The sequence below is a fragment of the Pagrus pagrus genome, assembly GCF_965226575.1.
Source record: "Pagrus pagrus genome assembly, chromosome: 4".
Lineage (NCBI taxonomy): Eukaryota > Metazoa > Chordata > Actinopteri > Spariformes > Sparidae > Pagrus > Pagrus pagrus.
This window is the reverse complement of record NC_140188.1, coordinates 33,526,636-33,598,724: the sequence shown is the minus strand read 5'-3', so window position 1 is coordinate 33,598,724 and position 72,089 is coordinate 33,526,636. Positions and strand designations below refer to the sequence as shown.

Below are 72,089 nucleotides of genomic sequence, written 5' to 3'. Positions count from 1 at the left end.
TCAGAAGAGTTGGCCGAGGCAGCACTGTTAGAAGCCTGGCAGAAGAGATGCTCTGTGGTTTGCTGTGTTTTTTATTGTTTATATATTTATAGAATATATTTATAAAAGTATTCGTAGATTTACACGTTTTTAAACGTTGCTTTATGTCACTTCAATTTCAAGGCAGCTCTTTTTGCCTCTTTATTTTCCTCAAGCCTTATTCTTCATTTGGCTTGTTTGGTATTATACAGAAGCTGTCACCAGGAGTGCTGGAATTGGTAGCTTTCCCTGTTCTGCCATTGCCAGAAAACAGGAGGATCCTGCTCTCTACAAGTTTACGAGCAGACAGGACCGCATCTTTATGGAATTATTTGTCCTGATTGGATAAAGTGGGCAGGGATACCAGAAATGACATTTTTCTTGTTCTGTTTGAGCAAGGGGAGGCGAGACGTGGGTTACTGACTGTAGACAGTTGTGTTGTTATACTGTTTGACCACACTGTGTCACCGTACCTGGCTCGCGAGGGTGAACAACGGTTGTTGTTATAAGTTGTTGTGCACAAAGGTTGCTGTAACCATGTCTCCCGGTGGACTTAACGTTCCTGTAAATAAACATCGTTCATTTCATACGACTCCCAGACATTAAACAACACTGACCAAACACTCATCACAGTGATTAATGTTGGAATATAGAGCTTTTTTAACACGTATTTTAATGCTTACAGAAGCTTTGATGTTGAGAGTGAAATTAATTAGGCGATAAAAACTTGATTTAAACAAACATTCATGTGGCATTATTCGGAATTATATTTTCATTTTCAAAGTGTTATGTTGGTGCTTCTTTTTTTTTTAATGTACGGTAGCAGGTCTGATGAGTTCAAATTAAGTGAGCCAGTCAGTCACGTCTGACAAATAATAAAAATGGAGGATAATAACTCATACATACAAAACACAAAACAATAAAGCTAGGAGCAATGAAATATACATCACCTAAAACTAGCTCTGCAAAAACAAACGGACTCAATACTCATACTCAATTCAGTAAGTGTATTTAATCAAGCAAGCATAGCAGTATTGGTGTGTATGTAAAAGTTTCTTTACCAGAGGTTCATAGGTAACAAATGATAGTATCATGATTGCCTTTTCTCAAAAGGCTCAGTGGTTCACAAACAAGGATGGGGCGATTGTTTAAAGGATATTACTACATGGGCTCAGGAACACTTTGTAAAACTCTCGTCTGTAAACACAGGTTGTTTGTAATTAATCTGTTTTTTTTACATTTTGCGCCTTGACTTTTTAAATCTGGGTTTTAGAACAATATAAAGTTTGTATTGCTAGTTCTTACTAACACACTGCCTCTTTTCTCTCTCTGTAGGTGCTGATGACTGTAATGTAGCTATGTATGTTGTCTGGTGGATTTTGTCTCTAATCTCTGCCTGGTGACAGGACCTTGGCTATTTAATTTCTGTCACCACCTGACTACTCCAGTCCAGGGCACCATACAATACAGTGAGCCATGCTGGATGGATGTTGTTCTGAACTCCCATCAATAGACTGCCATGTTTGTATAAGAATGAGAAATTGAGCAGGGATAAAGTGGAAAGCAAGTGAGACTGAAGGGGCCAAAGTGCTTGTGTTGTGGTGACAAATAAGACGAGCCATCCTGTTGCTAGGTTGGCAGCACCTGAGGTGGCCAGGCCCTGAGGATGACTAGTCTGTTCAGGCGCAGCAGCAGCAATGGAGGCTCTAGAAGCAGTGGAAGTGGTGGTGGTGGGAGTGGGCCGCTTAACAACAGCAGGCCCAACCGGCAGGTCCGACGCCTCGAGTTCAACCAGGCCATGGAGGACTTCAAGACCATGTTTCCCTCCATGGACTATGAGGTGATTGAGTGTGTGCTGCGCTCCAACAATGGAGCTGTGGATGCTACCATCGACCAGCTGCTCCAGATGAGCATTGATGGACAGGGCTCAGATGACAGCTCGGACTCAGATGACAGCATTCCACCAGAGGTCAGTGGAAAGGGTTCATGGGAACAACTGGTGATTCTAAATAGAGATGCACGGTACCGATTATTTTTTTTAACCTGACACTGATAACCAATTATTAGCTGTCATGGCCAAGACTGATAAGATAAACGTTAATTTAGCATTTTTGTATTTTAAAAGTTCCTAACCTGTAGTTTATGCAAATAGCAATCATGGTGTCTTCCTCTGTGTAGAAAGTACACACCAGCAACTACATGTTTTGCTCTCTAGTCTACAGTGTGTACAAACAGGACAACGGCATGCTGCACCTTTTCTTCTCTGTGTGTACTGATGGATTGCAAGCCAACTTTAGAGGAGCATGCTACCATCTACTTTGTTGGAGTATGTAAATGCTGCACTTGTTGAGTAAATGAAATTTGGCTTCATATCATTAGCCCCATTTATCAGCTATAATTTTACTGATATGATATACTGTATAGCCAGTAACATACATTTCCCAGTATTGGGCTGATAATTTATCGGGCCGATATTTATCGTGCATCACTAATTGTAATGCAGACCCACATCACGAGTAATGGTTCCGAATCTTTAAGGACAGGGCTCCTGTATGCCCCAAAAGACTAAACCCTAGTTTTAATTAGTTATAGTCCAATAAAACACATCATACTGATCATTGTAAAACTTACTCAGGGCTTCCTATACATTATTTTATTTGTGGTAATGCCACAATATCAACATTTACTGCGAAATATTGCAAAATTTGTTTTTGTTTTGTTTTACTATTTAATAATGGGTAAGATCTGATGAAATAACCATAAAGAAAGTCTGGACGGGTTAGCAAAACACAGTGTAATTAATTAATTTGTCCCACTCCTCAACCCCCCCTCAACTCCACTGTCCCGAATTTCACCCATTCTCTTACTGGTCACCTATTCTCATCTAGTGACTGATAAGAATTTCAAAATAATGAGGATTAACATTTATAATGTGACTACTAAGGTGACAGTTCTTGCGTGTTTTACCAAAAGAATTAATTCTCTGCTGGCTCAAAGCATACAATCACAGACCTCAACAGTCGTTGTTTTAAATGATCCTTTTGACGAAGCTGTATTAATTTTCCATCGCTTTAACAATAGCTATTCTGAACCACAAATGTAAACCACAACGACAAGTTGAGCGATTAGTAATTTCGATTGGTGCCCAGTCACGTTGCTGTATGCAAAAAGCTAATGGAAAACACATAAAGGATGAACTGGTGTTATTTTTAGATGTTTCAGAGTATATTCTGTCACCCTTGTATTGAGTCACATGCATGATGGCATCATGCATTAGGGACAGGGATAACTAGATGGTCTGCTGGCTCAGGTCAGTCACGGGGTTTGACCTAGGGCTTAATGACCTGTTAGAGACGCTGCTGACCCAAACACTTATTGATTTTGAATTTGATGATTGAATTTGATTGATTGAATTTAATGTACTTGATTTGTGTTTGTGTATGTCATATGGCTGACAGTGAAATGAAAGGACAGGCTCTTTAGTATGAGCACAGCTTCTCTTCATCGGCCTGGATTTATAAACAGTCAAATGTTCTGAAGTTGGAACCCACTTATTTAGACATATAGATTCAGTTATTACTCAACTGCTGTCCAAACATCTAAATTCAATGACTGGAAGGATTCCACCCCTGAATGGAGTGCTGCTGAACGTTACCGTTCAGGCTTTGTACCTAACTAAAAGATGATGGCAAGGTCTAAATTCAGCTTGTTATATTTGACTATGGCATAAGCCGCAGATAACTGATTCTGATTGGAGTCAAAGTGGAATTCTCAGAAAAATTGCAAGCACATGAGGGTCAGGCATGTTTAAAACACTGTCTGTTTCTTTCTAGATCCTGGAAAGAACACTGGAACCTGACAGTTCAGATGAGGAACCGCCTCCAGTCTACTCTCCACCAGCATACAATATGCACATTTATGACAGGAAATACCCAGAAGCCCCACCAACACCCCCACCAAGGTAAGGAAGAGGAACTGAACTACAGTTTTGATTTGTAATTAACTTATACATCATTTGTACAGTTCATATGGACAGCTGTACAGGTGCATTTGATAAAATTACAGTACTAATGATCAACAACTAGCAAGTAGACAACTTCTTACCTGTAATAGTTGTGCAAGTACAGTACAAGTACAAAGCACAGAGCCCTGAGCCAGCATTGCTCACCATCTCCGGTCAGCTCTGCTAGTGTTTTTAGCTTTCACTTAGCTGCATGTCGATTGTAAACCAAAAACTTCACCACTGTACAAAGCAAGAGCAGGAATCTGATCCTTACAAATGTTTCTCCTTTTAAGAGGACGCCATTACCATAGCGTTAAAGGTGCTGTGATGCGGCAGAAAAGGAGGGGGGAATTTTATTTTATCCAGCTGATTTTGCATTAGTTGCAGTGTGCACCAACAACTACCAGGTGGCACACATGAGTAGTCCAGACCAAAGTGAACAGATAAGGGCCCTGAGTTTCTCTCTCCTCCCTCTGGAACCAGACACGCTGTTTTATTTTCTCATTGACTCAGTCCGTAACTACGGAGCCCCTCTAGGGTCACATGGTAGAAAAAATAACTGGATGTGGAAATCTGTGTGAATGGATTTGTAAACCGTGCTCTTGGATTCACAATCCGTGTGCATGGATTTTGACCTCATCGCATTGATCAGCACAGCACAGCTACTGACAGTCCTCTCTTTCTACATGGAGTTTACCTTTGATATTGATCAATAAACAATAAAGATGATGACAATAACTCTGTTTGACTGTATTATGAGCAAAATGCTCTATTTAACTGGAGGAGGAAGGAGCGCTGCATAATGTGGTGCGCGGATCTTAGTCCTCTGATCGGACTGGACAGGACATACAGACTATCATTCTGATTAATAGGGGATGGGGTGTGAGTGGGTGTAATAATATTCATTTATTTATTTTAAAATTTTCTTTTCTAAATTTTTTCAAACACAAACAACAAACCCGGGGGGCTAACCTCTCAAGACTGTTAAAATAAATCAATAAATAGATGAATCAAGAGTGAATGACAGAGTCAAATAAAGTCTGACCTTATTGGCTTCATGTACTCCGTCCATTCAGACCAGATCTGGTAAAAAATGTTTTTTTAAAAATGACAACTTTTCCATGATGTAGATCTCGTGTACGATGTCCATCCATTCCTCAATGGTGGGCGGCTCTACTTTTAACCATTTTCTCGTGATGGATTTCTTGCATGCTACCAATAGCATACCGAGTAGCTTTTTGTTATTGAAATTCCAGTTTCAGAACAATATATCACCCAAATACAGTTTCACATTTGAAGGTGATGTTTACTCCTAATATGTTATTTACATGTTTATGAATCTCTTCCCAATATGTTCTAATAACCTGGCAACTCCAGAATAAATTAAAATGATTCGCTCCATTAGTCCCACAGAGTCTCCAGCAGGCATCGCCGCCACCTTGATGTCGTTTCTGGACAGGTGTAACAAAAAATTTCACAATATTTTTTTTTATTTTGGAAAAAGTTGTGAAAGAACAACTAGTTGATTATTTAGAGTCAAACCAACTTTTATATCCTGAGCAGTTTGGGTTTAGACATAAACACTCCACAGAAACAGCAATTTGCTCTTTTGTCGAAAATCTGAAGTGTTTTATGGATGGGGGTAATGTTGTGGGTGCAGTGTTTCTCGACCTAAAGAAGGTGTTTGTCAACACTGTCAACCACGACATCCTGCTATCAAAGTTGTCAAAATTAAATTTTTCAACAAGCTCTTAGTTGGTTTGCTTCCTATTTACATTCAAGAAAGCAATGTCTGAGAATCGACCAAAAAAAGTCTGCTCCTCAACAAAATAAAATTGGCATTCCTCAAGGCTCAAACCTGGGGCCGTTGCTCTTTAGTCTTTACATTAACGACCTGCCTGAAAGCTGTCCGGGGGCTGGTTGTGAGCTAGACGACACAGTCATATATGCGTCAGCTAAGACATCAAGTGAGGCAGCTGAGATATTATCTTCATTTTTGAGCAGGGTATGTCATTGGCTTTATGATAACAAGCTCACCCTAAATAAGAAAAAGACAGTTTCCATGTGCTTCTCCATCAAAAACATACCACAATCAGAAAAATTTTGCATAACATTGCAGGGAGAGGAAATTGAGATGGTAAAGGATTTTAAATATTTGGGTGTAGTTCTGGATTCCAGACTCAAATTTGACAAACATGTCAAGAAGATATCAAAAACAATAAAAAACAATTTTAATTGCTTCAGACTAAAAATCAAATCACTAGAAATCATATACCATATCAAAACGGCACAGCTTTTTTTTTTCTCATATATCGTATTGTGTTACAGTGTGGAGTCAGGCCTCTCCGACTACAATTAAGTTAATTGCATCTCTGTATAATCAAACCTTAAAAATAATGGCCAAGAAACCAATAAGGTGGCATCACTGTCACATTTTGAAGCAGTATAATTTGCTTAGTTTTGATAATTTCCTAAAATTTTCCTCTGTTAAACTGTTTTTTAAGTGTTTGTAGAACTTGGCACCAGATGTTTTGTGCAGTCTTTTTAGCAGACAAAATAGTGATAGGATCACCAGGGGTACAGCAAGTGGTAACTGTAAAATCTTGCGCCGTAAGACCTCCTTTGGGCAATCAGCCTTCTCTATAAAGGGTTCTGAGATGTGTAACTCACTACCGACCGAAATAAAACTAACCCGAGACATTAGGATTTTTAACAAAAATGTTAAAATCTGGCTGAAACAAAATCAGAGCTGTATGCATTTTTAATGGGTCATGACTTGGTATGATTTTAGATGTATTGTACATTTTATTGTATTGGTATGTAATTTTGATGTCTTTTTTCTTACCTTCTTTCTTTTACTAAAAGCCTAACTAGGGACGGGAGTTGGAAACTAGCATTAGCTATAATCTCTGTATGCAGAACATCAGTCACATTGACTTGTGTGTAACGAGTGAAGTGTTACTATGTTAACTTGCATTGTCCCTATCAAATAAACTAAATTAAATTAAATTTTTCCAGGAAAACTCTCCATATGTTCGAACCTGTTGAGATCCACTGTAGCTGGCATATCTTCTCCCAACTCTCAGCAGAAATCATTACATTTCCCTCTTTTTCCCACTTCTTCTTTATGTATTCTGTGCTTTCTTGTTTTGATTGTTGGGTGCCAATATACAGTCTGGATATGATTTTGTTGCATGTTCCGGATTTGAGTAATGGTAGAAATACCTGCAGAAACTCTGACTTTTTTCTAAAGCCTTTTTTAGGTTTCGGTCAAAGTAATGTCTAACTTGCAAGTATCTGTAAAAGTCATCCTTTCCCAGCCCGTATTTATTCTGTAAAGCTTCAAAGCTATGGAATGCTCCCTTGTGAAGAAACAAATAATAGGTAGTTAAACCTTTTGAGGTCCATTCCTTAAATCTGCCATCATTTTTATTTGGTGCAAAATCCGAATCGTAGGCACAGCACCTCAGTAGTTTAGATGCATCCCCTATTTTGCACACTTTAACTATTCCCCGCCAGGATTTCAGAAAAGTGTCCAGCATGGGATCATCTGAAACCATCATTCACCTTGCAAGTTATCTGCTAACAGGGATGTTATTGGTATTCTTTTTAGTTTCATGCCTTCTATTTCCTTCCATTCCGCAGTGTATGTTGGTGAATATAGGCAAACTACTGGTCTCAGCTGAGCTGCGTAATAATATTCTTGTAGGCAGACAAGGCCCATTCGACCCTTTTCTTTTCTTAATTGCAGAGTTTTATATTTAATCCTGGCCTTTTTTTCCCGGCCATATGTATTTTAATAATAACCTGTCCCAGTCTCAAAATTGATTAGGTGGTATTTTAACTGGCAGACACTGAAAGAGGTAAAGCATTCGTGGAAGAACATTAATCCTAACTGAGTCAATCCTGGAGCTTAAACTCAAAAAGGGGATAACATTCCATCTTTGTATGTCTGATTTTATCCTTGAATTTAAAGGTCCGTAGTTTAAATCAAACATTTTTGAATAGTCCTTTGGCAATGTGACTCCCAGATATTTTATATAATCTGCATCCCAATTCCGTTTATACAGTTTCCTAATCTCAGTTGGTGAGTCATAGTTAAGTGCCATTACTTGGGTCTTATTTATGTAAATTTTGTATCCAGATAGTAAAACATATTCCTTTAACATTTTCATCAATTTTGGGAGTGTCTGCGTAGGTTGTGATATAGTTATCAATAAATCATCGGCAAACAGGGCCATTTTTTGTTCCCTAGATGGCATTGTTACCCCGATTAAATCAGACCTCTGCCTGATCCACTGGCTCAGGGGTTCTATAAACAGGGTGAAGAGGAGTGGCAATGTGCAACATCCTTGTCTCGTTCCTCTTTCCAGAATGAATGACTTAGTAAGGTCACCGTTAATTTTAATTCTGGCTGTTGGTTTATCGTAGAGTGCTGCAAATGTTTCAATTATGGTCGTATGAAAGCCAAATTTTAATAACACTTTGTATAAAAAAAGACCATCTCACTGAGTCAAACGCTTTCTCTGCATCTAAACTAATTATAAGCATCTCCAGTTTTTGTTGTGTACCTTGTCTCATAACTATTGTTTTCCTGATGTTGTCTTGGGTCTGTCTATCTTTAATGAAACCCGTCTGGTCCATACGTATTAGGTCTGGTAGGATCAATTCCAATCTTTTAGATAGTATGGAGGTGAACAGTATATAATCAATATTTAAAACACTTACAGGACAGTAGTTCCCACATTCTAATTTATCCTTCCCCTCCTTAGGAATGATAGAAATAATTGAGTCTCTCCAGGAGGGGGGGATCTTTCTCTTTTCCAGCACCCAGTTAAACGTTTTCAATAGTGTTGGAACTAATTGGTCCTGCAATTCTTTATACCATTCTGAGGTGAAACCATCTATCCCTGGAGATTTCCCCCCCTTTCGTCTCCCAATTGCAGATTGCAGTTCTTCTATTGTTATTTTAGATATTAATTTATCATTTTGTTATTAAACTTTTTATATGAAGAAAAAATAAGTTATACATGTTGCTCTTAAGTTTGTATACATATGCCACAAGTCTTATCACCCAAGTAGATAATGAAAGAAAAATAGGTAAATAATTAAAAAAATTAATTAATTAATTTTAAAAAATTCACATCATTACAAAAGCACCCATACTCTCTCCTATCACAGTACTCCTATACAGGTTCTGGACTGGTAGGGAACTTAAGAATCCAACAAGTGAGAAGTGATAATGATAACTATAAAAATAAAAATAGAATAAATAAAATAGATAAATGTACAGCAGTAAATAAAAGTAAACAATAACAGCTCTGAAATTAATCAATCTGTCTGCCCCATATGCACCTTTCGTCATTCATTACTTCTCCTGCAAACAATATCTTAAAGTGGGGTAAAAATGACTGCGGTGGCAAAATCAAATCATATTTTATTTGTATAGCCCAAATTCACAAATCACAGTTTGCCTCATAGGGCTTTACAATCTGTACAGAGACGACACCCTCTGTCCTTCGACCCTCAATTCGAGTGAGGAAAAACTTGCCCCCAAAAAAAAGCCCTTTTAACAGGGGGAAAAAAAAATGCGGAAGAAACCTCAGGAAGAGCCACAGAGGAGGGATCCCTCTCCCAGGACGGACAGACGTGCAATAGATGTCGCATGTACAGAGCAGATCAACGAGATCACAATGTATACAAAATATAATGGATGGTTGACAGGAATGAAAGTACATAAAGAAGTATTACAGCAATAATAATGAAATGCACATAATGGAAATGTGATTACTAGTGATATCAGTAGTAGTGGTTAACGGTAAGGATAGTATGTAGTAATGCATTACAATAATAGTAGTGGAACGTATGTAACAGAGATATGACTAATATTAGCGACAGTAGTGGTGGGTGTCAGGCAGGGCCATGGCAGTAGGCGCATCCCCGATCAGGCAGGGCCATGGCAGTAGGCGCATCCCCGATCAGGCAGGGCCATGGCAGTAGGCGCATCCACGATCAGGCAGGGCCATAGCAGTAGGCGCATCCCCGATCAGGCAGGGCCATGGCAGTAGGCGCATCCACGATCCACGACCCGGGCACGGCCAGGATCCATGGGAGCCTGTAGGACTAGAAAGCACAAGGACTCCGGGGAAGAAGTGAAGTCAGTGACATGCAGAGATGGGGCATGTATACAGGCATAATGTATACAGATGGAGAGGAGAGGAGGAAAATCAACCACACAAATAATAATAATTATAGATTAAATAAAGATAGTTTTCTGCATACATGTATAACGCTGACTGATAACAGTGTAATTGCTGAAACAAAGAGAGAAAATTGAACCAGATGAGTGGAGTCAAAAACTAAGGCGTTTTATCACATTACCCAGTATCTTGCCTAAAAGTTGTTATAAAGTTTATCCAGATTTTCCAGTAACTTTTAAACTTATCTTGTTCAAGCCTGAGAATGAATGTTAGCTTCTCCATTATAAAAATATCCTGAACCACTTTGATCCAGTCCTCGACTGTAGGAGAATCTTTTACCAACCATTTTCTTGTGATTGCTTTCTTACTCACTAGTAATAGGATATTATACATATATTTGTTTTCAGATCCCTTCACAGTGTCTGGTCTTAATCCCAGACATAAAGTAATTTATCATTTTGATCGTTCATGACCTTCAGTAAGTGTAGCAAAGATAAAAAGGGGTCAATCTGGTGGTCATCGCTCATTTGTGGTTCAGAATACAGTACTTTGTAGTACTTTTTGAAGCATTGTTGAATTTTCTCTAGACTAGCTCTATTTCATTTGTCCTAGGGTTTCTTATTTTGTGTATAGTTCTGTCAGCTTGTTGTTTTCGTAGCTTATATGATAGAAGCTTCAATGACCTCCCTCCTGTCTCGTTATACTGTTGCTTTGTGAAGAAGCTTTTTTTGTATTTCTTGTGTATTATTTCATCTTTTTCTTTCTTTAGTTCTATAATTTTGGATTTAATCCTATCCTGTAGAGATTCTGAATGTTCTTTTTGGAGTTTCTTCAATTTGTCTTCCAAGTTTTTGTTGTCTAGTTTTCTTTTCGTAAGAGGAAATGGCTATTATTTTGCCTCTAATCACGGCCTTCAGTGCATCCCAGAGCACAGATTGAGTCTCCTCTTCCTTATCATTGTGTTATAAGTATGATTTAATTTCAATTTTCAGTCTTCTTTGGTAGCTGGATTATTTAAAATGTTTGAGTTCAACCTCCAGAGAGTAGTCTTAATCCTAGTATCCAGGTGGACTAAAATGTAAATGGGACTATGATCTGAGAAAGTTCTGGGGCCTATTTCACATTTGTCTAATCTTTTTTTTTTAAATGTAAAAAAGTAGTCCATCCGAGAATAGACTTGATGAGCAGGTGAGTAGTGTGTGTTGTCTCGACCCGTCGGATTCACCTCTCTCCACACGTCTACAATACCCATTTCATGCATCAAAGTATTAATTCTTTTACTAATGTTTTTTGCTTCAGACTTTCCATTAGAAGAGTCCATCTTCGGGTTTAGTCGAATATTAAAGTCGCCACCGCATATCAAGATCCCTTGGCTTTTTGTTGTCATTAGTTCAAATAAATGTTTATAAAAGGAGCAGTCACTACCAGGAGGAACATACACGTTAAAGAGACTCATCAACGTACCCTCTATTTTGCCTATACTCATTACAAATCTACCTTCTTTATCTTTATATTCAAATATGCGTTCATAATTTACAGCCCTGGATATCAAGATTACCACTCCTCTCCACCTCCCTGATCTATGGGAGGAAAAGTACCTATTTAAATCCCATTTTATTTAATTTAGCATGTTCAAAGTCGTCTAGGTGAGTTTCCTGTAGGTATGCTATTTGGATTTTATCTTTCTTTAATTTGATAAAATTTTCGCCCTCTTAATTGGGATGAGTACCCCGTTTATTTTGAGTGAAACCATTTTTATAGGTCTATTTTGCATCTAAGTGACTCCCAGCTCAACTGCATACTTGAACTTGGTAAGCTCCCCCCTCCCCTCTAGAACCAACAGGGAGTGAACAAATGAATATGGAACAAACATCACACTAAATGACATACACCTTAACATAAATAGTCCGTGTGACTTCCTATGTAGGGGTCTATTAGCCTGACCCTGTTGAGCCTCACGTAAAGGCTCCAAGGGGAAACCTTCCCACCTTACACTCACCATTCCTCAGGCACATATGTGCCAAACTCAAAGAGCGGTAGAAAAAAGAAAGGATGTGAAGCACAACAAAAAAGTAAAGCTAAGGGTACAAATTCCGTTAGTTGACAGAAGGTGCATTGTAGCTTGAATCTCGTCCGGCGGAGGACGCGCCCTTCCCCACTCGCCTGTCTGCAGGTCAGCCGCCGTATCTGCTCCATCATTGTCTCTGATGCTCTGATGGTTTTTCGGTGTAGACTCTGCTCGCCAAGTCCTCCGTTGCTTCCTCTATTGCATCGTAGATTTGGGTTCGTCTTTGTGTCCTACTCACAGCCTGGCCGGGAAGAGAGTCTGGAATTGAACTCCCTTGATTGTCCCTAATTGTTCTTCGTTTTTTTTTGCGGAACCCTCTTAATTCTTGCAGAATAAGCTCCAAATCAGCCATTTCTCCACTCGGGGCTAGCGTAGTTTATCCCACCTTGCTGCTTGTTAGCCTTGACCGCTGATTGTTAGCTAGCTGTGCCTCGTCTTCTTCGTCCACCTCTGCTTTCTGCTGGCAATTATTACTCGGTGTCTTGGTAGACGTCTTACCCCCCTTCTTTATGCACTTAGTCAAAATGAATTTTTCAGTTTTTATGGGAGTATATTATTGTATTATTATATTATTACTCTGGTTCGGTGGGGAGCTCTCTCCCTATGCTGCCATCCTGGAGGTGGTCCAACCTGAAGTCCAGGTTATGTTATTAATTTGTTCCTCATCAAAGATGAATTATTTCACCCACCCACACCCCATCTCCTATTAATCAGAACGACAGTATGTATGTCCTGTCCTGTCTGATCAGAGATCCACACTGCAGTGCTCCTCCTCCATTTCTTAGATTAGATTTTCAAGATTTCAATGTCCTTTTATCCCTTAACAACATGTAAAAATAGATTCAGAATCAAAAACATAATACACAAGTAAGACTAAAACTAAGATTTGTTTGAGCTTGTGAAATGTAGTAAGTGGGTTTTCCCCTGGATCCATTTCTTGGGACAGGGACACGGTCAAATAAAATTACATGTTTTATTTTTTCACATTCTGTGTGTGTGTGTTGCAGACAGCAGCAGCAGGGCACCTAATTAGCATTATAGTGAACCTTTTTGTTCACTTAATGGGCCATCGTCCAACAGGTTTTCCAGCCGCCACAAGGTGCATTGTCACACTGAGAACAAGAGCCTTGCATACTGTGCTGAATACAAGGGATCTTATCTGTATTTACAATGTCTATAACAACAAAGCTAACGATTGCTGAGCTGGTGCTGCAGTATATACAACAATGTAAACAGACAAAAATCAATAGGGCTACACAATGTGGTTAAAAGATTATTGTGACATATAATGTACTTGTGATCTGATTCACAATTGCATTATGTCAAAATCATGTTTTGAGCATATTTTGCATTAAATTTTTCATTTTCATGAAAAATCTGTTAAAATCATGATGTGACATTTGTAAGTGTCTGTACCAAACAAACATGTGGACCTTTATCAAAAATTGCAGCTTCTGCAATTTGGATATTACACGGCCATATTGCGATCTCAATAATATTTTGATTATTTGTGCAGCTCTAAAAGCAACATGAAAAAACAGTTAATTAGTCACTACTTAGTACTTAGCTACTTACTTACTCTCAATACTTAGTTGACTTCAAATGAGGATTAATGTTCCAACATTTTATTTTGAGTGGCCCTCAGTATTACTTTATTAGTCCAAAATTGCATCAGAGTTGCCACATTAGCCGAGCAACAGTCTAACACAAAGGCTAACCTACAAAACAAAGCAGTGAAGCAACATAAAACATGGCAAAACTTAAAGCTGTCATGTTTGATGTCAGGTCACAGACAGTTGGTATCAATCTGTTCTTGAATTTGTAAAGTTACTGAAGCAATTCAAGAGTAAAAGAGTTTTCAGTCGTTGTGAGGACCTTTCCCTCACATTTCCATCAAAAATATTGTCTGCTTTGCTTGTATCTTCCACATCTTTGTATAAGAATGGCACAGTGGCAAATATGGGCTGTCACCTAGGCGGAGGGTGGTCCCTTTGCTGGAGATGGTGCTGTGTTACACAGTGATGTAGATAAGTAAAAGAAGAAAAGGCTGGACTACTGACGAGGTGTTTTAGACAGTTCAGGAGGAGTCTTATCTGTCTGAGACCATAACTCCCTTTGGTGACATTTACATTTGCAAAAAGCTATACAACAAACTAAAGGAAAGGGAATACTCTAAACACCTTAATATAGCCTCTTTAACAGATATTCAGTCAGCCTACTTGATTTGTATGACAATGTTGCAAATCTTTCCTCTTTGTCTCATTTATCTGCAAGAAATCATCAGGCATTTCCTCACTCATGATATCCGTTTTCTCTGTTAATGAAATACGGGAATCAAATAAATGTTTCCTTGCACTGGCCATCCTATGTGATTTTGAGTGGGCAATTTAAACGATGTAAATAATTAATAGTTGTTTGAGATTGCTAGAAACAAGTTGATTATGTTCCTAATGCAGTTGATCGAATTATTAATGTGTCTTGTTACTCCATGGGCTCTCATAGATTTGAAGCAGAGCCACCTCCAGGTCACCAGCAGGTCAGAAGCTACCGGAACTGGAACCCTCCTTTGCTTGGAAATCTCCCAGATGATTTCTTGCGGATCCTGCCACAGCAGTTGGACAGTATAAAGGTAAAAAAAGTCAGTATACACATGTGGTTGCATTTGGTTTCTTAGTTTTTATTTTCCTCTTAAAGCATTGACACCTGAACAAGTTCAGCATTGTTTAAGTGTTGTTAAAGATGTTACAGGAGTTGAAGTGTAATTACTAGTCATAATTAGGGTGTCACTTTGTGAGGGCTAAGGAACTACTGGTCCTTGCAAAGATGTACAGCACCTAGGTAATGGTATAAATGGTTGTTAGGGATGATAAAGGTGTTTTCTGGAGTGTCTCTAGGCGGTTGATGTGACCTCGTATTGCTTTGATGTGTATAAACAGGGGGGTCTAGAAGTCTGAGACCCCATTGAAAATCTCTAATATTGTAATAGATACAAGGAAATGAAATGCCCCTTTCACACACAAAAAAACACTTACACCGTCTAACATTGAACTTCTGTGTCCAATGTGCAAATTATCTGGATTTACTCCTGGTCAATTGACCCTGCTGTAGTTACGGATATTTATTGCCCCCAGGGGAAAGCATTTATTAACTCTCCTTTTCATGTGCAATGCTATGAGTTGGTCATGACCGTTGGTTCATTAATATCTTTCCAGCCGTCTCTGTCAAGAGTTTGAAAGAGAGACCAAAGTTAAAGATATCAAAAAAGAAACTGTTCTTTGTGGCTTCTGTGTGGTCTGAGCCTAGTCAGCTGCCTGAAAGGTACTGCACAGGTACAACCCATCAGAGATCAGAAAGAAGCAAGATGTCTTACTCCTCAGTAATGTCCATTATCAGCCCCGGGAAAAACAATGTGTCCAATTCAGAATAGTATTAAGACTTTTTAAAACAAGTTTATCGTCTTCTGGATAAGTGTTCCATAATCAAACAGCATGGGTTGATGTTATGACCAATAACCTCACTTGTCTTTCCCTTAGCAGAGCTCTCAGAGCAGTCTATCCCAGCCTTCATCATCATCCTCCTCTTCAGTTTCCTCAATAAGCCAATGGACAGCCCAATCTGGTTCTCGTTCTGGAGCTGAAGGAGGTATTGGAGGTCCAGGTTTGACAACAGGAGTGACAGAGCAAGACAAGAAACTGAAGCAGTATCTGGAAGACGAGCGCATTGCCCTCTTCCTGCAGAATGAGGAGTTTATGAGAGAGCTGCAGCGCAACCGCGAGTTCCTCATTGCCTTAGAGAGAGGTATGAGTGTGTGCATTCGACTCAGTATACACAAAGAAATTCTGCTCATGATGTCAGAATTGTAGGTCACTGTCAATAACTGTTCTGTTTAAAGTGGTATAGTTTTGTACACAGGATTGTAGTCACTGAAAGTAATACATAGAAAGTAAAAGCATTCAGATTTGAGGTTGTGAGATACTTGACAGTTAATACTGAGCTACTGAAAAGTCCTTTTAAGGTTTTTGTCATTGAAGGTTCCCTGTGGAGTTTTTGACTTTTAGGTAGCATTTTTCTATGAACAGGTCCCCATTTCATTTGACTCGTGCATGTGCATAAGGACACACATGAATGCATACAATGCGGGTGACGCAGTACACAGTCCTGCCAATGGTCTGTCAATATTCCATTCCAATGTGCCAACATGTGCAGGAAAGAAGACTGCAAGCTAGTTGATAGGAATATAAACAATGGTGGATTTAAAATAGTTTTAAAAAATCAACTTTGCAAATGTTTGGGAGGAAGAAAATATGTACACACAGAATGCATTTTGGTGTTTAACACTGAATGTAAACATAAGGTTTGTTTGTTTATAGGAAACACTCCACAGGGCACCTTTAAAAGCCTTTGTTTTTTGTCCTGTTATTACCACTATTTGCCTTGATGCTCAGGTCCAATGCTCGTCTCTTTGTAATTTGTTTTGTCTAAGTAATGAAACTTAAATGTATGTTTACAAACCATACAGTAATATCAGCAACCCAAAGTTACTAACACTAGAGAATGTTAGAGCTTAAATGTGAAAAGCAAAGGCACTAGTTTTCAGGAATTCGGCCTTTGTGAATTTGGCCTTCGTGTTGAGGTGCGTGGATTCATGCTGACCTATGAGTGAACAGTCCCTTTAGTCCAATTTGGCATAAGCCATTCATATCAGCAATGACTCACCATTTCCATTTCATATAGCCCTGCTCTGCTGGAATGACTGCTCCACAATGTGGCATGGTTTGCAGTGAGTTATGAGACAGGATTGCATGGTGCAACCCTGATTCCCTGTCTCTGTGTAAAACATTGATAAAAACAGAATGCAATCATTTGCCACCAAATTGTGCTTACCAATAACAGTTTTACAGAGTGTACCTGAGCCCACGTAGTAATATCCTTTTATACAATCCTGTGTTTGGCAAAGTGGTAAACCTCGCCCCATCCTTGCTTGTGATGGCTAAGTCTTTTGAGGATGCCCATTTAATAGCCAATTATGATACTATCACCTGTTACTAATGAACCTGTTTACCCGTGGAATGTTCCAATCATTTGTTTTTGGAGCATTCCACAACTTTCCCAGTCTTTTGTTGCCCCTGTCCCAACTTCTTTGAAATGTGTTGCTGCCATCAAATGCAGAATAATCACATCTTTACAAAAAGCAATGAAGTTGATGAGGTCAAACATTAAATACATTGTTATCCAAACAACAAACGGGAGATAACCCGTGCACAGCAGTGCTTCCTTTCTGGTTGCAGCCAGTACAGGGCAAGTCACAGTAGATGAAAAATAATATTCCAGCGCACACCAAAACAGCTTGACACTACCCTGTGATGGGGCGAATCTGACAAAGCTGCATGTAAAAGCTCTGTCTGGTATCCAATCTACTGACAAGAGATTGACACTGATTTCCTCATTTCGCAAAAATGTATGACCCAAAATTCCTGCATTAGATTAAAATGTGATTCTGAGATAAACAAACAGTTTCCTTGCCTTTCACATTTTAGCTCTGTCACATTTAGCAGTGTTAATAGTTTTGTAATGTTTTTGCTGTTGTTTTTTTATCATACATTTCTTTGCTTTTCTTTACTTGGACAAATTGAATTCCATTTGTCTCCATTTCTCATAGTTTTACATCCCTCAGCTTATGATCAAGGCACCGTTTTATAAAGGATGGACTTCTTTGAGCTCTAAGTTCTTTAATCACATTATTCACTTAATCTCAGCAATATAAATATAATCATCACAAAGAAATTGATATATTTTGGGATTAGGATCTCCATTCTGAGACAAAACTGACTTTATTATCAAAAATTCAATATCTTACTTTCAACTCAGAACTTAAGCTCGGGTTATTTTTTGCACCCAATTTCCATCTTTAGAATCTTTGACAAGTTGAACAACATATATATGATGACCAACAAAATGTTTGGCAAGTAACTGATTTCACATCGCAACTGATTTTAAATACAGCAAGGCACATCATTTTTGCAACAGTGCAAAGATTAGAACTGTTCTCCCCGCTCCTCAACACTGGTCAAGATGAATTGATGTAGTGGTTTAGAAGTTTGGGCATTATATCATTTTACCAGAGCTCATCACATCTTGGTTCCCCACATCAGTGGTCATAACATCTGCTCTCTGTTTTTAGATCGCTTGAAGTATGAGTCAAAGAAATCAAAGTCCAATCATTCATCTAGCATGGAGAATTCCACAGGTAGATATCACTCATCAAGCTTCCTCTGCCAAGCTATTTGCAACTGTCTCTGCACACTGAATTCTACTAAATACTGTGTTGTGTCTGTTAATGCATTCACTGTGATATTTGTTGGTTTTGTCAAGGATTTGTGCTACAGACATCATACTAAAAATACTTGCTATTCTACAGTTTAAGTACTCGATGTGCAATTAAAGAAGTGTACAGTGTGGTAGTGTTTTCGTGTCTGTGTGCAGGAGAGCAGTACTCTGCAGCTTCAATGGAGGCCGTCTCGGATGATGCCATGTTCAGAGACAAACTCAAACACATGGGCAAATGTAAGTCTCCTTATTTATAATACTGCTGATGTTTCACAAAGAACTGCATTAGCCTTAAAGGGCATTGTCTACGGTAAGTGAATGAGCTCCGCTGCTTTCTCACCTGCAGCAACGAGAAAGAAACTATTTGAAATTGCCAGAACATTTTCAGAAAAGACAAAGAGGAGAAAGTCAAAAAGGAGGACACTCCTGAAGCACCACTCGTATCCTTTTCTAGTTTTGACTACTCAAAGCGCTTTACAACACAAGCATTCACCCATTAACACACACATCCATACACTGGTGGCAGAGGCTACCATGCAAGGCCACAACAACCAGTCATACACTTTCACACATCTATGAAAAGCTCTGTCATACTCCGTAAACATGGTTTCTGCATTTGTCATACATCATCCACCATGGATCAGCCTCCATAACTGTGATCTGGCATGCAAGGCCAGAGTTTTTGTGTTCTTAACTAAGTTCCTTTCCAGATTGGGCACAGCCAACTCTACAGCCAATCTTCTCGACAATGTCGAGGGAAACCCCTGTGGTAAGATGTGCATTTCACCCACACAATGTTAAACATTTTGGTTTTGTCAATATGTCACAGAGGAGTGGTTCTTAATTGGTCTAGCTCCAGGGTCCAGATGTTCTTTCAGACATCAGGTCCATTCATAGACCAGCCTAACACCCCTTTAGTATACTGTCATCCAACCATTCTGCCTGTGAATTAAAACCAGGAACTTCTTATTGTTGTTAAACCCACAAACTGAGACAACCCAGTCTGGGCAGATGACAGACAGTGTGTATGGCATCATGTCGGCAAGCTGTTTGCTCATGTCAGCTATGTGGACAGAGTGCCTCGTGGTGGCGGTGGGGTTATGGTATAAGCTACAGACAATGATTTGCTACAAAGTTGATGAATTTTGCACTAAAAAGATGGATTAGAAGATAATCGATTGAATTGTCCAAGTCAGTCTTCTGTGACCTCCTATAAACTTCTGTTTCAATTTGGAATGAGTTTTTGGTCATGTTTTAAGATGGACTTAGAAATTGCTTTCCTGTAAGGATAAGAATTGCTTATACCATACTACATGTCCTGGATCATCTAGAAATGATGCAGGCAGCAGTCCAGGGCCATGCTAAAATCAAAAATAGAACCGCATGAAAGAGTAACAGCACACTAGCTCTTCTATGCAGGGAACACATAGCTACACTGAGCTGTATTTGTTGAAAGGTGTAAAGGTGCCCTGTGGAGTTTTCTTGGAAAAGTATGTTTCAGCTTACATTCAGTCACCAAAACACATTGTATCTTAGAGGTCTTTGAAACATACTGAATGCATTTTCATCCTCAGAAATCCTCTATCAATCCCTGTCAGGGTTTTGCTTTATAATCTCCTCTTTTAAATTATATTCATGATAACTTGCTGTTGTGAATATCTGAAAAAAAAAAAAATCTTTAAGAGGAAAAAACAAAATTCAGGCACTCATGCTTGGAGCAGGAGCAAAACAGTTGTAATTAGCTTAAAAGCCTTTATTCAAAACATGGCTACTTACAGGTAAGTATGTCCCTGTAGGTCCCACGCACCTGCATTTTTCTTGAGTTTAACAGTATAAAGACAGTCCTTGAGCACACCACTACATCTTTTTCATACACAGGACTTCTTTATCAGAGCTGCACATATAACTGTCCAAATGTCCATCTTTTTTTTCCCCTCTGTCCAGAGGAAGCTGGTCAGCCAAGTAGAGCAAACACTCAGGAAGAGAATGAACAACGCAATGAGCCAATATCATGGTAAGATGCTCCTCAGACATTCAATCATATAAATATTTAAACGTCTTCAGATCTTGTGTTCTAATCATCCGAGTCAGACTATGAACAGGAAGGGTCAATGGCTAATGCAGCATCACTTTTCATGATGGAGATATGCCAAAATGTAAACAAATGGGCATGCTCAAAGTCTACTTGAAGTTCACTGCTCAGACATTCAGCATCACTTTCTGATGATCCACCTGTATAACTTTTACCTCATGATCAGATATGGACACTGTGGGTGACTTGACAGAACACAAAAACTAATGTGAAAGTGAATTTTGATGATAAAATGGACCTCCTGCATCCATGCACTGCATGCAACCTTTTTTTTTTATGATGCAGTAGGACCCCACAAGCTATTATTGGCTGTTTTGTTAATAGCTGTCTTTTTATGCCTCCATTCCAGTAACAGCCATAGCTGGAGGCATAATGTTTTTTGACTGTTTTTGTGTCACTCAATGAACTTACACAGAAATAGACATTATTAGCTCATTAGTTTTGCTGATGTTCATCTTCAGGTGATTGTTGTTGCACCATGTGATGAAGCTCTCTGTCAATCTGCACTCCTGTAAAAAGAGTCCAATTTCTTGGATTTAGAGGGAACATATCAGCCACAACATTAAAACCACTGACAGGTGAAGTACATGACATTGATAATCTTGTTACAATTCATTGTTCTGCTGGGAAACAGGTTCCTTGCATTCATGTGGAGACCACTTGACACACGCTACCCACCCAACACTGCAGCAGATCATGTGCAGTCCCTCCTCCTGCCATTGGACTTATTCCGAGACGTCATAGGATGCTTGATCAGGTTGTGATCTGGTTAATTTGGAGGCCATAGTAATCTAAAGAATTTTAAATCTTTAGCTCTTTGTCACATTCCTTGGGTCATTCATTTTTCATTGCAGTTTTGTGGTGGAAGGGCCCATTGTCCTGCTAGAGAGGGGGCACTGCCATCTGGGAGTGCTGTTGCCATGAGGTGTACACTTTTTCTGCGACAATGTTTGGGTGGGTGGTGTGTGTCAAGTGGCATCCACATGAATGTCAGGACCCAGGGTTTCCCAGCAGTACATCGCATTGCAACCAGATCATCAATGTTTTTCACTTGAACTGTCAGTGGTTTTAATGTTGAGGCTGATCAGTGTTATGAGGAGCACAATGGCTATTTTAACAGATACTGCTACAGTACCACCTATGGTAGATTTTTGTATGGCGGTCACTCAGACATCACATCAACACATGTCAACCAAATTTGGTGACAATCGCACAATAGCACAATATGTTCAGGGGATAGGACATTCTGTAATGTATGTTTTTGTGTTTGTGAGATAAAGGCATTGTTGAATTGTGAATGAAACCTGATGGTTTGAGGTGACTAACAGACAAAAACAGAGGAACAGAGAATGAGAGAGGTCTTATTAAGAGGACTGTGTTCTACAGCCTTAAAATCAGCAGATTGAGAGCATCTCTGTCTCTGTGTCTGCATTTTTTTCACTTTGAACTTTACTAAGTGCTTGCTTTCCACACATCTACTTAGAATGTGAGGCAATGACATCACATATACGAGACTGGGTTTTTTTTTTGTCTGTTTAAACTTAACAGCGCTTACACAAGTCAAAATGTTGGTGAGAAACCTTTAAAAGAACATCAGACAGAATCACTCAAAACTTTCTCGTAAGAGAATTCAAGATGTCACCAGTAAGTGACTAGAATAAAGTGATCTCACTGTAAAGTTATAAGACATTTAAGGGAGCACAGGGCAGAAGTGAAAGTCTTCTGTGCTTTGAAATTTCCATATCAATATTTACAATTGAACTAGCTAATATGTGCCCTGTATGTGACTTTGCCTGTGTCTGAATTGAGTATACGTACTATCTTCTTCTACTTCTGTGCTTTCTTCCTCTCAACAAAGCTAAAAATAAAAATGTCTTTTTTCAGTGTATCAGACACTTGATCACTGTGCTTTTTGTAGTACTGTCAGTACTGTCACTTTCAAAAGCTGCTAAGTAAGGCAGAGACAATATACGATACAAAACAACTTTGTCAGTTTACACTGAATTTCATTTTGCATCCTCAGGCAGCTCTCCTAAAGAAGTTCACACACAAATTAGACATACAATTACACATATGGTGTATATTCATAAAAGCACATTGAAGAGTCATGGCCATAAACATATCACATAATATCCTCAGTATGATATAATTAACCAGACTCTTATTCATTTCAGATCCTCCCATGCTGCACCATATCAGGTTTACCATGGTGATGGCAGCATAACCCATGGGTGGTGGCCTTGCAGCTCTTCCTGTTCCAACCTGCTCACCCCACCCTAATGCTCACCAAACCAGCCGATGTAAGGCTCAGCATGAGTTGAGACCCCCCTCCTTCCCAGGGAGAGGAACTGGACTCTACCCAGCAATGGGCTAACTGTCTGTAAATGCATTCTCTGTATTATAACACTTTGATGATATATAATTTTAAATGTAAAGGAAAATGTATTAGTCCTTACCAGTATTTCTTAACAGCTTCCTTTAATCCACCGAGAAGAACACTAGTGCAGTGATGATTCCTTTGTTACTTTTCCAGTCCTGTACAGAAGCATTCTGTATGTTTCTGATTGGGGTCCCTCAGACTGGGCATTTCAGATCCAAAGTGTGCACATGCCCCTTTATATACACTAAACCATGTAGAGCTTTTTTACCTTGTTTTCATAATCAAATTGTAATATTTAGCTGTTTTTGAACGTCAGGGGTTATGTAACTGAAATTCTTATGTGTCAGAATACTGTGGCCATTAAAGTTGTGGCTGCCCATATGTCAACACTGCTCCATGGCCATAATGACTGGTTGACCACATTTAAAGGACTGTGAGAACAAATGTTTGGAGCAGTTGACTTAAATGCTGCAGCATGGAGTGGTTTACTAGTTTGGTTTGTTTGGTAAGGTGAAAATGGTGTCATTGAATCTACTGTAGTAGCACTACCAGCACAGTTGCACAGGTAAAGGTTGGGATGAGCTATGTTATCAGATCATGAGCAAACACAGGTATCAAGTGAAGGACATCATGAACGGGCTTACCAAGGTTTAGAAGGCAACAGAATGAGTCTGGATAACTTTCTACAAAGTGTTGTCCAGCCAAGTGATTATGCCTGTTGTGAATGAACACATTCGAAGTCATGGGGAAAAGGCTGTTATCATAGAGAGGGGCATGATTCGATAATCGTTCAAATAATGGGATAACTGCACATTTTCAGACGGCTCTCCCTGAAGGCATACAGTGTTGGACTCAGACGAGGGTTTTAAGCTGTGTTGCTGCATGAATGACTCCTGTCGGTTGGTTAGGGTGCTTGCACCATGGGGAGTGAAACTGGGAGGAAGCTCACAGGTTACACCCTCAGTCATTTTCCCGGCTGCCAGCTCAGGTTTGGAGAAACAGCTGGAGAAACCACCTGTCACAGAGGTAGCACATGCTTGTCTGCAGCTCTTCCCAGGACAACATGACTTTCTGCAGTAACAAAGAACATATGTACCTGTGGGCACAAAATCCACAATGAAATTTTGAAAATAATGCAGTATGCTGAGTGAAAGAAAGAAACATGAAGATGCTGTTTCATAGTATAAGTGTAGCATCAAATTGATTACACTTCAAAATAAAAGCGGACAGATGGCTGGCTGCCAGATGTCAACATCTACCTCCTCCTACCCATAAGCCCTTGCATTTTATTAACGTCATGTCCTGTTGGTTGGGATTATGTCTTCAGTCCTGTCACATCCAGAGATGACTCAGATGTGCATTTTTGGGCATTACTTCTTTCTTTTTTTAGAATGGTATTGTTCTCATCTTGCCTATTGAACCAAACTAGGAGTCTGAATCCACTGATGTAGTCATGCTTAGAGTGAGCGTACTCTACATTCACTGCTTCACTAAATGCTTTGCTAGTATTCTGCCAGGTTTCCAGAACTCTTGCATTTAACCTTAAATGGTAATTGTTATTGAACTAAGAAATGTCACTCAGACTACTTTGCCATGTCTCAGATTGTCCCTGTAGTCTTAAAGAAAATCATGTCTTTGTCCGTCTTGTCTCCTTGAGCAATGGAGAATACATTTCTAAATGCCAATGTTAATCCTGTGCACGGTAGATTGTTGTGATTACCACATGATTGATGGATAGGTCTGTTTGGGGGGATAAAGCATCTGAAATGTGAAGACTCACTCCGACAGGATGCCATTGAAAGTGAAGTCTGAAGTGGGTGAAATTAAAATACAAAAAATGCTTTTGGGGTTTTCATCCATCCCTTTCTATTGCTCTTTTCTTTTGTGTGTGTTGATGTGAAACTAGCATAGAGTAAAGATGTAGTAAAGGTCTGATGTAGCCTGTGTGAACAGAAGGTGTTAGAAGAGGAACATAGACAATGTGTGCTGTGGACGTAAGTGAGTTTAAAATGCAAGGGTTCCAAGAAAACTGCCTGTTTTTAAGTTCTATACAAAATGGATGAATTAACTTTCAGTCTGTGAAATCAACTTTCCTTCTCTCTTTGTGAATAAAGTGGTTTGTTTTTTTAAATCACATCAGCAAATCTTCAATTAATCTTTCTAATCTTTCTTTGCTCAATTTTGTAAATGTCATCTAGGCCCTTTGATTAGAATACTTAAAGGAGAAATTTGCCACGTTTTATGTGGATATCCAATTCAGTGCTGATGGTAAATGTAGTTAACTGATGCAATAAAATCCCCAGTGCGTGGTGTCTTAAAAAGGGAAAGTTGGGTTATTAGTTTTCCTGCTTGCACAGCCTACTTACATGTACCAGGATGCATTGCATGCAACCCCCTGAAGCCCCACCCCCTAGTACTTCCTAAACCTGTCCAGCACGTGGAGGTGGGCATTTAAAACGGGGCTGTGTACAAAAAGCCATCTGAAATAAGTTAGCTACGTCTTTGCCAGTAAAGAGGAAGAAGAGAGAGAATGTGACGAGATCATCGTAGTTTTCATTGTTATAATACTACATAGACTATATATTTGTTTATATTTGGTAGTTTTGTATGTACACATAGTTTATTTAGTATCCTTAGATCTTAGTCTGGTGATAAAATAAACATTATTCACAATAAAAACTGTGAAGCAATATTGTAAAACACTCAATGAGTACAACAGAAACAATAATATGGAAGATGGCTGAGTGGACCAATGAACTAATAGTATTTACTGATGACCCGCAGTCATCACTTCCGGTCACTGCAGGTCATATTTCAAGCAACACTAAATGAAACAAGGAGAAATGTGCATAAATGTAGGATTACCACCTAACCGCTCTGTGTATTATCTTGTGGTCAAAAGAACGGGACTCAACATGTCGCTACAGCTGCGAGTATGAGGAATTTTATATGCCAGATTTATTGCCTGTGGTCTGTCTGCTGAGAACAAACTTCCAGTTCCTCATAGAAATTATATTTTAAAAAATCCCCCTCTATGACCACCTCTGCCCTCATGTTAAAATGAGGCTTTCGCTGTTTGCATACAAGCGAGACAGGAAAGAAGTTTTGTGTTTGAGTGTCAGCTGACATGCCCTCCATGAATGTTTTTTTTTTTTTTTATCTATCACGCCCGCTGGACACCCACAAGTGGAGACTAGAAATCCAAACTGAAAAGGCCTGTAGTTCTTCCAAGAACCAGTAATGTCACTGGTACTCAGAAAATGCCAGATTTTATGGCGCCCCCCAGCGACACAGAACATTGAGGGGGCTCACTGGTGTGTCCCTCAGCCATAAACTAAATTCCAATAGATAGATATTAAGGTTGAAAATTGGTGGTTACCCTTTAAGTGAGCTATTTGCTTATTTAGTGATGAACAAAGTTTGGATGTTCGATATTAGTGTTAAATGAGACATTTGTTGAAGGAGTATCTGTGTTAATTCATGTTTTAGACAACTGACTATAGATCATGTCATTTATGACACTAAAGCTCCAATAATCAATACTTTTATCTGAACAATAGATCAAATAACAGTTCAGAGTGTTACTTTTAGTGACACATCCACAGAGAATTATAGCCAATCTTGCAGTGTCCCTTAGGTCATTGAGCTTTTTAGTCTTTTTCAACTCACTGTTTTAGAGCAGCAGATAGCTGTTTTGAGTGAAATGCTCTACAAGCCCAATCAACAGTTCCTGCCCGGCACCAAGCTGCAGATGGACACAGAGACTAGCTGGTGAACACAGTTGAGTATCTAGCAGCTAAAGATCCAGATATTTTTTCTCAGGCATTTGTGGAGACCAAAACAGAGCTAAAAGGAGAATCTACATTGGACTCCCATTCATCAGGTGGGCACACGTGACTTCATATGACTGCTAAAGTGGTCTGTGTCTCCTGCATGTTTCAATTGTTAACAGGTTTACCATAAATGACTTTATTAGGTTAATAAACTACAAATGTTCTGTTGCCAACAGGTGGCCAAAAAAGACATGCATGCAGCTTTAATAAGTGAGCTGAAACATGCAAAAACAAACTCAACTGGTCCTTAAGGACTGGTAGTCATGTAAAGGTTATCAGGTTTAGGTTCTGATGTAGGGGGAGGGACAAATCCCAAGAATGATCCCATCATTGAAATACTGTGAAATGCTGCCTCAATTTGACTACCAGATGTTGACTTTGAAATCCAGTTTGCACCAGCTTGTTTCAACACATTGTGCAAGTTGACCATTATGTCATAGTGAAACAGTTCTTTAAATGATTGACCTTCATTGGGCTTTTGGGAAATTGATTTGCAATACAGGCCTTAAAAACAAGCACATTCTGAACATCTTAAATGGAAGACAAAACTAATATGTTTATAAAGAACAATCTTCAACTGCGAAGGAAGCTGGTCAACATTGGTCACAAGAAGCACGAACGGATTGCTGGCTTTTGTTTGTCCATGACCTTTCACCCACTCACCTATCTCTTTTGATTTACAGTTCCACAAAATCACCATGTTCTCTCTTTGGTCAGTAATACTCTTGGAGAAGAAAAGACATACAAAGACTGTGAAATCAGTGTCACATGGTCTTTGACTTGCATTATTATCTGCTGTAATGTTCTTATTGAGCTGACTTACAGAATGGTTGAGCAACATTTGTCCATCCGTTTATTTGTCCTCGCATTTAGTGAACGCGACATCTCAAGTATGTCTTATGGGAATTTATTCAAATTTGGTACATAGGTCCACTTAAACTCAAGGATGAACTGATTAAACTTTGGAGGACAAAGGTCAAGGTCACCATGACATTGCGTATTGTGAAAGCAGTATCTCAAGAACGCCTTGAGGGAGTTTCTTCAAATTTGGCACGAATGCCAACTTCAACTCGAGGATAAACTGATTACATTTTGGTGGTCAAAGGTCAAAGCCAATGTGACCTCAAATCTTGTGAGGACAATATTTCAAGAATACATTGAGGGATTTTTTTTCAAATTTAGCCTTGGACTCCAGGGTGAACTGATTAGATTTTGGAGGTCAAAGGTCACTGCAACCTTATTGTGAGGTCACAGTACCATATAACCATATCCATATACCAGTACCATATTGTAGCTTCTTAGGAGCTTTACCTTCTTTAAAGCAGAGGCATATAACCGCCACGCGGGGGTTCTAGTTTGATCTGTAAGTGGGTTGATGTTTGATTTAACTTTTATGAGACGCCTTATTGTGTTCTGAAATCCACGCGTTATTCTCCTCCATTAAGATTTTTTTGAAAGACCTTAAAAGTTTGAATCCTCCATACATGATAAAGTGCAGGTCATTTCCCTAAAGTTAAAGCAGCATTGGGACTTTAGTATTTTTTACATTTACATAATAATTTTTTTTATTTTATATAATAATTTAAAGCAACAGTCCAACAAGTTGAGGGAATAAGCTAATATTGCTCCTATCATCTCTCTTTGGTCACCAAGCATACTTTCTGAAATGTTGGACTATTCATCATCACTTCACCCCGCATTTTGATTTTTTTTTTTTATCTTTGTACTTCCAAATTCACTGAAGGATTAGTCTTCAGAAAACACAGAACAAGCCTGGTAATTCATTTCTTAGGTTTCAGCATTTGGCACTGCACTGAAGGGAAAATCTGTTCAAGACTGTAGTAGCTTGTACACCAACTGATATTGCCAATTATTAGAGGCAATCCCACAGACCAAACTTGCCCTGCTTTGAGGGTCCAGTTATGACACACTCCCAGTTGCCATCTAAAGAAAGGAGAAGGAGATGTTCGGCGATGTGTGTGAAAACTTTAAAAGTATTTACTCAAAACAAATTAGACTCCACACAACAGCCCCAATAGCTTGTTATAATTTGAACTTGTCTGTCCTGTCTGACCTGACCAGTATGACCTGCGCCAGGAACCAAAAGTTGCGGGGCGTGGTATCATCAATGATGAGAACAATATCCCCTGCAACAAAATGTATCTGCTTCTGTACTCACTTTTGACAGGTACTCCTTTGTTGATCTGTTTAAAAAAAAAGATCAGCCATATATTGAACCTGCTGCCATCTGCATCTAGCAACAGTCCTCCTTTTGGAATACCCCAGGCAGTATGCAAGGTTTGGAGATGAGCAGAAGGAGGTGCTTGGGTGTGAGTTCCAGATTGTTACAATACAGTAACAAAACAGACGAGTTGAACCACTATATAAGCAATTTGGGCTTCCATAACACCTCATCAGTGCCACAGGCTGATTGCCTCCATGCCACGCCGCATTGATGCAGTATAGTTGTGCAAAAGGAGCCCGGACAAAGGATTGAGTACATACAGTTGTGCTCATAAGTTAACATACCCTGGCAGAATTTGTGATTTTTTTGGCTATTTTTCAGAGAATATGAATGATATTACAAAAACTTTTCTTTCACTCATGGTTAGTGGTTGGGTGAAGCCATTTATTATCAAACAATTATAATAATACCAGTTCTTAATACCGTGTATTGCCCTCTTTAACATCAATGACAGCTTGAAGTCTTTTGTGGTAGTTGTGGATGAGGCACTTTATTTTCTCAGATGGTAAAGCTGCCCATTCTTCTTGGCAAAAAGCCTCCAGTTCCTGTAAATTCTTGGGCTGTCTTGCATGAACTGCACGTTTGAGATCTCCCCAAAGTGGCTCAATGATATTGAAGTCAGGAGACTGAGATGGCCACTCCAGGACCTTCACTTTTTTCTGCTGTAGCCAATGACAGGTCGACTTGGCCCGTATTTTGGATCATTGTCATGTTGGAATGTCCAAGTACGTCCCATGCGCAGCTTCCGAGTGCAACTTTTCCTCCAGTATTTTCTGATAACATGCTGCATTCATCTTGCCATCCGTATTGACCAAGTTCCCTGTGCCTCTGTAGCTCACACATCCCCAAAACATCAGCGATCCACCCTCCGTGTTTCACAGTAGGAATGGTGTACTTTTCATCATAGGCCTTGTTGACGCCTCTCCAAATGTAGCGTTTATGGTTGTGGCCAAAAAGTTCAATTTTGGTCTCATCACTCCAAATAACTTTGTTCCAGGAGTTTTGAGTCTTGTCTCTGTGCTGTTTGGCGTATTGTAAGTCGGCTGCTTTGTGGCATTGCCATAGTAATGGCTTTCTTCTGGCGACTCGACCATGCAGCCCATTTTTCTTCAGGTGCCTCCTTATTGTGCATCTTGAAACAGCCACACCACTTTTTTTCAGAGAGTCCTGTATGTCAGCTGAAGTTATTTGTGGGTTTTTCTGTGCATCCCAAACCATTTTCCTGGCAGTTGTGGCTGAAATTTTTGTTGGTCTTTCAACAGAATCCCTAATTTTCCACTTCTTAATTAGGGTTGGAACACTGCTGATTGGTACTCTCAATTTCTTGGATATCTTTTTATATCCTTTTCCTGTTTTATAAAGTTCAACTACTTTCTCCCACAGATCCTTTGATAATTCTTTTGCTTTTCCCATGGCTCGGAATCCAGCAACGTCAGTGCAGCACTGGATGAAACATGCAGGGGTGTGTCAGGAGCCCAGAAACTCACTGACTTTTTATACACACACACTGATTACAAGCAAACAGATCACAGGTGAGGATGGCTACCTTTAGTAGCCATTTAAACCTGTGTGTGTCAACTTGTGCAAAACCTCCAGGGTATATAAACTTTTGATCAGGGTCATTTGGGTAGTTTCTGTTGTCATTATGATTTAAAAAGAGCAAACACAATTGTTTGATAATAAATGGCTTCACCAAACCACTAACCATGGTTATCATCATTTAAATTTATCATCATTTAAATTCTCTGAAAAATAGCCAAAAAAATAACAAATTCTGCCAGGGTATGTAGACGTATGAGCACAACTTTAAATGAACATACTTTTCAGAAGGTCAATATTTCTGTATTATAAATCCTTTTTTTGATTGGTCTTATGTAATATTCTAATATTTTGAGATACTGGATTCTTGATTTGCATAAGCTGTAAGCCGTAATCATCAAAATTAAAACAAGAAAAGACTTGAAATATTTCACTGTATGTGTAATGAATCTAGAATGTATGAAAGTTTAACTTTTTGAATGAAATTACAGGAAAAAAAAGAACTTTTCCATGATATTATAATTTTTTTTTAGATGCACCTGTACATCTTCTTTATAAGTGTATGTAAACATTTGGCCACGACTGTATATGGGTCTGCCTATATTGGCCTATCGCAGATATGTCAGTATAAACATATGTTGTTTAATATGTGCTAATATGAAAAGGTTCTTTTCTCTCTCAGTGGCATGAAAAATTATCAGCAAAAGCAGCCTAGATGTAATTTGTAGGAATAAATTTTAAGTTAAAGTTTGAGTATGTTTGTTTGTTTAAATATGTATGGTATGGTATTTTTAGCTACCGCTGCATGCGGAAAAGAAGGAAAATCAACAGTCTGTACCAGTGGGTGGTGGTGCTACACCATTTTAGTTTGTTTGCCAAAAGAAGAGGACGGAAGAGTTGCATTAAGACAAATTGACAGCAGGGGGCGACTTGAATGGTATTACCATGGCAACTGTGCTGACGTGTAATGAAAACCCTCCCTCGGTTTTATGGTCAACCCTCCCTTCGATGAAATAGCTTGGTAACGTTAACACCCAGTCAGAAGCCATTATACACCAAGAGATCGTGCTTTGCTACGTCTACTCAATCAAATACTATACTTACGTGTTACACTGTTTTTAATCCGAGATAGTGGTAACTGAGTAGCACATTTAAAGATTTAAACAGTAAGACTAACTATTGTCGAGGAAGTAAAGGAAAACAAGACATTTACAGAGGCCGAGGGACGACTGCATTTTCACCCGGGCCGTAAAGCTTGGCGGAGGGATTTAACCGACTTCAGTGGACATCGGAAGAGGAAAAACCGCCGTCTAATTCCGCACCAATTGTTTGGTTACTTTAGTTAGATATCGGTTTTACAGTGCGTACTTGGCTTTTCTCTTAGTTCTGTGTCCTTATTTAGATGGCAAGCTTCCCAGACTCTGTAAACGAAAATGATATAGGTAAGTAAAAATCCTACATTTATGTTTTCTGTGGCCAGGTCCTTGGAGCAGCGTGGTATTAGGACGCTATATTATTCCCATGTCGTCCAAAATTATTCTCTTAGTAATGTTGTAAGCTGAAAAAATGTTTGTTTACAGAGTAACTTATTAGCTAGCTTCAATGGCCTTTGACTAGCTACAGTACCGTGGTGGACTGCAGTGAGCGTTGTTTACCTGTTGTAACAGCTCGGTAGCTGAGATGCTATTTGAGTCAATGTAAGCTAACATAGTCTGAATCATTGTTTTATTCAGGGGTCTTTTAATGTGTATTCTGCGTGTGTAAGTTAATATTAAACTGAACCTCGGGCCTTAGAGCTAGCAGTTTAACGCTACCCTTTTGTTTCTTCGGAATGTCGGTTAAATTACAACATACCGCACAGCCCCAAGCTAACCGATGGTGCAGTGCTCATTATCAAACCTTTAACGTTAAACTCCTGCTGGTATTTTACAGTTGAGTATGGCTGGTCAGTTTCCACACCTCGTACGTTAATGGTTGAAAATGGATTTCCTTCTCGCTTGGTTGCGGATTCAAAACTTGGCGAGGACCCTTCCCTCCCCCACACACCAGCAGTGAGGCGGTTCTGAACCTTGATTCGCACAAAACTTTAGGTTACGTGCGTACCCACACGTTAAAGGATCCAGGGCTGTATTGAACTTGTATGCATGTAGCTTATTACTTGCTTATCACATGATGTGTCTGTAATGTTAAATTGTCATTCACTTACATTGCATTACATTTTTTTCCTTTCTTTCTTTCTTTCTTTCTTTCTTTCTTTTTTTTGGTCAAATACCAGGCATTGAAAATCAGTTACCACGCCGTAATTGTCAATATAGGAGTTTATGCTTGTGCCAGAATCAATATATTTCTTCTGCAGCAGTATGCTTAGCTTTAAACTCTTGCACTTAAAAAGATAAGCCAACTCTCTTAAAGTTTATCTGTAGAAATCCAAAAAGTTCAGTGTAACCTGTACCATTTTTAAAACATTTTTTTTTTTATCATCACAAATAAAACATTTATGTTACTGAATGATCCAGAATACCTACTGTATGTAAAAAGCATCACCTCTAAATTTGCCATGTGTCTACTAATACCTTAATGCATTTTTTTCCAAACCTGGTTCATATGTATTTACATTTGGTCATAGAGAACTGTAAGAATAACCCTGCAACACCCTATGCTTTAATATAAAGATGAGAAAAATGTTATGATGCTGTTTCTTTGTGCTTCTTGTTGACAGTTGGTAAAGTTGTAAAATCGTCTTCTCCAATCTGTAAATTGTCTTTCCAGTATCTATAAAGGTTGTAGGGAAAATGTAAAGTCACTTTTCAAATTAAATTGACTATCCTTTATAAATTGTCATGGGGCACATATGTCAATACATTTAGATGTAAAGTATGGGTCAAGAATGTGGATATATAGTGTTTTACCTTTGTAGAATATTACCTGTAAGTTGACAGTTTCTTGATCTCATATAATAAATTAACACGATTCCTGAAATGCACGCATACATTTCAGTAATTGTTATAATTCATGATTTAACGGAGTATCATACTGGTTTATCTCATTAACTTCCCCTCCCACTGTTTCTGAACAAATATTGTGGTTAGCACAGTTAGCCAATCAGATGCCTGCATCTTTGACAAGCCCACTAATATCTTTGGGTTAGTGAAGAGGTTACTTTGGGATTCCAGTGGGAAGGTCTGGATAAGCAGAGGGGTTGTAACTTGTTAATAAGTGATCATTTTGCTGTGTGTAGCTGCAGTAACGGTGGTGGTGTTGTTTTTACAGGTAAGGCTAAGTTCATCGGTGAACTCCTGGTGCCTGTTGCTCCCTTTGACCAGAAGTCTGGACGCGAGGCTTGGACGGTAGCCTTTGCACCCAATGGTTCCTACTTTGCGTGGTCTCAGGGACATCGCATTGTCAGGCTCATTCCCTGGACAAAATGCCTGAAGAACTTGTAAGTAGCATTTTTCTCAGTTACTACCAATATTTTTGATGTCGCAACGGTGATTATTAAAACGGTAACATACATATTTATGATTTTCTAATAATCTGAAACCCTTCTATTGTAAACTGAGTGTGTGGGAATCTTCTTAAGTTTATGACCTTCAGGGTTTTCGTATGTTATCATAGCGTACAGCTTACTTATGTCATCATATGTAGGGGTCCCACTATCAATGAGGAAAGCTACATTAATTGACCTCATTTGTGCTAAAACTTTTTCCTTGTTGCCAATAATATCTAAACCGCACAAGCTAAAGACAAAAAAAATTCTGTGGGTGATTTTCCATCTTTTGCATTGCATAACATCCCTGTTTTTTTTTTTTTATTTGTCAAAACCTAAAAAGCTTTCATAGCTTTTCAATCTTCACTGAGTGAAAGGTATGGTGGCTGACGGGTGCAAATCACAACAGCAAATCTGAATCACAACGTCAAGTTCAGAAAAACAGCAAGTCGGAAAACACAATCGCAATTTTGAATCCACGATTGCAAATTCGAAAAACGCAACGATATTAACCAGACATCACGTCAGAATTTTGTCAACTGGAAAGGGCGGGACTTTTACTTGTTGAATCTGATCGGGCAGATCAGTGTCAATAACTGTGGGGAATGTGCGGACCGGAAATGATACAGGAGGAGAAGTGTACCATAAGAAGCCTCGCTGCTGCGCGTCCTCGCCAGTAAGTGTGTGTTTGTTAATGCTGTGTGTAAATGTACTTGATGGACAGGCATTCGAGGTCACAATATAGCTTTGTGTGAAAGAATTGTCGAACTGCAGGATTTATTAACTTGACAACGTTGTCTAACTATGATTGACACCCACTAGCTTGAGGCTAAGGCTAATACAACTACTCCACAGATAGCGTTACATTTAATGTTACTTTGATTCTAATATTGAATAGTTTTGCAGTTCCAGTGTAACATCTGCTGGTCCCATACTATAGACACGCTTTGTATTCAAACCAACACCAAGGCACACAAATTGTGCTTTTTGCACAGATATAAATACTTTACATGCTATTAGTATGTCACAAGTTAACATACAGTCAAAGTTAAGTGTTCTTTTAAAACCTTTCACCTCAATGGAGGACATGATCTGGACGGTTTACATTAAAGTTGTGGCTTTGATACATTGAGCGTGTTATATACATCATTTATATTTCCATTTGATTGGCTATGAATAAAGTCTTTTATTTAAAAAAAAAGTTTTGGTCATTTTTTAATTTAGTAGTAAGGGTCCTGTCAGATTAGAGAAATATGTTCTTTACAATTGTCTGTCATTTCACTGATTAGATAGGTGATAAAACCTTGCATTTAGGAGGGCCAAAAGGCCTGGTTCATTTAATCCTGGCTATGAAGACGTTTTGCTAGTTATCCTTTGTGCAAGTAGTAAGCAACGCAAAACATTCAGTTCATTCCAGTTTTACAGTCAAGCATTAATATGGTAAAATAGTCGAGTAAAAACAAGCGAAAAGATCAAAGTTACTCTAAATCATGGACACAGTCCTCACAGTTGCTACATTTACTTTGCAGGTTTTTCAACTACATAAGCAAGTCACTATATAGGTCACTACAGTAGGTTTATTGTCTCTCTTTTTAAAAAAAAAAGAAAAATCTTATTTTATTCATTTGCTTTTACTACAAATGATTTCAGAAATCAATGTGTCACATCGTCTGTTGCTTCATTACTCACTGATAATTAACGTAGTGTGTTTACATTACATGCTGTGCTAAATGCGCAGGCTAACATGTTACCTACTGTATGGAGCTCCTCACATCAAATACTTTATAATGTTACTTCACTGCGGTCTATTAGTCACTTGTCACAATTGAACCCGTAAAAGACAAACGTATAACAGAGTGTATGTTTAGACAGTTGAAGTATAAGTACTAATCTACAGTAAGCAACATTATGTGACAGGGATAAATAAATAACATTAACAATATTTACCTGAGCAAAATGTCATGGAAAACTTTGATCTTGTTTGCTAATGCTGCTCATTCTCCCTGATTCTGGATGAGATTCCTCCTCGAACATGTGTGGTTGTGAAGTTATTGATTTATAAATAGTTATTATGGTGAAATTTACGGTTGAAATGCAGCTAATTAGGTCCAATCACTACGGTGTGGCTGCTGAATATCCCCTTGCTAGCACTAAACCGGAAGGACAAACACAATTGCGTTCGAACCAGAAGAGGGAAAATGGGCCCTCTTGCTTCACTTGCTTCTTCTTCGGTATAATTCCCGACACTGATCTGCCCAATCTAATTCAACAAGTAAAAGTCCCACCCTTTCCAGTTGAAAAAATTCTGAGGTGATTTCTGGTTAATGTCGTTGTGTTTTTGGAATTAGCAATCGTGCTTTCCAACTTGCTATTGTGTTTTCTCTCCTGCAATTGTGTTTTTTTCTCTTGCTGTTGAGTTTTCTGACTTGGTGTTGAGTTTTCTGACTTGACGTTGTGAACTTGATATCATAAGTATTATGGCACTTGACTTTTATAGAGCTTACCTCTAGCTGTGCATATTTGCTGCTGTTTTATCTGCAGGAAAAGTAGTAAAATAGGCACACGGCATGAAATAAAGTCATTATATAATTTGCTCACTCGCTGAATAAGTCACGTAGATCTACATAGTGTTGGTGCTTGGCAGATCTATGTGCTGGTAGAATTTTCCAGCTGCTTTTTGGCCCTTCGTATACCTCCCTGCCTAATGCACAAAGCAGAATGAGCAGAAAGAGGTTGCTCCTCAGTGCCAAGGACACGTGCCTTGTATTATCAGCTCCCTTTCTGCTTAATAGGCTCTTTTTCCACTCAATAGGGCCTTGTGACTCTCAAAACCACACTTTGAAATTGACTGTGGAGCAAGTGCTTGTTGTTCCCAAACAGCAGGCAGTTTCTACATGGATTTCCATGGTTATGGAGTTTAACTCCTGTGTTGCTGTTTGTACTTTCACATGTTACTCTTATTTTACTCGCTGCTCTCAGCTGTATTGGATCTGTGGTAAGTTACTGCTAAAGCAAACCGAACCTTTCTTGCTGATGCAGCCTTTTTGTTTTATGAAATGCAATGAAGTTTTTACAAAGTTTGCAGGGCTTCATTAGCAATAATATTTTTCAGAACATGTCTAACCAGATATAGACACATTCTGCACTATTTGCTCAGCGGTTCAGTTGAAAATATTACAGACAGCAATAGTACAAACAGCCCCAGTGAGCTGAAAAGGGGTTCAGGCGACAGGCTGTGGTCTGTGACTAGCACACCTCCAACATGTTATGAAGGTAAACACCTTTACTGTGTGGTGTTGTAGAAAACACTCACTAGCAAGGCCCAATTGCTTGTTCACCACATGGCTCAGCACGACTGGGCTGTCTCTGGTTGACCTCTTCTATCTTTCTCCATTCTCTGTTGTTTTAGTTCAATGGGTGGAGAGGGCACCGATGCCAGTCAGAACAGCTCCGGAGGCCAAGTAATCCCAGCTGCAGGTGACCCCTGTGAACACACCATTGACTGCGGTGACATCGTCTGGGGTTTGGCCTTTGGCTCCTCAGTGCCAGAGAAGCAGAGCCGCTGTGTTAACATCGAGTGGCACCGCTTCAAGTTCGGCCAGGACCAACTGCTACTGGCAACGGGCCTCAACAATGGTCGCATCAAGATCTGGGATGTTTACACTGGTGAGGACACATTGTCCTTGATTCTAAGTAGTTTCCCTCTTCAACTTAATTAGTTGGTAAAAGGATGAGGCAAGAAATTGTTAGGAAATATAATTTTTAAAATGACAGTATGCTCTGAACTAACAATGGTATTGCAATGATTTGTAGGAAAAAATCTGGCTTTTGTTGAAATTTGGATGTCAGGCCTGTGTGCTCTAAATTGTTTTGTGTGAATTCATGGGACATTGGCCAGGCATTAAGAGAAACTATATGAAAATAGACAATCTTGCTGATGTTCTCATATCCGTATGTCAGGCATATAGAGGCTGGTGTTAAATTGTGACTGTCAAACCCAGTTAAAAACTCCTTGTTGCTGCTTTAATCCCTTTGTTCTATTTGATGGCTTGTTGCAGGAAAACTGTTGCTGAATCTGATGGACCATACTGATGTAGTGCGAGACCTTACCTTTGCTCCTGATGGCAGCCTCATGCTAGTCTCTGCATCCAGAGATAAGACCCTCCGAGTGTGGGACCTTAAAGATGATGGTATGTAGATGAGCCGTCCTTAATGGTCTAATCTATGGTCTGCATGAGACATAAAAATGTGAGCCTTAGCATTTACCTCATAGCCAGTGAAATGTCATCATGGCATTTTATTGGCTGTGAAGTGACCCCATGAAAGTGATCTTGCTCGGTATGCGTCCGGCGTCTCTGACAAATGTATATCTGAACGGACACAGTGAAGTCACTATCCATGCATCCATGGGTCGCCCCATATTTTATCCCCGGTAGTGTTTCGTTGTACAAATCCGTATTGAAATAATTATAACAAGAAAAAATCTGCGTCGCCTTTTCCGACCATCTGCATACTGTGTGCATATCTCAATCATCATGATACTTTGTGCTGCAACAAAGACCACTCCTTGACACACAGATTTTAACAATCAAAGCTACAAACTTGGTATTGGTGAATACACTTACTGGGTCACTGTCAAGAAAAATCAGCTCCAACCAATTCTGTATGCTCTCGTGACAATGATGACGAACGATGCTTTGCCATTGAAAATAGTTCTCAACAAATGCACTATTTCCTCCTGTTAGAGTAATGTTTACTGAACACTACATGACGGTTCTGGGAAATTACTGAGGCCTGTTTAAACCATTTAACCCTCTGAGGTCCAGGGTATAATTGGCTGTTTTTGACTTCTTTTGATTTTACCTTTTATATTTCACCTTAAAAACGGTTTACTTTGCCTTGTTTGGTGTCATTTTTTACAGCACAACCTTACGTGTGTGATTTTACAGTTATTTTTTCATGTTGACATAGTGTATTAAAACACTGGACCTAAAATCACACAAAAATCATAAAATCTGAGTAGGAAAAAGTTCGATTTTTTACTGTGAAAACCACAAACATGTTTAACAAACCATTTTGTATAACTTAGAATGCAAATATAAATTGTTGTTTGCTAAATTTGTACATAAGTTTTTGAAATTTAGTTATATACAACTATTTACATTAAAATGCAGGCAATGCCTCTGGCGTTTTTTGTACAATTATTTACAACCATGTACAAAACAACCAGGTGTCACAATAAGATGCCACACAAATTATTTGTGCCACTCCAAAAAATTGTTCCTGTCCACCACAAGACAGAGAGGCATATCACAGGCCTGACAGGTCCTCAGAACACTGTCTGAAGCTAGAAAGGTGGCAGGGTTCGGCAAATATATGACAGTAAAACCGTATGATATTGTGTTGTCCTTGAAGGTCAGTTTGTTCAGTCATAAAAACAAAGAGAATTTGTTTATTTAGTTTGTTTAGGCATAAAAAAAATGTATCCCTTCTGTTCAAAATTTCTTCCACAAAACTACAACTTTAAGGTTTTCAGAGGCACATTAACACATTGTTGGTTTGTGCCTTTTTGTCAAAATTGTTGACTAAAAGAAAATATAGTCCAACCGTGTCAATTGTGGTACCGACCAAAAACGTGTCATGGTGGTCAAATATTTAAGTGGGAAATAAGTGACTCATTATGTGGGCATCCATGTGGCTTATTGATTGAGGTGCATATCACATTGCCTTGGCATTACTTGTTTGATTGCCACTGGGGACTTTCATTGCATGTCCTATGGGGGATAGGACATGTCTCTCTATTGTCAACAAAGACAAAAAGACAAAGAAGTGTTGTTTGTGACAGCAGTGTGGCTTTAACAGTAAAGAACATGGTGTACTGTTTTTTGTATGTTGTAGGTAATATGGTGAAGGTTTTGCGGGGGCATCAGAACTGGGTGTACTGCAGCGCCTTCTCCCCTGACTCCTCCATCCTGTGCTCAGTCGGCGCTGGCAAAGCAGTATGTATACAAGTTCCTTTTTTGTTATTTTGTTGGGTTTGCTAGCCAATCTGTGTGCAATTGTTTGTGACCAGTTATGCTCAATCAGCCTACAAATGAAAAAAAACTCCCCATCTGCCTTGCCCTCCCATTTCCACCTTATAATAAATTGTGCTCGGTGTCATAAGTTGAGCTTCCTGCACCCACTTTCTGTTTGGTTTTTGTTTGCAGTGAGAAAAAGGGCTTTTGGTGTTATAAAGTTTGCATGCAGAGTAGACTGTTTTCACAATTTTTTTATATTAGTAAATTTATTTTACTGTATAAGTCATATACCACTGAAAAGTGTTAATGTTGATGTGGGGGTGACCAAACTACCCCTTTAAATCATTACAGGCAATCTTGAAAAAAATCAAGTCATTTCTAATAAATGCAGTTTTGATACATTCTGACCTCATGAAAACCTTGCATATTATCAAAGTTCATAAGAAAATATTTCCTTTATTATTACATGTTGAATATACTTCCCAGTTTCTGGATATCTTTTCCATAAACTGGCCAGCATTAATTGACCTTAACTTCAATGTTGCAGCTGTAGATCAATCTGAACATGGTGGTAGTGGTAGACATGGTTGTAGCTTTATTCGGCTGTGTGTGTCCCTACAGTGTGTGTCTTGCTCTCCCTGTCACAGGTGGTGGCAGAGCTCAGTGTGTGATTGGTTTTGAACGGAGCGCCGCGCTGACATTTTGAGCAGCCGGTGTAAACCGGGGACGCACAGTGCACAATGCCCAAAGGCCGGGCCAGGGGCAGTCTGGCACCTGACCCGCAAGGTCAATCTGTACGTAGGTGCTGCTCCGTGTCTGTCTACCTCTGCTGTTGCAGTTCCTCTATTTATTTTAATTTCAGTTTAAAACTATCATTAAACTGGTTATTAAATACCCCCTCTACCCCCCCACCTACCCCACCCCCCAACCTCTCTTCCAAACCCACTTCCACACCGCCCTTATCTTTAAATAGCTCCATCAACTGTCTGCACATGCTAGCTTCTCTTATGTTACTAGAATATCTGTCACTGTCAGTTAAAATGTATCTCTTGTAGCATTATGTAACATTGTAATGCTGCCAGATGCAAGTTTTAGAGAACTATTCAGCTAGCTACAACAGTTTAACAACCAACCTGCCCCCTCCCTTCACTGTCAGCAGCAGTTGCCAATGAATTTGCAAATGTTACACCCACCCCCTTAATCATGGAATTATTATGAAGGTTTCAGATTATTGCTGACATACAGAAATGTTATATTTTTGTGCCTTTGCAGGGCACAGTTCTGTTGCCTTAAACTGTTGAGAAAAACAGTCAACAAATTGGCCAGTTATGTGGTAACCTTTCCATCTGCAGTTTTGTGGCTTTGTCTGCTTTTATAAAGAGCATAATAGGTGTTTCTGCTGTTGGCAGCAACTGCAACAATGAATTAGACTGGCTTTCATCCACATTTTTCCACCAGCATACTTAACATGAACACCTCAGCTAAGAAATTCCAAATAATAATAATATTATGCTGATGTTTTTAACTTAGTTGGTGGAAACTACAAAATGAAGACACTAGCTAGTACAGAGGAAGAAACTGCTCAAGAAACATAACCATTAGCCTGCATGTTTTATGTAATGTTTTTTATGTAGCTCATTAACTGCAGATGTTCACAAGCAGAGTTTGTACCACTTTTAAGCATTATCAAATTCTACCAAAGAGTGAGAAGAAGCAGAAGTTATATAACTGCATAGTTCTCAGATGATGCATTAGTACTAAAAATTCAGGCCACGTCTGAATGTTCAAAGCAAAAGGCTTTCACAGATGATCACTTTTCTACCAGTGTGTATGTGAGTGTACAGTATGTGCGTGTGTGTATGTATGCATATGTATACTTTGCCAAAGGTATCAACCCTTTGGCCATAAAATATTCTTTTCTCTTGCAGTATCTGTCTCTCTTCATAGGCTTCCGCCGGAGGTGCGAGCCTATTGTAAACACAGTGAACTAAAACTCTGAAAGGGGAAACCAGTGGAGTAACATTATGTTACCTTAAGTTACTACTTGTTTTATTTTCTCTTTTTTGTGTAGACTTTTTATGTTAAAACAATGGAAGTATTAATGTAGTATATTTAATAATGTATTGAAAAATTATGAATGTAAATTAGGTTGAAGTTTAATTTTCTAGTATTAAAAAAATGGAATGTTAATTGTAATTGTCAATGTAGGTAAAGTGTTGCAATTTGACATAGCTTTGCTGTTTGTGTAGCTTGTGCTCTTTTGTTTGTTCAGCCTGTTTAAAGGTTACAAAGCTTTACAATGACCTAACTTGAGCATAACTCTGTTTAATTCTGTTTTAATTCATGCTTCCTAATTTAATTTCTAAATGTGTTTTGTGCATATAGTAATGATTAGTGTAAGATAGCACATGTATACTACAACAAATCATTCCATGGGCTATAATAATACTCTCTTTACATTGCAGGTGTTCCTTTGGAACATGGATAAGTACACGTTGATCCAGAAGCTGGAGGGGCACCACAATGATGTGGTGTCTTGTGAGTTTTCACCAGATGGTGCACTGTTGGCCACTGCCTCTTATGACACCCGGGTCATTGTGTGGGACCACCACAAGTCCACCATCCTACTGGAACTGGGGTAAGAAATGCACACAATATGGGGGCCATGGGTTCGCTGCCCTGGAATGCGTTCAATGAATACTGAGGATATAATTGCAAAACCCCTGAGTATACTGAGTGCAACACTGTTTTGTTGCTTATGACGTTAACTTTTTATTTTCAAGAGACTAAACGGTATTTCTACTATCAAAAGATATTCATATTAATATACTTTTTGAGGGTTTTGTCTGAATGCTAATTTTTAACCTGAAATAATTTCCTGTGATACTGTTACTAGTATTGAAGTCGTTTCTCATCTTTTTACAGTCATCTCTTCCCTCCTCCATCACCCATTTTTGCTGGAGGGGCAAATGACCGCTGGGTTCGCTCTGTGAGCTTCTGCCCTGACGGCCGACACATTGCTAGCATTACTGATGACAGGTAAGACACTGGATGACATCAGCATTAAAGTTATATTCCCTTACTTCTTATGTGTTTTCTTAAAGCGACATTATGTGAAAATTGGCATTTTGTGGGATTTCGCTCCCCCAGACAGTTTCTGAGTGCAATACCACTGTCGTAAATCCAAATCCCAGATCTGTAACAATTTGTCAGACCTAATGTAGGTGCTAACTACAAATAAAACTCAGTACATCATGACAGTGTTATGACTTGAAAACTTTTATCTAACACTGTGATCTTACTCTCTCACTGAAGTTGCATAGTGCAGAAACAACCATCAAAATGATTTTAAGGTGGATATTTTCAGGTAAAAATGTCACATAATGTGGCTTTAACTTGTCTCTTTTTATTAACATGTATGCCAGTGTCCAGGTTTTTTTTTTGTTTTGAACATGCTGACCTTCAGTATCAACCCTCAAAACAAATTGAAACCCAGATTATTTGTTTTTCTATTCTGGGATATTGTAATTCTTATGGTGTTTGTTGTAGGTGGTCCACTATATCAGCGTGAACATGTGTCAGCAGTGGATAACTAAGTGCCTTTTTTCAAACACTCATATTTCAAAGTGTTCCTGAATGAGCTGTGACTTTGTTTTGAGCCTTGACAAACCCACATGTTCAGCTGCAAACCTTTTTAACACTTTTAGTGTTTTCCCTCAAAACCTTTTTTTTTAATGCCTATTTGTGCACATGGGCTAATATGTAAACAGCACAGTGCAGCAGAGAAGCATCACTGTTTGCACCAGCTTGTTTTTAAAGCTTGTAGGGAGTCATGAGCCTTAATGGAGCTTGAGAGCACATAAATTCTTTCTACTACTAAGGGTCACATGATAGTCACAAGGTAGCTATTAATCACTGATTGCTGTCTGGCCAAACAGGGAACTTATGTTTAGAACAGAAGCAAAAACAAACTCTTAAAAACTCTGTCTGTCTGTTTGTCTCTGTGTATTTTGATAAAGTGAGGCATCAGCAAAAAAGTTTCTGACTCCTAACTCACAGTTCTTTAACTGTATCTCCAAACTGTACTACTCGGCTGCAGTACTTCAGTATATGTATTTACTATAAACTTGTTGTGTTGTCACATTAAACTGCAGTTCACTGTTTAATCCTTCATGTTCCTCTGAACAGAAACTGGCAGACCTTTGTGTGTTCAGCTCCGCTGTTAGCTCAGTATGAGCGCCGTGCTGACATTTTGAGCAGCCGGTGTAAACCGGGGACGCACAGTGCACAATGCCCAAAGGCCAGGCCAGGGGCAGTCTGGCACCTGACCCGCAAGGTCAATCTGTACGTAGGTGCTGCTCCGTGTCTGTCCACTTCCACACCGCCCTTATCTTTAAATAGCTCCATCAACTGTCTGCACATGCTAGCTTCTCTTATGTTACTAGAATATCTGTCACTGTCAGTTAAAATGTATCTCTTGTAGCATTATGTAACATTGTAATGCTGCCAGATGCAAGTTTTAGAAAACTATTCAGCTAGCTACAACAGTTTAACAACCAACCTGCCCCCTCCCTTCACTGTCAGCAGCAGTTGCCAATGAATTGCAAATTTGACAGCGACCTTCTGCTTTTAGCTGTTAACTCTGTACGCTGTCAGATCCTTTAGCCAAACACACTGCAAGACTCTGCTGTGCACCGGCTGAAGACAGAATAGGAAATATTTCAGAATCTTCATTTGTTTCTTAGGTCTCGCGCTGAGTAGCCAGCCGGTGACTGCAACTAGTACTGACACAATGCTGTGGACAGAGAGATAACTATGGTAACAGCATGAGAAAACATGCTCTGTTGTTGCCAGTGTAGTCAGCAGCAGTCAGTTCAGCTTGTCATTCGCAACAATAGTCTGTTCGTCCTTAACAGATTTTCTGTCGGAAAGCCAGAGACACTGTCTCAAGTGTGTATCTGACTGGCTCCTCTGATCGGCCTTTATAGAGACCCTTGATCAAAAACGAATATCGGCCAAATGATCGGTGGCCAGTCAATTGGAGCACAGTTATCTAGGTTAACTAAAAATGTGCTACCTGTCACTGCAATCCTGAATCTATTTAGACATTTCCCATTTACCTGTATGTGAGGAAGAGCACAAATCATTTGGACCAGACATTAAATTGATTTACCCTGCTAGATCGCCAGTGCAGAGTTTGATTCCATGTGTGAAAAAGCAGTTCTTTGTCTAGAGAATTCACAGTGAGTGAGTGGTCATGTTGTTGTTGAGTATTTCCAGTAGATGAGAACATGTCTGAATACTACATGTGTAAAACGGCAACTCTGGACAATGTCTAGACCTGATTCTCCAGACATTGCCCAGAGTTCATATGAGAAAATGGCTTCTATCTGTAGTCACAATCACTGTTCTGCCCACATTATCTGATTGGTTACATATCACAAGTCCTTACCACTTCTCCAGTGATAGAGTGGAGCCGAATTAAGAAGCGCTTTCTTCTTGATGTACAACCAATGAGAATTTGGTCAGACAATAGCATATTGACCAATGAAGCGACCAACTGATGAGTCACCCCAAGTTTCTTGCATGCAGTTTGGATTCTGACAGCAGTGTCCTTGTGTTTTTTTTCTGTCTGCTCAGGCTGGTTCGTTTCTGGAGCATAGAGGAAAGGGCTCCTCAGGCCATTGCCTCTCTCTCTAATGGCCTATGCTGTGCCTTCTCTGCCGAAGGAAGTGTCCTTGCTGCTGGGTAAGACGCTAGCAAGTGTTCAGACATACACCATCCTGAACACACAGATCACATTACCTAACCTCTGTTACACCTCATTGACTCTTGCCTTATGATAGGCCAGTAAAGGAAACCAGTTCTGTGTTTTCACTCAGCTGGCTTTCTCCATAGACAGGCTACTAGCATTCTTAGCTTTGTCAAGGTTTATTTTTTTCCCCACTCGACTCAATTACAATGTACCAGTGAAGTCTTGTGAGTTGCTCCAAGTTATACCTCCTCCTGTTTGAATTGTCCTCAATTGCCTCCCCCCCAGGACCCGTGATGGTAGTGTGCATTTCTGGGAGTGTCCTCGTAGCATTGCCAGTCTGCAGCACATGTGCAGGATGGCCCTTCGTCGGGTGATGACCACCCAGCAGGTGGAGGTCCTGGCTATTCCCACGCCGCTCCGTGACTACCTGACCTACAAAGTTATCTAATCGTCCCTTTCACCACCCCAGCCTCAGCTGACACCACTGCACCTGCTGCAGCAGCATGCTGGAAAACCAATGAATCCCTTATTTTCTGAAAAATGAATGGTGTTTCATTGAACTTTATTGAACAAACAAAAGCGATCAGGACAGGAGGAAAAGAGTTGAGCTTTACCGAAACCCCAGAGCCACCGTCTGGTCTCAAACCCCCACCACACCTCTTACAGCAGGATATTGTGTTGTTTTGTACATATTTATTTTTGTAAGTGCTTTAGTAAATTAGTGTGCTGGAGCAAGTGCACCATCTATACCTGTCAGGTCAAGTTATTTTTGGGGCCTCATGTCCCCTCCATCAGATCAGTGTGGTGCCTGTAAGTGTTGAGTTCCTCTTCTAGCTGGCTTCGTCTTTCCACCAGGTTCAGTAAACCCTTCATCTTTTCTTCTGACTTGTAATGGCTGTTGTACTTCATGTGAGAAGCTTTGCAGCTTGGTACAGCTTGGTTCTGCTTGACTGGATGTGTTTTTGGTACCTGGTGCTTTTCTCAATTTCATTTTTTCCACTGCAGATTGTACACCCTCAATGTAGGTGAGGTTTCACAGTGACACCACATGAAACTGCCATGACATCATCTTCAACACAAACTCGGCAACAGTGGATATCAGAGAGATGGCTTTTTGTCTCAACAAGGACACAAACTTTGTTTCAGAAAAGGCTGAATGTAGCAAGACCAAATGACCCCTAAAAAAGAAGAAAAGATAACGGGAAAGTTTGAGAAATCGTTCATCAAAGTGCAGACAACAAGACCACTCGGGTGGCTTTGTGTTGCATTAGTGACAATTCTGACCAATCAGTGGACTGCAGTTTTTTCATTCCGCTGTTTAGTATTGACATGGCTCACTTGAAACTTCAACCAATTCGATACCAAAGTACCAGGTACTATCCACTACTCTTGACAATGAAAAATCCAAAAAGAGCACCTCAAGCTGAGTCAAGCGGTACCATGCTGTGGAAACACAGTATATCAGTGTTGAGCTCCTCTTCGAGCTGGCTTCATCTCTCACCAGGTTCAGTAAACCCTTCATCTTTTCTTCTGACTTGAAATGGCTGTTGCACTTAATGTGAGAAGCTTTGTGTTGGTGCTTGCTCTTAATGTCAGGTTTTCTGTTGGCAAGTAGGTGAGCTAAAGGGAAGAGACATGTGGGAGGATTAAAGGATGCTGAGTTTTGAAGGCCAATACTTAAATCTGTGAACTACTGATACTGTGGAAGTATAGTATCTTTACATTGCATTATTGTCACAACATTAAAGAAAAACAAAATCAAGCATTTCTATTTCTCTGAAACGGTAATGGAACCACCATACCTCACTCACACTCACTATTAAACAGGCAGAGTGAGAATTCAGTTTGTTTCAGTTATAATCTGCACCAGAAGCTAGCTATTTCACTAGCCAGTGAGCTAGTGTGTTAGCCAGCTCCACATCAAAAAAGAAATGCACTGGTTGCACTATTTGTTACACCATCTATCTTATTAGTTTACCTGAGGGGGGGGGGTGTGTGTGTGCGTGTGTGTGTGCGTGTGTGTGTGTGTGTGCGTGCGTGCGTGCGTGCGTGCATGTGTCTTCACACTAAACCAGGGCCCCTCTGCCGCTTAACTGCTATCTATATTTGAACTTGTACAAAAATTTGTATACGGGAGTTCCATGTGATTTGTATGTATATACAAAATTGTATAATGTCTAACAGCATATCAAAGTTTTAAGCCTTTTTTCACATTATTTTATCATTTATATCCAGTTCTTCTATTGTTGTGTTTTTTGTATTTTTTTCTCCTTTAAATGTGAAAATCTCTACCAATAACTACACGTCTTACTGCTAAAGCCCAGAATTAAAAATGTATTACATTTCTTTATTAGTCAGTGGCAGTGATAATGTGCCCTGTCACATATTTTTGCTGTATGTAGAAATTACAATAAGCAGTTCCAGCAACCCTGAAAGTCATCCAAAGCAACCAACCAATCACTTGTCAGCTTCGACCATCTGGAGTTACAGACTTCAATGTTCACTGAATTTTTGATAGAAATGTATGCACATAATGATCCAAAATGACACATTTTCAGAATCCTCGATTTCTTCATTGTCAGTTTTTCTGTCAGTGAGAATAGATGTGAAGAAGGGACATTGAGCTTTTAGTGTTGTCCTGCTTCTGTTTCTTCAGGAAGGTGGGTACAGAGCAATAAGTTCTCAGACAATGTCAATGCCAAAGGTATTCCTTTTCAGACGTTCATAGAAATGGTTGGGTTGTTCTCATACTTTTCTGCTGAGAGGGTGTCTCATGAATAGGCTGCAATTTGTAGATCTAAACAAAACCTTTAAAAGGGGTTTGCATTACATGTTTATTTACCTATAACCATTGTGATTGGAAAAACACAGTCCTGCCTCAGTGAGATGCAGTATAAAGTGGTAAATATATCAAATATATATGAATGTACAAAATTCCTGCAATTTTCTTGTAACTGTGTTTGTAGATTCAATAAAGGCTTTTTGACAAAAACAATGGTGTTATTAATTTGAGAGAACATCTGCAATAAACCTTATATATACAACAATCAAAGAAGGACAAAAAAAAGAGTTTAATCAGATTTGTTAATCCCTCCACTGGAGCAGAAATACAGTCCAGACATTACTAATGTGGTAAATGACTGAAATGGCTGTTTTTTCCATGCAATGTGTAGTAGGTATACAGAGGACTGTTTTCAGCAACCATCACTCCTGTGGTCCAGTGGCACGTTGTGTTAGCTAATCCAAGGTTGCCATGTTAATAGGCTAACTGATCATTGAAAAACTCTTGTGCAATCACTTTGTGCGCAGTTAATAAATATATATACAGTTGTGTTCAAAATAATAGCAGTCCAACATCACTAACCAGATCAATCACTGTTTTTGTGGAAATTATATTTCTACATGGCAAATAATTTACTAGTAGGTGTAGTAGAGTAATAGAAAAACAACAGACCCAACAGTCATGACAAGCATGCTGCTGATTCTGTGTAATTGAATCATTAATTGAAAGTGAGGTCAATCATTCTGTGAAAAAACTGGTGTCAAACAGGTGGCCCTTATTTAAATGCCCACGAGATACTTTCTCGTGAGCACAAGATGCTTTTCTCATGCGCACGAGGTACTTTTCTCGTGCTCACTCTCGTGCTCACTTACTCGTGAGCATGAGAAAGTATCTTGTGCGCTGTCTCCAGTGCACTCTGTGTGGTCTCCAGTGCGCTGTGTGCGCCTGACAGCCAAGTGTGTACACTACATGAAAACTAAAATCGTATTTGGAGAAACATTGTTGGTGAGGGCTGTAATAAAGGACTGTATAAACTCTTTTTGTGTGGCTGATTCTGATTTCCAGCTTCGCTCCAGGTGTGTCTGTTAAAACACGGATCCTGACAACTCTCTTTAGTTTGACTTTTTAATGATATTGAGCAACAGTACAGAACATGGGCATTAACAGTGTGTGTGTGGTTCTGTCAAGAGAAATAAAAACCATTATGTAGCCCACATTGCATATGCATACGTATATGTACATGCACACCTACACACTCTCATATGCTTAAATATATGTGATACACACACACATTTCCGTATAATAAATGCAGTGTAACTAATTAACATATAAACAATGCACTCATTAGCTTAAATACAAATACACACGGACAACTATCACCAGCTAATCAATTAACAACAACCATGTGCATTTTAGCTAGCAAGAACAAGCTAGGTGCCAATAAGTATCAACTAATAAAATGAAGACGGCACTAGTGAACTGACAACGAAAATAATATGACTTACAGGTCTCACGGACGCACGCACACAATGATGGTGAATCAATTAGTCTCTGACTGGCAGCCTTCGCTCTCCCTCTCTCCACTCAGCTCTCCCTCTGTCCAATCAGCTCTCCCTGCTGTCGCACATGCGCTGTCCCACATGCGCTCGCTCCGAATGCGTGCCGCGGGTCAGCCTCCCATCTCCGTTGCTCACCCCTCTTAATCAGTGCCACTCCACAGCCCTTTCGTACAGCCACCCCCAAATAGCGGTAGCTATTTGTACCTACGAAGGGCTACCCATCCTGAGGGGGTGCGAGTTAATTGTCATCATCAGGTATGGCTGGGAGGATGACCAGGCGGGCAACAGGCCTGGTGTAGATCTTATCCTTTATTTTCACATCAGCAGACCTCACCCGACCGTCCGCACTGGTGTGCACCTTAATCACCCGTCCAATAGGCCAGAGTGCCCTTGGTAGCTGGGGGTCTACCAGCATGACAACCTTGTCCTCTGTGAGGTTGACTTGGGTGGCGTGCCACTTCTGGCGCGCTTGCATGCCAGGGAGATAGTATCTGATGAAACTTGACCAGAAATGATCTGTCAAGATCTGAGAGTGTCTCCACCTGCGTCTGCTGAGGAGCTCAGTAGCCGAATACACTACCTGAGGAAGAGACCCATCTCGCCACCCCATCAATAAAAGATTTGGGGTCACAGGGTCCGGATCGGCTACACTGGATGATATGTAACCCAAGGGCTTGGAGTTCAAAAGGCCCTCCACTTCGATTAACACCGTCCTAAGCACCTCCTCAGCCTGTGCCTGAGCTCCTACGGTTGTATAGAGTGCCTGTTTGACCGAGCGGATCTCCCTCTCCCAGACTCCTCCAAAGTGAGGAGCCGCAGGTGGGTTGAAGTGAAAGGCTATCTTCTCCTTGGCAAGGCTCTGTTGTAGCTCCGGAGACAATGCCGCAAATGCCTCTCGTAGCTCCTTCTCTCCTCCCCTGAAATTAGTCCCTTGATCTGAGAACAACTCTGCTGGGGTCCCTCTGCGGGCAATGAACCTCCTCAGGGCCATCAAAAATGAGTCGGCATCGATGTTTGTGAGGAGGTCTACATGCACTGCACGCGTGGTGAGGCACTTAAAGATTATCCCCCATCTCTTTTCCAGTCGATGCCCCACCTTCACCTGGAACGGCCCAAAATAGTCCATGCCCGTGGAGTGGAAGACTGGCTTAAAGAGGCGAAGGCGAGCAGCTGGTAGGTCGGCCATCTTGGGGACCACAGGTCTGGACTTCCACCGATGGCACTCTGTACAGGTGCATTGGTGTCGACGGATAGCCTCACGTCCCCTGAGGATCCACAAGGTACGCCGGATTTCTGCGAACACCCGCTCAGGGCCAGGGTGACACAAACGGCTGTCATAATCCTGTATCAGGAGTTTGACCGCAGGGTGACTAGGCTCTAGAACGATCGGATGCAGGGTGGCGTACTCTAGCTCCTCAGATCTCCGTAGTCTTCCACCCACTCGGATTACTCGGTCTGACTCGTCAAATTCTGGGGACAAGGTAAGTAGGCGGCTACTAGCTAGAACAGGTCTACCGGCTCTCAAGAGACGCAACTCATCTGGAAAGCTGTCCTGTTGGGCTCGCTGGAAGATGAGGGTCTCCGCCTTCAGGTAGTCTGTGGCCGTAGGACTGCTGGACTGACCCGCCACCCCATGAAGCGCCTGCGCAGTAATCGCTACGAGCTCCTTCCACGTGTTACACTTGTCTGCGTCTTGAATTTGGGGCTCCACCTCTGCGGATGTGACTGCCAGCACCTTGTACACATTCCGCATGGTTGGCACTCCACACTCCACTGGCCGCTGTTTGTACCCCAGGGTGTCTGACTGGAAGTGCCAACTGAGCCCAAGGGCTGATTCAGGGACATCTGCTTTCTCTTGGGTGAGCCAGAGCTCCAGGTTATCTGATCGGGCCTCCTTTGGCAAGTGACCAATGACGCTGGGGTCATTGCTGGCCCACTGACGCAGCTCAAATCCACCGGAGGCTAGGAGGGCCCTTAGCCCATCAACCAGCTCCCTGGCCTCCTCTGGGGTCGGCAGGCTCTGGAGGCAGTTGTCCACGTAAAAACATCGCTCCACTGAGAACCTGACACCGTCTCCAGGCTCACTGTGGTCCCAAACATGCCTCTGCAAGGCATAAGTAGCACAGCATGGGCTACAAGTGGTGCCAAATGGTAACACCTGCCACTCGAAGACATCCGGGGGATCTTCTCTCCTCAAGTCCCTCCACAAAAACCGCAATAGAGGCTTGTCCTTAGGTAAGAGACAGACCTGGTGAAACATCCCCTTGATGTCTCCGCTGACGGCCACAGGATGCTCTCTGAAACGAAGCAGCACCCCCAGGAGTGATGCACTTAGTGTCGGTCAGGGCAGAAGGGCTTCGTTGAGGTTCAAGCCCTTAAACTGGTATGAGCAGTTAAACACAATGCGGTTTTTCCCATTGTGGCTCACCATGTGGTGCGGGATGAACCACCATTCTCCATCTTGATTGAATGCACTGGGCTGTAGTTTGAGGACGGAGCCTGCATCGACCAACTTCTTTATCTCGGCTTTGTACGCCATGGCCCTCTCAGGATCCTTGGCCAATTGCCTCTCTGTGCTTCGAAGGCTTGGCATTGCTGCCTCCCTAGGGGCTTGGAAGTGTGGCATGTCCTTCTTACGGAGGAGTGGTGTGTTGTAGCGAAGTACTCCTTTCACATCCACACGTGTAGTCTTCTTTTCAAGTAGAGTGACCGCTTCTTGGTCCTGTCTGGACCGGGTCACTTCTTTCTCCTTTCTGTATGGCAGTGTATCAAGCTGCCACAACTTCTCGACGTTTCGGAGGAGTTCTGTGTTAGTAGGAACTGTGGACGTCAAGAGACACTGCTGTGGCCGTAGTTGTTGCTCCACTATCTGTGCCGGGCCCTGTAATGTCCAACCCAGTCTAGTCCGGATAGCGACTGGTCCACCTGGAGGACCAAACTTCACTGGCTCAACGGGGGTAATGAGATGTGGGTGATCCGCACCAATGAGGATGAGTGGTCTGGCGTTCTCGAACTGCTGTAGGGAGAGACCTGCCAGGTGCCGGTACCTTTTTTGCAGACTAGCCACTGGGTAGCTGTAAAAGCTCTATTGATGCGGAATCTCTTCTTGGGCTGTGAGGCAGGAGATACACTGAACGCTACAGCTGCCCCCTGGAGGATCTGGACATCCTGCCGAATAGTTCTGAGGGAGAGATTTTCTGGCATCCCTTCTAGACCCAGCTTCTCTGCTGCGGCAGAAAGAAGCATCGGCCGCTCTGACCCGTCATCCAGTATGGCATACGTGTCAAGGGTGCGCTTACTGTTTCGCAGGATCACCTTAATCACCTTCAGCAGCACGCGGTTACAGTCAGTTGGTCTATCTAAGTAGAGTACCTCGGTGGGTGTGTTTACGAGGCAACTAGTCTCCACTGACTCCTCCTTAGGCGCCCTGCTGTTAACCTCATGAAGTACTTGCAAGTGTTTTCCTTGGCAGAGGCCACAGAGCTTCTTAAGGGTACACTGTGCAGCCTGATGGGACCGTCCGCAGCGCCAGCATTTGTTGTTGGCCCTTATCCATTCAGTGATTTGGGCTTTGTTCAGCTTCTGAATTGCTGAGCACTGATTGAGGTAATGGGCTTCATTGTCGCAGTAAGGACAATTTTACCTTAGCCTTATTTTACCTTTTACCTTTACCTTAGCATTCCTCTTCTCTGAAGGGGCATAGGGGGTCACTCCTCTTCCCTCTGCTTCCTTAGCTCCATGGAAGACAGATGTCGTACGGTTTCCATGACGTCCCTCTGACCTCCGTCCCTGGTTTTCTTTCTGCCCTTTGTTTGGTGTGGTGCCATCAAAGTCTTGACACCATGTCTCATACTGGAGCCAATCAGCTAAGTCCTGGAGCGTGTACGTGGTTCCTGGATTGTGGAACATACAGCGCCTAAAGTCTGACCTCACTTCTAGTGGTAGTTTACTGAGTAGGCGCGCTACGTGTGATCCACATCTCAGTTCACTTTCCCCTGAAGGACCCAGGGTCTTCAGCATTCCCACCAGCGACTGAACCTGTAAGGCAAACCTCTCAAAGGTGGCAGTGTCACCACGACGGATATCAGGTGAGTTCATAACACTGGCTATCTTATTCAGTGCAACCTGGTACGGCTGGCCAAACTTCACATTCAGAGCAGCCATAGTGTCTGAATACGGAGTGGGGGAGTGAAGGTAGGAATCAGCCACTAAACACGCCTCTTCCAACTTTAGGTGGTCTGATAGACTGATATTTGAAGAGCTCAGTTGCATCAGCTGGTAACAGGTTCTCTAGTGCAAACTGACTTGGGTCTCGCTGGTGGAAGTTCGGTATAATCGGCCTGGGCCCCCTGTAAGCTGACTCCGCTCGTGAGGGGTCACTGTAGGACTGCCTGTAGGGTGGCTCTGCAGGCCTTGGAATATGGGCAGGTGCATCTTGCCTGGGGCACTCTGGTTGAGGAGGGGCCCACTTTGGCGTAGCACTCTGCAGGCCCGGCTGGCGTTGTAGTGGTGTGGAGCTGGACTGTGGAGGGTGATACTGAGGCTCTCCATAACCTGGCAGCTTAGGGAGTAGGCCAACCTTGTATGGAAGTTCCCCATCCAGAGGAAGAGCACCTACAGCTGCTGGTCTGCTCTGGGTCGCAGATACGGAGGAGGTACTGAACCTGATTTCCTGGAGCTCGTGCATCACCTTGTCCAGGAGGTCTGCCACACTATTCCGTTGTGGCTGCTCTTCGGGCTCTTGCCATGATGGGGGTTCTGGCCATTCCTCTTCTTCATCATATTGTTCGGCTGAGGGTGGAGCATGAGCAGGTAGAGGTAGGTAGTTAGGCCACTCACCTGGACCTGGCTGTTGATTAAGGGACCTTACCGGGGCATGACTAACTGTAGCTGCTTTGGATTCCTGGAGGCTGTGTACGGTGTCCACAAGCGACCTCACTTCTCCTCTGAGTGAATGAAGCTGCTCAAAATCCCTATGCATGGCTGCCTGAGCTTCATGAAGCCGCGTGCTCTCCTCCCTTATCGTCTCCAACTCCTGATGGGATATGTAGGGGCTATACTGCTCTTCATGATATCTCTTCCCTCGGAGTGGATGAGGCGAGTGATTATAATGAGTGAGAGAGGTCATCTCGGCTACTCTCTCCAGTTGACAATACTCATCCTCTTCTCGCCCATGTTTGTACTGTACTGTGCTCGAGTTATGTGTATTTCGTGGTTTACCCATCTGATAATCCAATTCGTAATCATCTAGATAACGTGGGGGATGCCTATCCCTCTTTGGGCGGGCTCCACTACTATAATGTTCCATCCTTATCCTGTAGTAAAGGCCAGAGATCCGGCTCAAAGGACCTCAATGTTGGTGAGGGCTGTAATAAAGGACTGTATAAACTCTTTTTGTGTGGCTGATTCTGATTTCCAGCTTCGCTCCAGGTGTGTCTGTTAAAACACGGATCCTGACAACTCTCTTTGGTTTGACTTTTTAATGATATTGAGCAACAGTACAGAACATGGGCATTAACAGTGTGTGTGTGGTTCTGTCAAGAGAAATAAAAACCATTATGTAGCCCACATTGCATATGCATACGTATATATACATGCACACCTACACACTCTCATATGCTTAAATATATGTGATACACACACACATTTCCGTATAATATATGCAGTGTAACTAATTAACATATAAACAATGCACTCATTAGCTTAAATACAAATACACACGGACAACTATCACCAGCTAATCAATTAACAACAACCATGTGCATTTTAGCTAGCAAGAACAAGCTAGGTGCCAATAAGTATCAACTAATAAAATGAAGACAGCACTAGTGAACTGACAACGAAAATAATATGACTTACAGGTCTCACAGACACACGCACACAATGATGGTGAATCAATTAGTCTCTGACTGGCAGCCTTCGCTCTCCCTCTCTCCACTCAGCTCTCCCTCTGTCCAATCAGCTCTCCCTGCTGTCGCACATGCGCTGTTCCACATGCGCTCGCTCCCGATGCGCGCCGCGGGTCCGCCTCCCATCTCCGTCGCTCACCCCTCTTAATCAGTGCCACTCCACAGCCCTTTCGTACAAACATGAACCATAGGCTATTCATTCTTTAATGTTTTTTGATTTAATCTTGGATTTCTACCATCAATTATAATTACTGGATCAGTTAGTTACCAAAGAGTCCGGCCCTGTCCACTGCACTCCAGGACAGGGAATGTGATGATGGCACCACGCTCAATGGGGATTGATTTAAGATTTGTGTTGGCTGATATTTTTACAACTGAAAGGTGTTTGTGGAATAATTATTACACTTCACTATAAACTCAAATACGGAAGTGCAACAACGCAAGTAACACTGCTGGTTTGAATGTTGAAATTCGGCAGTCTGTCCTTGTTCTGAGAAATGAAGAGGCTATTTCATGTGAGAAAATGCCAAGAAACTAGATCCTGTACAATGGTGTGCTACTCCCTTCAAAGAACAACGTAAACCAGCAAAGCAAGGGAACACACCTGTGGAAAAAGTATTTAGCATAATCAGCAATTTGTCACTTTTCTTAATGACCTCAACATTTCATATAAATGCCTAATTGGGTTCTTTCCAAATTCCCACACAACAGATCATATATTTACCCTCCACACTAATTGATCAAGAATTCAACATGAATAAAAGAAAGGTCTATGCTTGTTTTGTTGATTTTAGAAAAGCCTTTGATTCTATTTGGCATGAGGGCCTTTTCTGTGAACTAATGGAAATGGCATTCTGGGAGAAACACATGATTTGATTGAAGATGTATAAAAAACAAAAAGCAAGTGCTCTGAAGACCGGAAACAAACACAGCTTTCGTCTCCCAGGACCAAGGAATGAGGAAGGGCTGCAATCTCAGTCAAATTCTCTTTAACCTATATTTCAATGAATTGGCAAATCAATTAGAGCATTCCACAGCACCTGGCCTCACCTTTAATGGCACATAGTTCAGGGGTCTCTTGTATGCAGATGACTCACTGCTGCTTTCACCCACTAAAGAAGGTTTGCAGGAGAGCTTGCAAAACCATTTTAAAGGGAGCACACCAATGAGGAGTGTTATATAACAAGAGGGAGACTGCAATTCTGTTGAAATATTTTTGTGTGATCACTTTATTGATGGCGTCACGGTTGCAATTTCATAGTTTTTTCTTTTTACATATTTTTACATTTTACATATCTTTTAAAGTGGCTAGATATATCTGTTTAATTTCTGCTGTTATAGTGTTGTTGTGTTGGACTGGAGATGTGAGTGCATTTTTTATGAGACGGACTGTAGTGTTTCATTGAGTCACCGTCATTCAGCGTTTGGAGAATATTTCTCCGTTCTCTTTGTTTTTCCACCATTTCCTCCTCTGCTTAAGAAACTCTTAAAAGTCTTCAAAGTCCTCCTCTCTACTCCTAACAGATTTTAATTTGAGGAGCTCTCTTAAAGACCGAAATGCTTTGTGAATAACCTTTTTCGTTAGTAATGTTGCTGTAGTTGTAAGGAAAAATTCATAGAAAACATCATAATTCTGAGAATTTTCTTTAAAATGTCATCAGTAGGAGCAGGGCCGCCCCTGGCCAAATTGGGGCCCTAAGCAGAATTTTATTTTGAGGCCCCCCCCCCTACCTTTACAAAATGATTGTATCACAAAATGCCATTTAGGTTTACAATCTTTATTAGTAGGAACAAATCAAATGAACAGCCTCTTTCAACAATGGAACAAGCCTTTTACAGATGCAGGCTGCTTCAGTAGACATGGTGCTTCATGGCCCTTGTGAGGTACTGGCCGCTGGCTCCGTGTCACCCTTGGTAACAAACTTCAGCATGGACCCTGTTATGACAAGAAATCCATCATACAAACAGATTATTAAGATTTGTTTTGGTCTTAATGGTAAATTACACAATGAAATTAATGTAAATACTAGCCTCACAAAGATTAAAATGCAATTAATGCAAATACGACTACAACTAATAATAATATTCATTATGATTTGATTTGATTTTTACATTTTGTACTTAGGTTCTAAGTACTGCTGTTTGCTGCTGCAACGCTTTAAATTTCTCCATTGTGGGTCAAATAAAGGATTATCTTAATTTTTCTTATCTAATCTTATACTGTTATGAATTAAATTCACCAAGAGATGGCAACATTTTACCTCCATAAAAATAGCCCAAAACTTCTACTGATAGCATAGATTGATAGGCTATAAACCTGAGCCAACATACGACCACCAACTGGTCAGTTAACCACTCCTTTTTCAACAGAGGTGAATGTAGATACAGTTAACAAGACATTCAATAAATGATAATCAGGGCCGCTGGAAAATTTAATCTCCAGTCCACATCTAGACAGAATTATCTTCTCTTCTGTCTCATGATTAGCATGCTAGCAGCTGGGCTGTTTATGCCACAAAGTTTTCTTTTTTATTTCAACAACATACCCACCTTCAAGTGAAGCACGAGCCTCCTCTTGTTTAGACTTTGTCTTTCTTTTGCTTGCTCCTGATTCATATTGCCGTTTGGACGCCATCTCTCCACCTGCATCCAACTGCCTGTCGGCGTATCTGACCGCTGATTGGTCAGATGCTGCGTGCTGTCAATCATTGCTGCAACGTGTGCGGTGTCACATGTCTCGTCTCTTTTTTTTCTCTCCTGCCTCGGGCTGACTCGGTGCTCTACGCGCGCCTCACAGCAGCGATGCGCATACTTTGCGCATTTCCAGAGAATGCGTCCCCTTGCGCAAAACGGGGCCCCCCACGGATCGTGGGGCCCTACGCACAGCACGTGTTCTGCGTTTAGGGAGGGGCGGCGCTGAGTAGGAGCCACTCTTAGTAATCCGAATTCAGAATTCCTGTATTAGTCCTGCAAACGGGGAAATTTGTGCTAGTACTAGGAGGTTTTATGAGTATGGAACACGTCAACACAATAAAAACTAATGATGGTCCAGAAACCATCCAGAACTCAGATGAAGACACAATTGCTATTTGGACAACAACTACACATATCTTGGCCTCAATATCACATACATTGCTTCGATATGGCTTCAATGCAATGAAAAGGAATATTAAAGTCTACGTTCCAATTAAAAACTGGCTAAAAAATATCCAGTTTTTACGAGAACCAATTATTCACTATGGTAGTGAATTCAGGGGGACAAAACTAAGTAATTAATTTGACAGATGGGACAAAACAATCATAGAATCTTTCCACACCAAGTTCTGTAAGAACATCCTATAGGTCCAGAGAAAGACACCAAACAATCTGTGGGGAACTCTGCCAATGACCCGTAATACTGAAAATGAAAAAATAGCAATTCAATTTTACAGTCACCTAAATTCAAGTAACCCCCAGACATACCATCACACAACCTCTGCCAAGAGCTGAAGCCAGAGAAGAATCTCCTCATTCAGCTGATTCTAAGGCTTGGAATAGTAACACCTCAAAGATATATTACATATTGGAAAGAAACAGCCGAAACACAGAGTAAGTTACAATGTCACCTGGCCCTCCAAAGACAGTTCACAGTGCCTACTTACCTGGGTACAATAAATACTGCTAAATTAAAAAAAGCTTTGACTATGTACTGATTCACTGAACACAGCCTGGCCATATGAAGGCTCACCATAGACAGAGCTGACTGCCAGAGGACGAGAGACTCTGCTCTCAATGTGACAGAGCAGGACAGGACAGGTAGAGACAGAGCTTCACCTGAAGAGAGAAACATAACCAAAATATATTGTGGCGAGCTTTGTAGAAAGAAAGTCTCATGAGACAGATTTTTAAGTGCAACGCAGATCCTGTGCCACTTCCACAGCACAGCTCCAAGACCGTGGATTTTTTAACATTAAACACAAACATTCACTGAACGCCATTACCCGCTATATCATATTCGGCCATGGTGGCACAATGTAAAACTTATTATTATATGTTTATGCCAATTTAACACACACATCCTTAGAACATAACAGGACACAACGACAACACTCAGAACATGTACAGAAAGTAATAAAACTAAACATATCTGAACAATAACAGTCTCAAGAGTATTTGACATTACACTCCCATGAGTCATTGCGCCACCTAGCCCTCACTGTCCGTAACTAGTACTCCTCCAGTCACTACAATATCCTGAATTTAAATCAAAAACAGTCATAGAGGACTTCCGGTAGCGGCATGCAATGGAGTAGACGGAGGTCCTGCCGCTCCCGATATTTTCTTCTTATATCAACACGTAATAACATCCCAATCGTGAATTGAACGTTTATTTCAGAACCTACCCTTTATTAAACTCGACATTGCAAGATATAACCATACTTCACGCGAGAAAGAGCAGAGAAAAGTGAAACAGCGTGGAAAAAGCTCAGCTACAAGAAGTTACAAGATGGCGAAAGAGGTACTGCTAACCCTGCAAGCATTGAAATTGTCAGGCCTGGACAGGGAAGGAGGACTCAGAAGCAGATTATGAGCAATTGGAGCAGGCTTTATTCAAGAGTTGGTTTTCGTCACTTGAACTTTAATAAAGTGATTAAACAAATTGGCTACGAAACAGGATATCTAAATCTGTAGGCTGAGTAACAACAAACAGAACAGAAACAGAATCGAGGCAAAAGGACCTCAAAGAAAAAGTACACTGTACTACACTGGCGCAAACGGCTACAAAAAACTATGAACAGAAAATCACTCCAACCGGAGGAAAAGGCTATAAACAAAACTACACTCACGACTGACTTATGAAAACTCTTGATGAAACGAAAAGAGGCACTCCACCGGAGGCAAACAAATGGCTGTAGAACTTCAACTTGAATCTCAGACAAACAACAATTACAAACAAAAAATCACTCATTAAAGAGGAAGCAAGAAATACAAACTTGATTGCGTGGCTGTGAACAGGACTGTGGATTAAAGTTGAAATTGCAGCCCTTCGCCAGGACTTGAGCAGCGATATTGAGGCTCTCCGGGCAGAGACCATAACCAACAGCCAGAAACTGCGCCGTGACTTCAAGGACAAAATAGGAAAGCTACGACAAGACCACGCAGACACCACGGCGAAGCAGGCTGCCAGCAGATCTCACAACTGGACCGTCAGAATGAATCACAATCACGGCAACTGAAGTGACTACAGGCGAAATGTACAGACCTCGAGTCCCGGAGCCGGTGACAACATCTAAGAATCATCGGAGACCCGGAGGGAGCTGAGGGAGCCAGCGGCACTCGTTTCATGGCAGATTTCTTCTCGGAGGTACTGGGTCCCGAAAACTTCACATCCCCCGTGATTATAGATCGAGCCCACCGGTCCTCGGCCCTTAAACCGAAGGATGGCAAGCGCCCTCATCCCATTTTTGTACGGCTGCATTACTTTGCCAAAAAAGAGCGCATCCTGGGCATATCGAAAGGCAAAGGATGGCTCTTATACCGGGACTCGCCTGTTCATATTTTTCCGGATCTCCCCGCCGAGGTCAGAAAACTTTGAGCTGCCTTCAACTTAGTTAAAGCTAAACTGCATGGGGGGGGGGCGCTCGTGCGCTGTAATGGAGTAGACGTGTTTTGTCGGAGCTCCGTGCTGCTACCTCCATCTTCCTACTAAACTACTACACATGAACGTTTTTCTTTTCCGCTGCCCTGTCACCGTTCTGCATCGTAATCTGCCGATCTTTGTTTTTACACTATGCCTAAGAAAGATGAAGGCAAAAAGGAGGCATCCCAGGCGAACCCGACTGCTGCTAACAACGATGCTATACTAGCTGCTATCGCTAGCCACGGCGTCGAGCTCGCCAAGATCTGCACGCTTGTGGATGACCTGAAGAAGTCGATGGAGGGGCGCCTTGACTCAATCGAAACAAGCCTATCCTCCCTCCAAAAAGATCACCGCGAAGCCGAACACCGCCTGAACGACATGGATGAGGCTCTCTCAGTTGCCGATAGCCGCATCACAGTGCTAGAGGCAACATGCAAAGACTTAACGGTGGCTAACGGGCTCCTCAAAACTAAACTGAATGACTTGGAGGGTCGCTCCCGTAGGCTTAACATCAGGATTGTGGGCATTAAAGAGGGTGAAGAAAATGGTTGCCCAACTGAGTTTGTGTCGCGGCTGATACCGGAGCTTCTTGGCCGGGACAACTTTACCAGGCCCTTCAAAATTGATCGGGCCCACCGTAGCCCGAGACCCAAGCCACTCGCCAACGAGCGTCCGCGGATCATCATTGCAAGAGTCCACAACGACAGCGACCTGGTCAGTATCCTCCGGCTCAGCCGCCAACAAGCCCCGCTGCAGTTCCACGGTGAGAGGGTCTCGATATTCCCCGACTACACGGCTGAGGTATCATCCCAGCGCCAGTCCTTCAACACCATGAGGAAGAAGCTCATGGATGCCGGCGCTAAATGTTTCCCTGCGTTTTCCTGCCAAACTCCAAGTTGTCCACAACAACACAGTGAAAATCTTCGACTCACCAGCGGATGCTGAATGGTTTGCTAACTCACTGACTGACAAAACATGACTGTTAAAGCTTTCCATACGGATGTCTATCTCCTGCATTTTATGCAGTGTCGCTACTGATGTTGTGATTTAGCATTTTGTCATTCTCAATGTCCAAGTGTTGAATTCTTAGTGTTATAATTTTCAGCTGGGAGTGAGATATGATACTTGCCATTTTTGTTCGTTTCTCATGGTATTGATACCCCACCAGGATTTTTTTAACCAATTACTTAAAGTGTTCAGGTCAGCCTTGTTTACCCTGGTGCGATTTTCATTTATTTTTTCTTTCCTATAAGGGACCCACCTAAATGCCACTCCTCCACACACTTCCAGTTTGGGCTTTAGCGATTGTTTGTTATTACTATGTTCCTGTAGGTGCACCTTACTGTTTGTTATTCCTCATTTTGGAGGTACTCATGGTGCTGTTAGTATAGGCCAGCTTATTGCTGTACGGTTTAGCCGTCTCTGTTACCCGGCAGCCTCCACGACGGATAGAGGGTAGTGCCGCCTAGTTCTCATTGCGGCTTTTGGTATGTTTTGGGGTTTTTTGTTTTTTGTGTGTATACTGCCAGTTTCTTGTCAAGTTTGTCATGTCAGCCTTTATTTTTTGTTCTTTGGTTTTCTAAATGCAGGATAGTCATGTGGCCAAGTTGGGATTGAGTCCTATTTCTTTTACGTCTTGGAACTGTAGAGGTCTTGGCAAGGCTCTTAAGAGGGGAAAGGTATTCTCACATTTAAAGTCCTTGTCGTCTGACATCATTTTTTTGCAGGAGACCCACATTCAACCTACAGATCAGAGACGATTGAGATCGTCATGGGTGTCGCAAGTGTACCAATCCACTTTCTCTTCTAAGGCGAGGGGGGTTGCCATCCTTGTCCGCAAAACTATCCCGTTTGTATTCAACTCCATAACAACAGACCCAGGTGGGAGATATGTCCTCATTACTGGTACAATCAATTCCTTCCCATTAGCTCTTTTAAACATCTATGCCCCCAATTTTGATCGTCCTGATTTTTTCTGTAAAGTTTTTAATCTTGTTGCTGAATATAATACTCATAACATAATCATCGGAGGCGACTTTAACTGCTATTTCAACCCTCAGCTGGATAGGTCTTCCAACAAAGCCGCCCCAACGTTGAAATCTGTGCCAGTTCTCAATGATTTGGTGAATTCGTTTGATTTGGTCGATATTTGGAGGCTCCAGCTCCCTCTTGTGAGACAATATTCTTTCTTCTCTCCTGTACATGGTACCTTTACCAGAATTGACCACTTCCTAGTAGACTCTAAACTAGCCTCGCACACGCTCAGTTCAACATATCATAGTATTTTAGTGTCCGATCATGCTCCTCTTTCAGTCCAAATCCATTTTAACCTCCAGACACCTTCATACAATTGGAAATTCAATCCCTCCCTGAATTCAGACACAGCATTTCAGGATTATATTTCGGCTAAGATTTCGGATTTTCTGCTCACTAACGATAATGGGGCATTCTCTGATGCAGTTTTATGGGAGTCGTTTAAGATGGTACTGCGAGGTCACATCATCTCATATCAATCGTCCACTAAAAGGTCTAGGCTGAGGCGTCTTGCAGTTATTGAGGCTGAGTTGGTGGCATTGGAGGACACTTATCGCAATACAAACGATGAAGACACCCTTAGCGCCATCCTGAAGATAAAATATGAGTATAATCAGATGCTGGGAGAACAGGTTGGAAACTATATTCGTAAACTTAAGCAAAAGCACTTTGAGCTAGGAGATAAGCCTGACAAATTACTTGCTAGACAGTTAAAAGGCGTAAAGGCTGACAGGGCAATACACAAAATTTCTTCACCCACTGGACAACTGATAACTGATCCTAAACTGATTAACGACAGATTTTTTGACTTTTTCAGTCAGTTGTATACCTCCAAATCTAAGCCCACTGACTCCGACCTTGATGATTTTCTCAATTCATTGAACATTCCAGCTCTTAGTGAAGCCGCAAAGCTAGAATTGGATTCTGATTTCACACTAGAGGAAATAAAAACGGCCATTCGCTCCTTTCCCAACGGTAAAGCTTGTGGCCCTGATGGCTTTGGTATAGAATTCTATAAAAAACATATAGATGTAATTGCCCCTCTTCTTCTTCGGATGATAAACTGCTCTGTGAAAGATGGAATTTTTCCTAACAGTGTATATGATGCTCACATCTGCCTTCTTCTGAAAAAAGATAGGGACAGTACTAATGTTGCGTCTTATCGCCCTTTAAGCCTGCTAAATAGCGACCAAAAGATTGTTGCCAAAGTTATGACTAACCGATTAAGCGAACATGTTGGCACGCTAATCCACCCAGATCAGACGGGCTTTATCCCAGATAGATTCTCCTTCTCCAATACTCGTCGTTTACTAAACATTATGTATTCTACCAATCTATCAGACTCTGCTGTTATTTCATTAGACGCTAAGCAAGCTTTTGAACAAATTGAATGGAGATACATGTTTGCGACCCTCAAAAAGTTCGGTTTTGGCGACAAATTTATGACTCTTTTAAAAATGCTGTATGCTTTCCCCAAGTCTACGGTCTTGACTAACCATGACAGATCTCCTCCTTTCTTATTGCACCGCGGAACCAGACAGGGATGCAGCCTCTCCCCTTTGCTCTTCGCGCTCGCTTTGGAACCCCTGGCTATTTCCATTAGATCTTGTCCTCAGATTGCTGGCATCGGGGGTGGCGCATCTGACAGCCCCATAGGCTTGTACGCAGATGATGTGATCCTGACTTTGTCAGACGTTAGGGTGTCCCTCAGTCCACTTTTAAGTCTTATAAATGTAGTGGTATGAGGCATCACTGCACCCTTAGCTTTGCTGCACCATCGCCACTCTGGCTTATTAGCCAATAGTGGCTCATACAGAGGGGATAAAAGTAGGCCGTGTCCTCCCTCCTGACCTCTCGCTTCCTGCCTCTTCGGCCCGCCCACTTCCGGGTCGTTGGACTCGCCGATAGCAGCTGAGCACAGGTAGGCGCACGTTGCTATGCTGTTTTGTGTAGATTAGTCCGTGTTTTATGTGTGGCGATTATCTGCGGTTGTTCGCCGCTGTCAACCAGAGCATTGGTGAGTTAAAATGTGTTTCTGTCATTCATGCTGTAGCCAGGTGCTAAGCTCCCTTTTCGCTCCTCTCCCTCTAACAGTCGGCTGGTTGTGGGCTGCATGGTGGCTGTCTTCCCCTGCTGGGCATGTTTTCTTCGCACCTCTCCCTCTTTGGATGGGACTACAATACACCCGGACAGATAACCGGAGTTATGGCTGCTAACGCTAATTAAGCTAAGTAAGCGCAGCTGCGCAATCACTGCTACTGGGCCACTGCTACGCTACTGCTGCTGCTTCGCCACTGAACTGTCACTGTACTGTTGCTGCTGCCGCTTTGCTGTCATTGTTTTGCTGCCGCTGCTTTGCTGTCGCTGCTCCGACGGCTTGGTTTGGTCGGCCGCCTTCGATCAGCCTGCTTCCTGCTACTGGCTCCACATACTGCTGCTACCTGTGGTGCTGCTGTGTGTGTGTGTGTGTGTGTGTGCGTGTGTTTGTGTTTTAAAGACAGTCTGCTGAGGTTTGGTGATGTTTATTTGTTTATCTTCTGTTTAATGGTTGAATTCCTTTTGGTAATCTCTTAGTAGTTTGGGTGGTTTTCTTTGGGGTAATTAATTGGTTTATTTTTGGGAGTTTCTGGTATTTTCGTCTGGGGAGGGAATTTCCCAAGAAATGTTTGAGCTCCCCTGTTATTTGTGTTAAGATCGATTTAATTATTATACGTTGATATCTCTGGCCAGAGACTCTTTGATTTCTGTTGTGTGATTGATTTATAATTAATTCAATTCAATACTTAATTTATCTATTGATTATTTATATTTTGTTGGCACATGTTATGAAATAGTTTGGTTTTTCATAATTGTGGGCCCTCCTAATTGTGTTTTTCCTCTTCCCCTAGTGCTGAAGGCCGGTATTGGTGGTGGTGGTTCCCCTGGGTGGTGGTGATCCCTTGTGTGCTGTGTGCTGTGTGATCCCTGTTCAAGATTTTCTTTGTTGCACGTCGCATTTTTGCTGTATGAGTGGGGTGCTCTCCTTTTTCTTTTGGATGTCACTCCCCTGATAAACCCCTCCTCCAGCCGGTAAGCCTCAGCCTGTACCCCCCTTTAAGTTGGGCTCTTTTCTTTCTTTTCTTTTCTTTTACAGTGCCAAACCATGTCTATTTAATAATAATAAAATTTTGTATCAAAATAATTGAACCACGTCTCCTGCTCTCCCTGAATGAACCAATCTGTGTCCTTTTATAATAGAGTAATTTACCTTTAGTACGGGTCCTTGGGCCCTAACCCAAGGTGGCGTTGTCGGTATTGAGTACATTAGTAGTAAACACCCTCGTGTTGCCACACTTGGCGTTGTCGGCAGGATCAATTCACTTGAGGCGGAGACGTGTGTTCCTTATCTAGGTATATATATATTTTGTTTTTTTTCATTCCCTTGATTTCAGTTGGATGAGCAGAGTGTATGGTGTGAGCGAATGTGTGTGAGTTAAAGGCGAAGCAGCAGTGAGTCTCTTCTTTGTAAGTATAATATTGGTGTCCGTAGTTTAAATCTCAGCAGCAGAAAACATGGAGGGAGAGATGCAGGAGTTGAGGGACCTAGTAGCTCAGTTGATGGCGGACAATGAGAGGTTACAGAGGGAGCAGGCGGAAGTTTTGCCTGGTCCTAGTTCTGTACCTCCCATTGCCTGCGAACCTCCTTCAGCACCACCCCCTTCTAGCGCCTCTGTGACAGAGCGACTTATCTTAGTACCTAGAGACAGGAAGTGTCCTGTGTTTAGGGGTAGATCAGGCCTAGGGCTAGAAGAGTGGGTTGAGGAAGCTCAGTCGTGCATGAGGGCCCGTCACCTGTCCACAGCTGATCAAGCCTTTTTCCTTTTTGACCACTTGGAGGGAGAAGCGCGTGAGGAGATAAAATATCGTTCGACCACAGAAAGAAGCGACCCGGCCAAGATTATTACTGTATTGAGAGAGCTATACGGTTGTACCGACTCCTATGTTGCCTTGCAGGAGGCGTTCTTCTCAAGGCGACAGCAGGAAGGGGAGACGCTCCAAGAGTTCTCCCTTGCTCTGATGAGCTTGATGGCTTCCATAAAACAACAGGCTCCGAGCGACATGCCAAACACCGAGTTTTTGATGCGCGACCAGTTTGTCGAATATGTCACCGATGGTTCCCTCCGACGAGAGCTAAAACAGTTAGTGCGCAGACAGCCTGCAGCCTCCCTCCTGGAGGTAAGGGCAGAGGCCATCAGGTGGGAGCGGGAGGGGCTACCAGGGGGTGCGCGCGGCCGTAGCCACTCAGTCCCCTCAGTCATGGGTTTGCAGTACGGTGTTCAGGGTGTTCCCCCAGCGGTTAGCTCAAGTTCAACTTCTGAATTGCTGGAAGTGAAGGAGATGTTGAAGCTTCAACAGGAGCAGTTAAACAGACTCACCGAATCTCTTTCTCAGCTGCAGAATAACTCTCAGCGTAATCACCCTCCTCCCTATGGTCCATTAATCTGCAGGCGGTGTCATCAACCTGGCCATTTTGCCAGGGAGTGCGGGGGGGCGCGTGGCCCTCCTCATCCCCGGTCCCTTGCGCCTGCTCCCTCTAGGCCGAGTAGGCAGCAAGGCCCCGCGCAGCATCTGGGAAACTAGCACCCACCGAACTGTGGAGCCAAAGTTCGGGGGGGGCAACCACCGGCTCATCAGACATTTCAGGCACTGAGGGGGGAGCTAAGCTAATTTCTGCTTGTCCGCACGTGGACGTAGTCATGGGGGGAGTGAAAATTCCTTGTTTAGTGGACACAGGATCAATGGTTTCCACTATTTCGGAAAGCTTCTTCCGACAGCACTTTCAGGCTGGAGTGCAGGGGAAGCTCCAACCTTGCCAGTGGCTGCAACTTCAAGCCGCCAATGGCTTGCCCATCCCATATCTCGGGTACTTGGAGCTTGAAGTCACACTCTGCGATAGATCGTTGCCAGGGTGTGGGTTACTGGTGGTCAAGGACCCCCCGGTGGGTGGATCACCTTACTCCCCTGGAGTTTTGGGGATGAACATCCTACGCAGGTGTTACAGCACGCTTTTTGGGCAACATGGCAAAGCCTTGTTTGATTTGCCCACGGTCATAGGGGCACCACAATCGGTGGTGCAGGCGCTGCAGAAATGCCACCGAACCTCCTTGGATCCTCCTCTCAAGGTCACCGGCAGAGTCAAAGTTCTTGGCAAGAAGGCTTGTCGGATTTCTGGTGGCACAATGCAAATCGTTTCAGCCACATGTTCAGCCCAGTATTCTGGGACTACTATACTCTTTGAGCCTTTGGAGAAGGGCCTCCCTGCCGGACTGCTGGCCTCTCCAGCATTGGTTAGAGTCGAAGGTGGCACCGCCTACATCCCAGTCGTCAACGTGGGATCCTCCGATGTGCTGCTTTACCCACGAACAGTCGTCGGTGCTTTGAGTGAGGTTCATGTAGTGAGTCTGCCCTCTGGGGTGAAGGAGGTCCCATCTTACTTGGCCACAGTGGCATCACAAGCCGCGACTCCAACGCTTCAGGACCAAATAGGTGCGGTGGATCTGTCCGCCTTGCCCATTGACGAACAGAATGAGGCGCGTCTTCTTCTCTGGAAATATGCTTCCGTCTTTTCATCCTATGAGGGCGATTTAGGCTGTACTAGTCTAATTTCCCATGAAATTCCCCTTTTGGATGACGCACCAATTCGCCAGCGCTATCGGCGCATACCACCATCAGACTATGAAGTGGTCAAGGAGCATATCAATCAGTTGCTTGAGACGCAGGTTATCAGGGAGAGCTGCAGCCCATTCGCCTCGCCAACTGTTTTGGTCAAGAAGAAAGATGGTAGCCTACGCCTATGCGTAGACTACAGACAACTCAATAGCCGGACCAGGAAAGATGCTTTTCCGCTTCCTCGTATCGAGGAGTCGCTGGACGCGCTTACTGGTGCCCGCTGGTTTTCCACCATGGATTTAGCCAGCGGGTACAACCAGGTTCCGGTCGCCGAAGTTGACCGCCCCAAGACGGCATTCTGCACTCCTTTCGGCCTTTTCGAGTGGAACAGAATGCCATTCGGGTTATGTAACGCACCTAGTACGTTCCAGCGGCTAATGCAGCGCATTTTCGGGGACCAGCAATGTCGGACTCTGCTGTTATACCTCGACGACATTGTGGTCTTCTCGTCCACCTTCCAACAACATCTGGAAAGACTGGAAGTGGTTTTGCAGCGGCTACAGCGAGAGGGTTTGAAGGCCAAATTGTCTAAATGCTCCTTTTTTCAGCAAGAAGTGCATTATTTGGGGCATGTCATCTCAGCCCAGGGCGTTTCAACTGACCCCGGCAAAGTGGAGGTGGTAGCCAGCTGGCAGCCCCCGACCACTATCTTGGAGCTGCGATCCTTCCTCGGGTTCGCAAGTTATTATCGCCGCTTTGTGGAGGGTTTTGCCAAGCTGGCTGCCCCTCTCCATCGCCTTGTTGCTGAGCTTGAGAGGTCAAAGGCCAAGCGGTCTGAACCCCGTGTTTCAGAAAGGTGGTTGATAGAGCATCAGCAGAGTTTCGACGCCCTAAAATCTAACCTTACCACCGCCCCCGTGCTTGCGTACGCCGATTTCTCCCTTCCCTTCATCTTGGAGGTCGACGCAAGTCACGGAGGTCTGGGCGCTGTACTCGCACAAGAGCAGGGAGGGAAAGTGCGGCCCATAGCATTTGCCAGCCGAAGCCTGAGACCACCAGAGCGTAACCCAGTCAACTACAGCTCCATGAAGCTGGAGTTTTTGGCATTAAAATGGGCTGTGACGGAGAAATTCCGTGAGTACTTGTTGGGCCACAAGTGCGTTGTATTCACGGATAACAATCCTCTTAGCCATTTGTCCTCAGCTAAACTTGGAGCCTTGGAACAGCGTTGGGCAGCACAGTTGGCATCGTTCGATTTCGAAATTCGGTATCGGCCTGGCAAAAACAACACTAACGCAGATGCGTTGTCCCGCTTGCATCCACCGATGGACGCCGACTTGGGGGTATTAGTGTCAACGGTGTTACTGGCCAGGGATGTCTGAGGACGTGAGAGATTGGTGTCGGGCCTGTGAACGGTGCTTAGTGGCCAAGGATGGTGGGCCACCTGCCCGTAGCTTTATGGGACATCTGTTGGCTTCGGAGCCAAATGAGATCTTGGCGATGGATTATACCATGCTGGAGCCAACCCAAAATGGGTTGGAGAACGTCCTCGTCCTCACCGATGTGTTTAGTAAATACACCCTTGCTATCCCTACCCGTGACCAACGGGCCTCTACTGTTGCTCATGTCCTTGTCACTGAATGGTTTTCAAAGTTTGGCGTCCCAGTACGGATGCATTCCGATCAGGGCCGAAACTTTGAAAGCACCCTCGTCTGGCAGCTATGTTGTTTGTACGGCATTGAAAAATCCCGTACTACACCGTACCACCCAGCGGGTAACGGTCAGTGCGAGCGTTTTAACTGCACCCTGCACGACTTGCTGCGCACTCTACCAACATCACGAAAACGTGACTGGCACTCTTGTTTGCCACAGTTGTTGTACGCATACAACACCACCCCACACCAATCTACAGGAGAATCGCCCTTTTTCCTCATGTTTGGCCGTGAGGCCAGACTTCCAGTCGATTTCTTGCTGGGGCGAGTGAAGGACCCCATTAGTGGCTCGGTTAACGACTGGGTCCAGGAACATCAGACCCGGCTTCATCTGGCTTTCGAGGGTGTCCGCGACCGGCTGAAGGACGCGGCCCAGCGCCGGAAAGAACGCCACGATCAGACGGTGCGGTCAGAGCATTTGGCAGAAGGCCAATTAGTGTTGTTGCGGGAATTTGGTTGGAAAGGCCGACACAAGATTCAGGATAAGTGGAACCAGGTGGTACATCAGGTGGTTAAAGCTCCCTCTGGAGATGGTTCGGTGTACACAGTGGCACCAGCAGAGGACCTCGCTAAGGTCAAACGAGTGCATCGCACTCTGCTTAAAGCTCTGGCCGGGTTGCCTGCCCTGGACAACACTTCTGCTCCTTCGACCAGTTCAGCCACCAGTCTGCCAGTCAGGCCTGATGAACTGTCGGACGAAGAAGACTTGTTGGCCTTGGTAAGGGAACCCCCTCTTCCTCCAGCTGACTGTGGTGCTGGGGAGGGGCAATGTGCACCGGCGCTGACATTGCCTACCACCTCGATAGAACCCTTGCCCCCGGCACAATTCGCTCCTTCAATTGCCCCGCGGCAAGTGA

General features: G+C 42.0%; 2 protein-coding genes across 5 annotated transcripts in view; both read left to right on the top strand.

Moving 5' to 3' along the window:
* Window positions 1-25,222, top strand: part of cuedc1b (CUE domain containing 1b) — a 43,611-nt gene extending 18,389 nt beyond the window's left edge. The window contains exons 2-11 of one of the 4 annotated variants that reach the window (XM_084351417.1): window positions 1,652-1,987; window positions 3,852-3,979; window positions 14,792-14,927; window positions 15,826-16,087; window positions 18,471-18,536; window positions 18,773-18,853; window positions 18,963-19,056; window positions 19,327-19,385; window positions 20,561-20,630; window positions 22,883-25,222. In XM_084351417.1, coding sequence (XP_084207543.1) covers window positions 1,685-1,987; window positions 3,852-3,979; window positions 14,792-14,927; window positions 15,826-16,087; window positions 18,471-18,536; window positions 18,773-18,853; window positions 18,963-19,056; window positions 19,327-19,385; window positions 20,561-20,630; window position 22,883 — 1,200 coding nt within the window. In that variant the 5' untranslated portion in view covers window positions 1,652-1,684 and the 3' untranslated portion in view covers window positions 22,884-25,222. Of the gene's footprint in view, window positions 1-1,353; window positions 1,988-3,851; window positions 3,980-14,791; window positions 14,928-15,822; window positions 16,088-18,470; window positions 18,537-18,772; window positions 18,854-18,962; window positions 19,057-19,326; window positions 19,386-20,560; window positions 20,631-22,882 lie in introns of all 4 variants that reach the window. The other 3 variants (XM_084351419.1, XM_084351418.1, XM_084351416.1) reach the window with 3 other exon arrangements.
* A 6,477-nt stretch (window positions 25,223-31,699) lies between these two features.
* Window positions 31,700-47,729, top strand: wsb1 (WD repeat and SOCS box containing 1). Its single transcript, XM_084350891.1, has 9 exons — window positions 31,700-32,147; window positions 33,976-34,144; window positions 37,602-37,858; window positions 38,251-38,382; window positions 40,091-40,191; window positions 42,678-42,850; window positions 43,138-43,251; window positions 45,853-45,960; window positions 46,253-47,729. Exons 1-9 carry the CDS (start codon window positions 32,108-32,110, stop codon window positions 46,413-46,415), a joined length of 1,257 nt encoding a protein of 418 aa, XP_084207017.1. The 5' UTR covers window positions 31,700-32,107; the 3' UTR covers window positions 46,416-47,729.
* The last annotated feature ends 24,360 nt before the right edge of the window (window positions 47,730-72,089 follow it).

Bases quoted from the DNA above. Each gene is read 5' to 3' on its own strand.
- wsb1 (XM_084350891.1), top strand. From the start codon at position 32,108: ATGGCAAGCTTCCCAGACTCTGTAAACGAAAATGATATAG. The intron at 34,145-37,601 runs GTAAGTAGCATT...CTGTTGTTTTAG, and splicing joins ACAAAATGCCTGAAGAACTT to TTCAATGGGTGGAGAGGGCA. The intron at 45,961-46,252 runs GTAAGACGCTAG...CCTCCCCCCCAG, and splicing joins GGAAGTGTCCTTGCTGCTGG to GACCCGTGATGGTAGTGTGC.